At 44.0% G+C, this 72,089-nt stretch overlaps 1 protein-coding gene across 3 annotated transcripts; it reads left to right on the forward strand.

Moving 5' to 3' along the window:
• Positions 1 to 7,165: 7,165 nt before the first annotated feature.
• LRRC32 (leucine rich repeat containing 32) lies at positions 7,166 to 29,653 on the forward strand. Of its 3 annotated transcripts, XM_072850888.1 has the most exons (4): positions 11,734 to 12,148; positions 15,466 to 15,556; positions 20,248 to 20,949; positions 29,559 to 29,653. In XM_072850888.1, exons 1-4 carry the CDS (start codon positions 12,126 to 12,128, stop codon positions 29,583 to 29,585), a joined length of 843 nt encoding a protein of 280 aa, XP_072706989.1. In that variant the 5' UTR covers positions 11,734 to 12,125; the 3' UTR covers positions 29,586 to 29,653. The 3 variants fall into 3 exon arrangements, with proteins under 3 accessions (XP_072706988.1, XP_072706989.1, XP_072706987.1); XM_072850887.1 differs by lacking the exons at positions 11,734 to 12,148; positions 29,559 to 29,653 and adding an exon at positions 7,166 to 7,323 and having other exon boundaries at positions 20,248 to 23,987; XM_072850886.1 differs by lacking the exon at positions 29,559 to 29,653 and having other exon boundaries at positions 11,736 to 12,148; positions 20,248 to 23,987.
• Positions 29,654 to 72,089: the final 42,436 nt, after the last annotated feature.

Here is a 72,089-nt window from a genome sequence, read left to right on the forward strand (position 1 = left end):
GCCACTCTCATAGTCCTGAGTCCTAGGAAGAACTTATTTCATCCGTTAAGGTGTGAGGTGTGCTAGCAGGAACATGGACCTTCTGTATAGGTACAATGAGCAAAGAAGAGCTTCTCTTCTTTTCACTCATGCTATGGAGAGGGTAAAAATATAGGAGTCGACACCAGAAAGTAAATCCTAAGAACCACACTCCTCCAACCAGGAGATGCTTATGACATGGTACAGACAGACCTTCTAGATATGATGGGTAATGAGATCTGTAAGGACCATTGTCTAAAACCCGGTGCCTTTGACCCGAGGAGGAAAAGGTATGTACAATCCAACCCCAGAAGCTGCATCCCAATTTGCTAACAAAAATCTTTGCATTTGTGTACAAGGAGATGCTTTATAGGGGTACAGAGGCTCCTCAGGGCAGGAAGACAGTTCAAGGCTTTGCTCAATGGGGCAACAGACCCTCAAAGCAAGAACAAAATGGCAGAATCACTTATAATGTTTGTAACACATCCAGAAATGCCATCCCCAAGTGGCTTCTCCCAAGGAAATCTGGAAAGTATTTTAAGTGATTGATATGTCCCACCTGGGCTGGAAAGCTGGGATTTATACAAGCAGGAGATATACCCACAACCAGCAAAAAATCCAGTTCTCTGTTTCCTTACTGCGAGAGGGACTCATTTCCTTTAATTTTAAATCTATGTCTACGTTCGTTAGTCACTCACCACTCCTTTCGTGCTCACAGGAGAAAGTAGGAGCTCCTTGTGGGTGACTCATCTGCTGCAGAATGAGATGAATCATGAGCAAGAAGGGCTCCCATTTTCCGCCATGAGCTGTGAAGGATATCAAGATCAGTGGTTCATTTGATAGATGCCAACCTTGCAGATATCTACTTTGGATCAGAGATGTCTCATCTTTTTCACCTATGACATCATTCTGGGGTTACAAATTTGTATAAGAAAAAGGAGACCAGGAGTTTACTCAGCTTTTCAATGCTGCTGCCATAGCTTCTTCTACCTGTGCTTGACAGGGGGCTGATGATACATGTTTGAGCATAATTATCTATGCTTCTGTGCTCTCCATATTTCACCATTCTAGTGCACTAAACTTCCTAGTGGAAATGTAGCCTGTGCAATGGTTCCACAGTTTTTGCTGAGTGCATCCCACATTCAGCATCAAATTAAATTTCCAGTGTTTTGAACAATCAATGAGACTGATGAGCAGGACTAGAAAGGCATTGTTTCCTTCACATTGTTGCCCTATGTCTGTGTTCTCTCTCCACTGAAATACCTCTAATGGTCATTCCCTCACATCTCCCAAGGTACGCCCTGCTTCATTATTTGGTGTGGAGGGGTTGTTAGATGGTGCAGGTACCTTTCTCCTCCAGGAGGATGTTCCACCTGAAGTACTGTGAATAGGGATTGCCGTGATTTACTGTGTCAGCACAGCAAGGAGCATGCTCAGGGATGAAGCCAGAGTTTAAATATTTTTTCCTCCATGCAAAAAAACCAAAATACGTTGTTGGGGGTGGGAGTTAGATTATTCAAGAAAAGCCAACACACCGCGCAAGAAGCAAAGACATTTTGGAAATAACCCAGAATCCAGCTGTGGGCTATAAAAAAAATGCTTTCAATAAGTGATGACGTAATGATGGATCAAGGGGCTATGGGAAGGATCAAAGGGTTTAAGGAACATGACAAAAATAGAGCATTTCTAACTCATTTCTTCTCTCCCTAGGATTATGATTGCAACCTTCTTTTTTTTCAGTGTTTGCCAAAAAAATCAGCATAGAAGGAGCAAAAGACAGGGCAGATCACACTCTCAACCAACTGTGGTGAAACCCTTTTCCACAAGAGCTGAAAATTACCTGTTTCATGATCAGCTTCAAGGCCTTGCAGATATAAAGCCAGTAATCCCTTCACTATAGCTTCCATGCAGTAAGACACCACCTTCCCAAAGTAAACACGGTAAAGAGGTGGAAAGAGAAGGGATAACAAAAAGGGAAAATTGATTATTTCAATGGTGGTTGATAGCTTAAAGCCATTTTGGCAAGGTCAATAGCAGGGACTAAAAACGCCGGGGGAAAGACCAACTTTCCTCTTCATTCTCCCACCCAAAAGAAAACGAAAAGAAGGAAAAATGGATGATATTTCACACTTTGAATTGAGTAGGAGATCTAAAGAGAGAAACCTGATCTTTAACCCCATTAGCACAGAAGACAGAGCAAACTCTTCTGCAGCTTGTTTGGCACCTGCTATTGCAGTGCCAGGCAGAGATATGAGAAATATTTGCAAGGGAAACCACATCAGTCTCGTCTGGTTTGCCATTTCAAGATAAACCAGATTTGTCACTTGGAGCAGAGTTTCCTGAACCTGTTGATAAAGCTTGGGTTGTTTCGAGCACAGGCTAGAAGACGTCTCTGGAGATGGGGGGGGGGCAGAAAAAGCCCAGAGACACTTGAAAAATCTGGGTTGGATGCAGGCTGCCTCTGAGCTGGTAGGGCAAGTGCAAGTCAGAAGGTCTCTGCCCTTATTTCTGTCTTCTCGAGATGTTCACCTGGCAACTTTGCTTGCAAGCCATACCTCAAAGTTTTACTGGGCAATGGTGCAAGTCTGAGGCCCACAGCCATCAGAAAATAAAACCAGAGGACCCTGGAGACAGTTTTGGCCCCCCACAATCCAAGCACAAATTCCATTTGCCCCATTTCAACCCCCTGAAAATGATGGGACTCTCTGCAGCTCCTGTGATATGTTTTTTCTTGCCTGGGAGTTTTGCCCACATGTTTTCCCTCTCCTTTTTCTCTTACTGTCTCACTGCCCCACGTCCCAGCAACCCCCACATCTGGCCATCATTACCTCCCCAGCTGTATTTGTGTTATCTTCTGTAGTATCTCACCCTGCAGAAGACCCTTATCACCAAAGTCACCTCATCTATATCCTGAGTGGTACCTGCTCACACTGGGAGTTTCAACAATATCTGCCACTCCAAGTGATGTACAATGCCCTTCAAGCACTCCACAAATGTGTTGAGCACCGTTATGTGCATTTTGCTTTCTTGTTCGGTTTTCTAGCACTGCTTGCCTAGGCGTCAAGCAGTGCCTGGGGACAGGCAGCCACCCAAGAGTGACAAGACGAGCCATGACTATGCCCATCCTGCAAATCGCTGCATCGTAACGTGGACACAGCTGACCCCTTCGTAGCTAGTCACATCTCGCTGGGTGCGTGCGGAGTGCCCAGGAGAACTGGACATGCATTTTTTATCCAGCTTTTCGAATGAATTTCACAGCTACTGGGTTACTGGTAGCTGGTTTGGAGCTAGCTAAGGTACATCTCCTTTGCAGTTGTAAGTGGAGCTGTCTGCATCTTGCAATGGCAATGGCTTCATGGCCTGAGGCCAGGTGGACCTGAGGAAAGTTATGGTTGGTACCAGAGGGGACTAAGCCAGGCCTAGTTCGGGGAGATGCCAAGAGCAGCATCTTCCTTGAGTTCAACTAAAGACACAGTGCCTGAGACCTGCAGGCACCATATGATGAGGCTGAGATGGGACAGGAAGCACAGCTGACCTGGTGACCAGGACAACCCCCCTGTCCTGCTCACCACCAGTGTCAGCACCAAGGCAAGCCAAAATCCCAGCAGGTAAAGCATCATCATGCTCCCAGTGGTAAACTTCCCTGAACAGCAGCAGGAACAGAAAAAGAGTGGCCAGAGCAAAGCTCTTGGCCCCCTTCTTCCTCATGTATTTTTTTTAAAAAACAGGCTATAATTGGAGCTGGAGGAAATGGAGCATAAATATCAAACTTTGTTTAGTCTGGGGAAATATCATTTATAATTAGAGATGGGCATCCTGTTGACATGATACAACCTATTTTAAGCGTGAGGTGAGCCACGTGGTCAACCTCTAATCTTTTGCAAGTGATTAAGAACTGCCAGTTCATCTCTTCCTGGCTGGTTTCTTTTCTTTTCTTTTTTTTTTTTTTAGTGTAATTTCTAAAACGCAACTGGGCTAACGTCAGCTCGAGATAATGATGCTTATACTGGCAGTGATGTCTTGGAGCATCTCAGTAGCTGGGAGTTTTGCTTTCTGTTCGTGCACTTTTGCCTGTCTCCATGCCAGCCCCACCAACCGAGCCTGCTCACCTCTTCCACGGAAGAGTGGGAATCCCATGAGACTTGGAGGGGTTGAGCCTATGGCAGGACGCAGCCCAGGGTTGACTTTGTGTGACCAGCACTGACCCGTGGCCCTTTTTCTGAAGTGAGATTTGCCGGTTGCCACATCCTGCTGCCCTAGCGTGGAGGCGTGTAGGATTTGCGCATGGCAGGTACTAGCAGAAATCATTGCAGGATTGGTGCTTGTAAGCAGTTTTGGAGGCATGATGCTACAAGTCTTCAGGGTGTGGCATCCCTCCTAGTGTCCTCAGGTTGTTTCATGGGGTATGCATGGGTACATCGATGCTGTCAGATAACCTAGCTCCCCACAGTCAACCACATTGAGGGTTAGCTCTCTCATGGGCACCCTTCCCCACCAAACCAGCTTGTTCCCTCCAAGCTGGGTGTAGTTCTGGGGTTTCCTTCAGGGCCTGCATCAGGTTTGGCTGCTTCTGCTCTGTACAGTCCTCCTACACTATTCCAGAGGGCTTTGCACGCTGTCCCCACATTATTCAAGACACTCTGAAAGAAATGTAACAGTGACACAACGATCTCAGGGCTGTGGGGACACCATCCAGAGATAGATATCTGAGTGCTACGTACCTGGACATAGCCAACTTGCTCTAGAGACGGGCCAGGTCTGTGCGGAGCAGGCTAGGGATGACTCCCTGGGAGACACATCTTTAGTGGGAGAGATGCAACTGGAGAAGCATCAGCACTTAGGTGTCACTGGGAATCAGCCATAGGTTGACCCAAGTCTTCTGCAGCCCACACACCAGATATGGAGATCTAACAACAGCAGGATCTGTGGGAATAATTCCTTCTGTTTCCATATGAGTCTGAAATTTATTGTCAGGAGACTTCTTATCCTTTCTGCAATAGGCCATTTTCCTATTAGCTAGCCATGCACCAGTTGGAAAACACAACTGGACCCCTGTCTCTAAGCAGCAGGTCCACAGCTGCCCTCCAGGCTTGGCTGCTGTGGCATCGAGCTGGCCATCAGGTTGGCCTGGCGTGGTGACAGGAGGGGATACAATACGTCCTTGCACCTTTGTGAACTCTCTTTGTGGGTCAGTCCCGGCCAAATAAGCTAGCACAGACTAAGAGGTGAGTTTTGGCTTGGGTAGGATGTGTACATCTACGCATCAATGTTGAGCTCAGGCCAGACCAAACAGTGCAGCCATATTCACTAGGCATGGTGCCACAAGATGGAGCAATAGTGGACAGCTAGTTTAGGTCTTGCACGCGGTTGTCGGGGCCATACAGCTTTCAGAACGTAAGCTCACTCCTTGGTACTGCCCTGTATTCTTGGGACCACCTATGTCCCATGGAAGAGCTATTCTGAGGACATCAATAAGGTTTTGGGACTGCTGTACACGAGCAAGCTTCTCCATAGGATCTGCTTCTGTTGCCAAGACAAATCAATGAGAGATTTTTTACTTATTAATTGTTAAGCCATTTGGGCTTTAATAAATATACATACACAGCTATGCATGTACACAGGCAATAGCTATTGCAGTAATAAAATCATTGTTGTTTACTTCTTTATCATTATGTACGTTACTATTAAATTTAGTATCCTTGTTACATACTTATTGCAACAACATGTGCAAAATATATTTATTGATATTTCATGAACCACATCTTTCACATCTGTAGACGTTTTCATCTTGAGTTTCCCAGTATGCTGCAGATCTGAAGTTACTGACTCACAGGAGCTGGTGTGCTACAGAAAATTAACAGTAACCTGTTGGGAAGAAGCAAAGGCTGGGAGCTGGTATGTGTTTAGCAGAATCCACAAAGCTGCTTGGCACATGGTATAAAAAGACATGGCTTTTATCAGATTTTAATAAGCAGATCCAGGAAAGCGGGACAGAATTAATGCTGTCCAGGAGAAGGGAGTCAGCACCCCATTTTTTTGGTGAAAATCATTGGTCATCATTGCACATCTCGGTGCAAAGAGGGAAAACACAATGCTGAAGCCAAACCTCTCCTCCGAGGGGGAGGTCACTTGGCGGAGGTGCTCCTCATGCACGTAGGGGAGAAGGTGGGAGGTTTGCAGTGGTCCCCGGTTTCTGTGGGATCTCCCTGGTGGGGTGGCCCAGGGAGGTCGGGTCCTGGCTGGTGAACCCAAGACTTGGTTTGGTCCTAAGACACCCACTCAGGAGCTGGCAAAACCCTGTCAGAGGTTTGTAGTCCTGCAAACTAACACGTGGAGCCAGTGGACACCTGCCCAGGTATCAGGACACTTCTAAGCAGAAGAAGACAACATGGGCAATGTGCAGGTCTCCAACCAATTTACACAAGAGCATTGCTTCTGAAATAAAAGGGAGTTTCACACCAAAGGAAAAGAAATAAAAATGCATCCCATTGCCCTTTTTGGAAGGCATTTACTTTATTACTCATTCAAGCATTAAATTGAATTTATCCTTTCCCCCAAGGGTGCGTTCGGCCATCCCACTGCTGTGCCACAGAGACACACCTGAGCTGTTGGGACACCAAACACAATGTGTTTGCCCTCCTGCGATACCTCCCTCCGATATACCCTTTTCCTACACACCCCATTCTGCACAGGCTTGGAGTTTAGGGTTTGCAGCCAGCTCAGTCCCCGTGATTTACCCCAGCCCCGGCGAGCCCTGCACCCGAGAACCTGTAGGTCCATGTGGCTGAAAGCACACGCTGACATCTGTGGGACAGGCACGGCGAACTTCAGAGACAAGCACGTGTCCCCGAAGCCTGTGGAGGGGATTTTTTGTGGTATTCACAGACTGTTTCATGTGTCAATACGAGAGGAGCGTAATTACCAGCTGAGAAACTGCAGGAAATAAGCCAAGGTTGAATGAACGAAATGGAAAATAAAGAGAAGTGCAGAGGACACACACATTTTAAAACTATTACGGAGGTATGTATTCACGTGCTCATGGGAGCCTGGGAATATATAAGAGCTCATGACTGCGAAGGAATGAATTCAAGGACCAGTCTATGGGGAGTATTTTTTTTCCCTGTGACTTCAAACTTCTGTCGGAGCTCGCAGAGTTTTAGTCAGCTGGCATGCAACAGAGGTACAACTTCCCCAAGGAAACTCTTCCTCGGCTTGTGCTGGAAAGGCTGCTGGGAGAGTCCGGGAGACAGAAGGCTGCAAGCAGAGGCGAAACCTCCTCCTCCTCCTCCTCCAGCCACAGAGCAGGTACGTGGAGATGCGTGCGAAACCGGGAGCCTGCTGGAAAGTTGAGCTTTCGACTGCGGGAAAGACGGGGGCTCCGGTGACTTAGCGCTGCAGTCTTTAAAAATAACACAGATGAGGAAGGTATTGTATGAATAAAATATACTGTGTTTATGAATAGGCTGAGGAACTGACTAAACACACTGTGTGGATGGCTCTATCCACACAGCTGTATATTTAATCCATCAGGGACTTGCACTGCAGCGAGTTAGATCCTTTACGTTAAGGAGGCACTGGTTAGTTTATAACAATACAGTTGTCATATGCCTGCTTTGTTATTATTCTCTGTGTTTACAGTAATGGAAGATGGGGAGATGGTGGGTTTTTTTCTTCCTTCACAGGACTTTAGTCTATTTATGGTGTTACTGCATCACAGCGCTCTGAACCAGGAGTGCTGCAGAGATCAGCATTGTGCGCTGATTAAACGCTGCTCGCCCAGCTCTCTGACACTGAATCCTAATATAGCCTTGGGCAAATCACACAGTCCCCGGGTAAAATGGGCAAAATGCTGTTTAGCTCGTCTGCTCTTCTTACTGTCAGTGCTGCCATTGAACTCTCCCTGTTGGAGCACGAGGCGTGAGATGGCAGGGTTATTTTTCTACTCTTAAGATCCTGACAGCTTGAATGTCACCTTGGGTGAACAGTGACTTACTGATAGCGTTTTGCTGCATCTGGACTGTAATCACGAGGAACTAATGTTTAGACAATATTTGGAAATAGTAAAGTTTTAGAAAATCCTACTTTATATAAAAGTTAGAGAAAATTTTCTAAAGCCAAATCCTATTGTATTTTTGATATACAAATACATTTCCCTTAAATAGAAGCCAAAGTTTGGCTTTCCGCAAGAGTGGAAATTTGTTTTTTTACTAAGATGCAAGCATTTCAACTTTAAAATCATCTTATTATTCTAAAATGCTGAAATCCTTTAGTTTTCAATAACAAAAACTCACAATCAGTCATCTCTTTTTAAAGCAGATGGTTACAGCTCAGGGACTGTATCAGTGCTTGGCCTTTTACTAACACAATGATGGAGGGATTCAAGGGGGGGTATCAGTATCGTGCAAGTCCAATCTATCAATCAGAAATAATTTTCTTCGCTTCATTTTATGACTTGAGTACACCTTTTCTCAAACATTGACTCCACTGTCAGTAAAAGAAAAATTGCTGAATTAAAAGCCGGGTTTTCTCTCTTTTTGCTGCGCTTAGATTAAAGCTGGTGAGAAAAGGTTCTGATTTGGTTCCTGGATTTGAGTTTCTCCAGGAATTTTGTTCTCCAGGGAGAGTATTTCATGTTCAGATAGTTTAATCTGCAAATGCCAGTTTACGTCAGTTTTTATTGACGGAAGTGTTTTCATTTTCCCATCTGCCGCTGTCCCTTCGCCCAGCCCCTTGCTCACAAAGTCTCCGGGCTGGTGGGTTTCATGCAATTCGCATTCATTTACATTTTGTCTTCTGGAGAGAGGAGTAGGAAAAAAAGCTGCATAAAGTAGGGGAACTGGCTAAACCCTGTGTGTCCAATTAATTGGAAGGGTTAATTTTTGGTGGGGAAACGCTGTTGGCTGCACACCTGATAGAGGTGCACATGGAGAGAGGACACAGAGAGAGAGAAGGAAGGAAGGCAGCAGCTTCAAAAGACAGGAGAAAAGCCACGCTGGGATTACAGGAGATGTAGGAACCCTTATTTTGATGTGTGGACTGGACACCAGGGAGGCAGGAGGCTGCATCTGCCCATGAGAAACCCTTGGTCAGTGCAGATGGCACGAGCAAACCAAACCGGGAGAAGCAGCTCCTGGAGACGTTGTAGGGTCTCAGGAGCTGGAGCTTGTGCCTCCTTCTCAAAGGCTGTGGCTGAGGACGGCATGGGCTATTTATTTTTTTAATAGGGTTAATATTAATGTTGTTTCCAGCTCCGTGGTGGGATGAATCACCAGGGAGCTATTCCGGTCAAAAGAGAGAATACTTGTCCCACTCTTGCCCTTGCAGTTCAGACCCACTTTCTAAGGCAGGAGCTTGTTTTGTTTACTTCTCTGGAGAGTTTGATTCATGCGGCTCGACGCAGAACTCAACCCAAAAGCAGTGCCTTAGAAAGCAGCAGTGTTATGGATGGACATACTCCAAAAGGTCTGGAGGTTCAAGACACATAATCATCAAGACATATTCTTGTTTATCTGAAACCCTTGGGAACCTGCAGCAGATTACGGACGGGCTCGTGAGAGCCAGTGGCTGGGATTTGCTTTTCCTTCTTGCTCTGGGTCAGGCTGGAAAGAGGGTTTGGAGGAGAGGAGAGGTCTGATGAGGTGCCCACCAGCCCTAATCCCCACGCCACCCCCGGCTTTGGGTGACGTGGAGTGAAATCTAGCTGATGTTGGCAGAAACTGAGCAGGCAGCGATTGCTGAGCAGACCACAGGAAAATCAGGAAGGGCCTGATTTCACAGAGTCACAGGTGCAAACCCTTTGGCATCAGTGGGATGGGACAGCCCTTGCTATTTTGTGCAGGTGGGCAAAAGAGCTTGATTTTCCAATTTGCCCGATGGAGATGACCCAATCTGTCCAATTGAGGCAACCCTTGCTCTGCAGACATGGCTACCAAGCACATACCATGCTAATGTTTCAATACCACTTTAAGGTACAAACTGCTGGGTAGCCCAAAGCATGAAAATATTGAAAATGGGAAGTCAACCAAATGCTTAAGGGTCTTTGAAACTATTTGCTGTCAGATACCCTTTAGGAAAGGGCAAAGATGGTAAGGACACCGCTGATCTTTCCCAGCGTGGTTGGTGTGCCTCTAAGGCTGTAGTTTTAATGAAGCAAAGTCCTGAGCAGCAGAATCAGTGCATGCCCTTCCCTCCTGCTTTGGCATTTGTTCCTGTCCAGGCTCTTCTTCACAGTTCAGCTGGCACAGCTGCATGGCCACTGGGTAAAACAGCTTGAGGAACAGAGCTGGCTTTTTAAAAAGCACCACCAACAAAAACCCTGCTATTTTTACTCCTGCAAATCCAAAATTCCCAAAGTGCTCTGAACATCCAGGTGTAGGAAAATGTGAAGCTGCAGTCATCCAGGACACTCACTGCTCTTTATTACGAGCATGATATTTGTATTCTATCTCCAAAGCAAATCAAAATATCCTATTTAAAAAAAAAGTATTTTTCTTTTCTTGCAGACATCAAATATTTGAGGTTTTCCTTGCAAAAGTGTCTGTGCATTGCAAGTGCTATTGCATGCTGCTGAGGTGAACTTAAACCCAGAGCATCCAAAAGGCATTTAAACCTCTGGACGCCACAGCGATCCCCAGCTTCAACATGAGTTTCCTGCTTACCCCAAGGGGATTGCAGATGGAGGGCTTGACTCTAGGGAGCGTGCCAAAGGGATCAAGTGAAAAACAGCACTGCAGCCAGCTCCGACCAAGGGAAGCTCAAGACACTACGTGCTTGGGGGAAGGTGATCAAAACTAGTCTGATGAGAGCCCAGTCAAGGGGAACTTGTCCAGGGTTGTGATATTCTCCCTGGCAGATTGTTCTCCTGAGAGCCAAACGTGGAATTTTCTATCCATTGCACATAATCATGCCCTCTCCTGCCCATACGCATACTGCCACTTCTTCATAGCATTTATGCCTCTGATTTCAGGGTGCCTTCCAAAGCAAACGAGATGATCAGAGCTCAGCTCTTTGGCATATTATTTCAACCATGGGAAAAGTGTATTGCAACAGTTCAGGCTCATGAGGTTGGGAGATAGCAACGGGGAAATCTATGTAAAGGCAGGTTTTCCAGAAGCAGGTCTTAATTAGCAAAAGGAAGTGAGGAAACCAGCAATTAGACAGCTGCTCCAGCCCTAGAGGGCAGCACAAAATAATAAATAAAAAGCTGAACTCGCAGGCAATCTGAAATCTTCTTCTGCATGACAAGAGCACCCCTTTTGCAATGGGAATTTTTCCTAGCAGGTCCGGTAGATTCAGCACTATGTACTCACTGTCAAAAACTCAGCAGCTCATCCAGATGTTCAGACCCCTCTGCCTTTATCAAGGTCCCTAATTTCTTCCTCGTGCCATGAAAACCCTTCAAGTCAGGTGCATTGTAGCTGACGCTGGACCCCCGTCCTGCCAGCAGACTGCTATCACACTCTGATCAGCGGGACCACTGCAAAGAGAAAGAGTTATTTCTTCCAGGACAGATTTCCAGATTCCGGGCTTTTATATTTATCAGCTGTGAATTTGAAACCTTTAATCCTCAAGCGCTGTTTTCCTAACGATACAGAGAGTGATTTAGGTGCAGGGGTAGGAGGCTGCAACCCTCCAGGAATGTAACTCGCGGACACAAACCCCTAAAGTAAACACACCGCCTTGCACCACGCACGCAGCTAAACAATGGCATCGGCAACGATAAGTCACTTATTCCCCTGAGCCTACCCATGGCCAGATCCTGACAGTTTCTCTGGCAAAACCCCCCCTTGTTTCTCAACGCCTGCCCCGAGCAAGGGCTTCAGGATGTCGCACAGTAGCTGACTCCGTCCGGAGCACAGCGGTGGCTAGGACCCAGCAAGAGCCCAGAGAGGAGTCCGGAGGAAGACAAGCAACATAATTTAAAGCAGACACTGTCCCAAATAAGGTTATTTCCCTGAAAATGCCTTCGTTATGAAGTTACGAGTGAGCCTCTTGGCGTCCCGAATGGGTGAATGTGAAGCTGAAGAACAATCCCATCAGTACCAGGACTGAGCTGGTTTTGAAGAGCTGGATATGCTTTTTAGAGACATGATAAGCAGTGTTTGGGGATGCGAGAAACCCTTGAAACAAGGTAAATGTGGAATATTCCCTCTTTTTAACCCTGAAGGCTCTAACATGGCAGCAAAGAGTCTTGTGTGAAAAAGGATCAGACCCTGGGGAGTTTGGTTTGTGTTTTGTGTATTCTCTTGTATTTAACCTCTCTTTGGCACAGGCGAACGTCTCTATTAATTGTCTAAGCAGTAACAAAAATTACCTTTGAGGGAAATTTGGAAGGTGCTGCTGTTGTTAGCTACAAGCAACATCTATGAAGTTGTTTCAGGGCTAATATTGTAATAGAGATGGAGGCAAATATTGTTCTGGAGTGGGAACTGGGCAAACTGGGATTAAACCCTGTTTTTTCCACGGTTTCAAATGTGTCTTGGGGCAAATCACTGCTCTTCTCTGCCTTTGCCCTCCCATCTGTTAAGTGGACATGCTGATGTGGTTTGGGTACCATGCTTTTTCTAGACACTAAATTATTTGACCCACTTAAGAAGATTCTTTGGAGGTCTGAAATCCGTGGATACCCACTGAAATCACCCATATTTTTCAGCTGTGGATGGGGCGGGGTAGTTTTGAAGTACCCTGATGGAAAGCTGTGACACTGCATGCGGTTCAGAGCTCAATCCTGCTCTGAGGTATACTGGGATTTTTATCACAGCTGCCAGTGGGAGCAAACTGGCACTGAGCATGAAGCTGCTGCAACTCTGGGAAAGTCTCAGAGTACTAAAAGCTCCTTTAGGTTGAATTGCTGCTACTGCTGCTCCCGGGCTGTTTTTGTAAGCTGTGGTTAGAGACATCAGTGCCAGTGCCAGCAGGCAGGGTTTAGCGGTGATGCTCCCTGATACCAGGGCAATGGGGGTGCTGTGAGCCCCGAGCTCTGCACTGGGAGAGGGTGGTGGGCATTGGAGACCTACCCAGAGGACAGAGAGGAGGGGGACACAGTACTGTGTTACGCTATAGGTGGGTCTAAAGGTTGTCCAGAGAAAAGCTAAGCAGGGAAAAGCTCTTCAGCTGAACTGAATACCACCTTGGGAAGGGAATCTCCATGAGCAAGGAGGTTGTGCTGTACCACGAGGAGTGGCTTACCCTCCTCTGGACAGAGTCCATGTGGTCTCGTATTGGAAGAGACCACCACATCCTAATGCTTCAGTGTGTGACCTTAGAAACGCTTTGAGGGACAGCGTCCTTGCTTACTACAGATCTGTCTTACGTAGCAAGCCATTAAATCACGTTCTTGTGTTCAAATAAATCAATTTCCCAGTTGCTTTATTAACTTATAATTTAGGAAGTTTCAAAGCATGTTAAGACCCCGCATTGTGTCAGGTTTATCATTCAAGAAGCAAAGGGACCATTTTTTGAACCGGCAGTGTGACAAGAGAAGACATCGCAGAGCACATGGGACGCACGCTGTCCATCAGGGTGGTGTCCTGTTGTGGGTAATATCCATGGAGATTTTGTCAGCTTAATTAATGGGATTTAAACAGAAACAATTTCCATTTGAGGGCTCTGAGTAAAGCCTTGTAATCATCGGTATGTTTGTCTTTTCTCTGTTCTAGCAAACTAATACCCAAATGATAAAACTTATTTTCTCCTCCTTAGAGGAGGCACCCACTCCTCTAAGCCTGGGGAATGAGGAACAGAGGGGGAATGACAGAGACATTATAGATGGTGGTATCAGCAATTCCTCCTTCCACAGGATTATTTCAGTGTATTTTGCAAACAATAATTAAGAGGGTTGAGAATTGGTCTTGTTTTAGAGGGGGGGAACAGACTTCTGATCCTGCTGCTGAGCCCCAAAGACAAACTCCAAGCTCTTTCACCAGATCATCATCCCTCACTAGTTGTTTCCCCTGCACTGGAAGGAATGTGCAATCTGAAAATAGAGTAGCTGTGGTCTAACCCTCCCTGGTTTCTCTCTTCCTAGTACACAACTCTTCTCTGGTGGGGAAGTGGAGGGATGGACAGGTTCCCATAGTGAACCTGTTGGCATTGCTGTTCAGCAATTGCCATTGCTGCGCGGAAGCTTGGCCATCAGCTGCATCCCTCAAACAGTGACTAAGCGGAGGGATCTCCACCAGCTGGGAATGATCCCATCTCTTTTGTTTCCAGCCTCCTGATGCTCTGTGGGTGGAAGCCGCTGAGTAACAGTACATTGATGCCGGTTTTTGGCGGCACACATGCATGGGATTGGCGTGCGTTTGGAGCTTGCCAAATGCAGGCTTGCTCCTGGAAAGACTTAAGAGCAATGCTAGCTAAGCACTGCTGCATGGCTTCCATTTGGGAGCTGGTGTGTGTCTCACTGGCTCTGGATGCGGGCAGGGCCAGCTCAGATCTGCCTGCAAGAAGCCATACAAATACAGACAGATTCGGCATGTTTGCAACAGAGGCTGTCATAAAGACGTGACATCTGGAGCTCACATCAGTGGTGACCGCAGCCAGAGACCTCATTAGTGTCCATCTAGAAACAAGCCATTTGAAGGACAAATGTTTTCTCTTTGCTTCATTTGCATTTTTCTCCCATTGCCCAGTGACCGGCCTCCCAGTGTTGTTTGCTCCTTTTGCAGTTATTTCTGTGCTCTTTTTCTGGAGTGCTTTCCAAACAGTTAAACTCTGATGAATCCTTCGCTTCACCCAAATCCATTCCATTTTGTATCTGTCTCTTTGTAAGGCATCTGCTTTCAAAATTATTTAAAAGCCTGCCCATACCTGGGATGTATAAAATGAGAAACTAACATTTGGACAAAAATTTCTCAGTCTAGTCTTTAAGCTGTTTATATTAACTCAACAAATCTGGATGAGTGTGTAAAAGCTCTTTGATACTCTGGGATGAGAGGAGTGGAAAATGTTGTGGATGGAAATGGAAACTGTTCCCAATGCCTGTTGTTTCTGAGTGGCACCCGTTCGCTTTGCTCAGGGCTTGGCACCCCAAAACTCCAGCCCAGTTGAAAGTGCCTGAGCTGCCTCTATGGGGACAGTGAAGGTAACTCGGTCTTCAGTGGTTGCCTTTCTCCATGATACCAGACACACTGCTCAGCTTGAGCATCTGGACTTCATTGGGTGGCCTGGGTGTCATCTAGGTAGCAGCTGAAATCACACTGGGGCAATCCCATGAAATGCCTTGGACCTTCCTTTCAAGTCCTCATATAAATCTCCCTTTTTCCCATCAGGCTCCAAGGGATGCAAAGGTATAGAGGTAGGTCGTAAGTGCTGTAGGCTCAGAGACGGGTTAATTTATTGCACTGCATGTGTGCTTCTCCATGTTAGATGATGCTCTGGTGCCAGCTTTCGCATGCATCGACCACTGTGTCACATTTGAAATCTAACCGTAATTACTTTTACCTGCAGAACCATGAACCTGTACGTCATCTTCTTCCTGGCAGTGGTGAACAGAGGGACCTCTAACTATCAGCCCACAGAGGGGAAGTCTTGTGAAATGGTAAGGCTGGCTCTCTCCTCAGGCACCTTGAGATCCTGGATGACCCCCTTGTTACAGGCACTGCACGAATAGCTATGGTCTCTGAGAAGGGAAACCCCCAGGACCAGGCTCTCTGTGATGGCAGAGGTGGGCTCTGCTGGGTTAGTGGATGCTCAGCAGGCTGTTCTCAGGCTATGTCCTTGTTGTAGTGACAGCACATAAAAGGGGGGAGCAGGGAAGAAGGGTCATTATCTCTGTTTTTTTTCTAAGGGGGAACTGATTAAAGGAAATTTGACCTGATTTCTCCAAGACTGTACAGGGATTCTGTGGCTGAGACACAGAAAGACTTAGACCTAAAATCAACTCCTTTATATCAGGCCTAAGTTCTTTGTGCTTTAAATAAAGCACCTCCTGTGAAATACATCTATAGAGCCCTTTTGTAATAACAGGGAGACTGACCTCCTCTGCCCTGACACAGCATTGCTGCCAGGGCAGTTTACCTCTGCTGGAGGTAAAAGAAGGGACAAAGCCTCTTGCTCCAGTACAAAATTTGCTCCTTGAATTTTTGCAAGCAGCTTGTACAATATTAGAAATGTTATTCACAGCTGAACTTTCTCCCTTCCCTATCCAAGTGCTTCTGACTGTAACAGGCCGTTTAAAAATACTTATCTTGGGTTTTATTTTTTCTGAACGTTGAAGCTGTTCAGCACAAATCCTCAAGAATTTCCAAAATAGGGAAAAAAATAATTTGTTAGCTGTACACATCTCCCTTATGGGACTCATTCCATTCCTGCCCACCCTGCCGTATTGCTGCACTTCCTGAATTCCAGAGAAATTAAGACCTAGTATATATAAAAAGATCTTGGGAAGGTGACTGGGTAGCTCAATTCATTGGCCGGAGAGGGAAGACTGATGAAGCCACTGTAAACATGACAGCTTGGGTCCCATGTATCATAGTCACATGAAAGCTGGGCGAGAAACACAGTAATCCAAGCAGATTCACCCCGTTCCATTTCTTGATGGGTCACAGACCAGGCTGATTGCTGAGAAGCAAACACATGCTTGTTTCCACCACTCCACTGTAAACTTCTTTCATCAAGCCAACAACCCCAGGCTCTGTGGAACGAGGCTGGGATGAATTCAGCCGTGGCAGAAAACATGCTGGAGTCGGGGGCTGGGATGCTTCTCTGGTATAAATTAACATCTCAGCATCGCCAGTGTCGATGGAGATTTGCTCATCTTCCTTCGCTGGGCGTTTGGTCCAATGGAAGGAGGAGGGTGTAAATCCAAACACATTTCCACACAGCTTGAAGAAAGAGGGAGCTACTGGATTGGCTGATGGGTCCATCAGGAGTCCCGCTTACTTCACATGACGATTTTTCATCACAGCCTCACTGTTTTACATGTTACTTTCCCTATGGCAACACCTTTAGAATAGCAAAGGCTCAGAAATGGAAACTTTCATCCCAGATCTCATGCAAGAGACATGAGTCAGAAACCTGTGCCCCTCTCTGACTCACCACTGGTGCTCCTGCGGTTGAACCAAAGCCTTGTTAGAAGAGGTTTTAGGAAGTAAACTGTCCCTACCAGACCCCTGAGACAGCAGTGAGCTGCACTGGTTATACAAGTTACTGCACATCTACTCTTTGCGAGACAGGGAGGCATAGCTTAACTGTCAGGAGGTTCTTCCTAACTCATATTGCCATCCAAGGAGAGGGGCTTCCACTAGCTCATGTTTTGCCTCTCAAAGAAAGATGTTTCTGCTAATTCGTGTTAACTGGGAAAGGAGGAGCTTCCAAACAATTCATAGAAGGGAAGGGTTTTTAGCAAATTATACCTTACCTTGCAGCGAGATCATGAGATCATGCAAGAACACGTGCATAACCGGTTATCATAGGTCGGCTGATATGGGGTACCTGGGCAGATTGCTAAGGTTTAGGTGTGTAGCTGAGCCTCTGCCGGGGCAGCTCTTCTAGAGAATAGGCATGGACACTGTGCAAGCACAAGTCAGCGCCAAGTGGCTCCAGGCCAAATTCTTTGGTTCAAATGCTCATGAGTTGATAGAGGATAACACAAATGGTGGCCTGGATCCATAACACAAGTGGAGGCTTAGATCCAGCTGCTTTGTTTGTAGGGCTTTTACTAAGGTGGGTGACAACCTCTACCCAGCGCTGAGCAGTGACGAACTGGAGTCAGAATCCAAACAGTGCCCGACTTCTGAGCTGTTGGTTCATTTTTTCGCCAGCACCTGAATGGAACCAGCCACTGAAGAGACCAAGTGCTCCCCACCCTGCAGTATTTCTTGCCGATGGACTTCAAACAAACCGGTGGCAGCGCTGGCAGAGATGATAAAGTCAGAGCATGAGACTGGCAAAAACCTCTTTTCCAGCCTCAGGCTGACAACCCATTGGGCTATGGGGTGGGAGGAGGGGAGATACGTGCAAAACAGATGCTGTTTGCTCCATCCCACTGAGACGTGCTTCATTTTTTCTTCCTAGTGCTGATGAGAACGAAATTCATGCAGTTTGAGCCTCGGGGGAGAAAAGATGGTGCAGAACAGACTAGATAAGAAATTCAATGAGGATCAAAATAGTCAGTGAAAAGGAATGAAAGTTTAAAAAAAATGGGAGGGGGAATGTTATAGGAACAAATGGCAGACAGTGGGAGGTATAGATTTTATCAGTCCCCTTTATCACTGGGAGGGTTCAGTGGATGCAGATTAAAGGCCCAATCCTGCAAGATATGTGGTGAACTGGGACTGACCTCTCCCCCATTGACTTCAGTGAAAACCAGCTGACTGATGCCATGGGAGTTGGATCAGAACTTTGCTAAGGTGCTGGGTGCCCAGAGGGAGATGAGGGTGCTCAACACTTGTTGAGATCTGGCTCAAAGTGTGGGAAGAAACCTGGCATTTGCCTCAGGCTGCAAAGCGTCTGCTGCTTTTTCACTCTGGATTTTTGCATCCTCCTGGCTTCTCCCTCTTCCACAAAATGAAGAAGAGACTTCCTGCTCCATTCCTGAGCCTCAGAGCTAAGCCCAGCTCTGTGCACATTTTAGCTTGAAATAAGCAATTCCACGGTGGCTTTGCAGGAAAGAAATAATGTCAGGAAGAAGCCAGGAAATTCCCTTCTCTTTTTTTCTAATTTGTTTAGCTGGGGGACATTTGAGTAATTGGGAGGGAAAAAAAAGAGAGGATCCAGGTTTTAATAGGCCATTTACTTGGGATCTTTGGGAAAGATGTATCATGGGAAGGACTGTGGAGCAGCCTGTGTGTATCTAGAGCTTGGATGAGCACTTTTACTTCTCTGGCACATTTTTGTGCTGTCTCCAAAATTCACATGATGCAAAAGAGATTCACAAAATGCTGACTATTGCTCCACTTCTAAACAGACCTGTCACTTCATTCACCTAAAAGTTCACATGAAACAGATGGTTTTAAATATTTTTTACTTTTAATGTTTCTTTAATATCTGAAAAGCTTTGCGTCATGGAATCTGGATTCTGCTTCTCCACAGAAGTTAAGATTCAACAGATTTTTTTCTTTCTTTTCTTTCTGATCTTTCTACAAACAGTACATGACCCAGTCACCAAAATACATTCATAACAAGAGTTTTCCTCCAGTAAATTAAATGCTGCCTAAGCCTTTCACACTCCACTTCCTCACGCTGCTGTATGTTCTCCTTAATAACAAAATACAGCTTGACATTTATGCAAGGATGATCACGTTCACGTTTCCAATGTTCCTTATGAACACACACTCCAAATTTTGCTCTGGACACAGGTTCAGTCCTAGCTGCAATTAAACAGACATGCATCTAGAAGATGAATTTGACTTTGACACTTGGGTTTTTTCTCTACCCTGTTGCTGAGTATTGGACTGAAAAGGCATGACCCTCACTGCACATCACAGGTTTTTTCCTCTCAAAAGCTGGCTTTACATAATTTGTCTTTTCCATGTTGTATTATGGGTGTCTTGTGTGGGTGGTTTCATAAGGTGTTCTCCTCATCCAAGAAGGGGGGAACTGTTGCCTTAAGAAAAGGATAAACATGGATGGTAAAAGCAGGAAGAGTTTGGAGATTTGCATCAGAAATGTTTCAGTTGTTGAATGACCCATTTGGTTAAAGATGCATTGCTTAACTAAGCCATGGATAAAGGAAGACGTGATCAAATATTTGAGGGTGTGACTAAGAAGGAGTGAGATGGTTTTTGTGCTATAGGGTCCTTATACGTTTCTCCACCTCCTTGCTTTGGGACCTATGCTGCCAACAGAATGAAGCTCTTCTAAGTACTACTTACTATTGCAAGTAGAGTTTGCAAAATCTAACACAGTGATGAAGCTGAGAAAATTAAACATCAGAACAAAAGTGAGGAAATGGTGCTTGATTGCAGTGGAAAGAGGGCAAAACTCCTTCACTTGGGACTATTAAAATGAGCCAGGGAGAAAGGTACAAAAAGGAGAACATTTAGTAGGCATCACATGCAGATAACACTCTCTACTATTGTAAGTCAGAAATGTCTTTAAAATGAAATGAGTGCTGCAAAGAAGCATTAGGATTGTTGTCCTTGCTGTCTGAATGCTCAGAGAAAGTAGTGTGATCAGTGTTTCAGAAGAAGGATCTGCCTGGATGCTGAATGTTATTTTCTTTATATTTCATGCAAAGATGTTTTTCATTTGTCATGTGACAACCCTTTTTCTCTCTTTTTCTGGCAGGCAAACTCACAGGCATTTTGCCACAACAAAGACCTCCACCAAATCCCTCATGAGCTCCATCCGAGTGTAAACAAAATAGATCTGTCTGGAAATCTGATTGAAAGCATCCCTGAAATGCCTTTATCATTTTACGCTTCCCTCCAGTGCCTGGATTTAAGCTCTAACCAGATAAGCTTCATCACGCCTGGAGTCTTTGCGCACATGACGAATTTGCTGGAAATAAATTTAGCCAACAATCACTTATATGAGCTTGCTCAGAATGGGACAGAGGGGATTGGACTTTTACCCAAGGTGGAAATACTGGACCTGTCCCACAACAGTCTGTACAATGGGATGGCTGAGTATTTCATTAAACAAGCTCCAGCACTGCGGTATCTTTCCTTGGCAGACAACAGTATTATAATGATATCACACAAGATGTTTCAGGGATCTCCCAGTCTTGTGGAGATAGATCTTCAGAGTAATATCATCATGGAAATAGAAGAAGGTGCTTTTGAGACTCTAGTGAATCTTTCCAAACTAAATCTCTCCATGAATTCAATTACTTGCATCTCTGATTTCAATCTCAGGCAGCTGGAGATACTTGACCTTAGCAAGAATAGCATTGAGACCTTCCACACCGCAAAGTCAGATGATGAATATAGCTTAAGATGTTTGGATCTGAGTGAAAACAAACTGCTTCACTTCCCAGTCTTCCCCCAGGTAAATAAGCTGGTAACTCTGAATTTATCAAAGAATTTAATCCAGCTCACTGCTGAATCCCTTCACAATAAAATGGACTATATGGAAAACGAATGGCTAGATGCTTCTTTTCATCTTCTTGATCAGAAGCAAAGTAGAAACAAAAGTTCCCTTTATTTATCCCAGCTTGTATATTTAGACTTAAGTTATAATGAAATCAAATCCATTCCGGATGAGTTCTTTGAATCAATGTTGTCCCTTCACACCCTTAATCTCAGTAAAAACTGTCTTCAGGCATTTGCAGTACCTTATGACAGTGCATTGATCTCCCTAACTGTCCTCGACTTGAGCTACAATGCTTTGCAGAACCTTCTCCTAGATGCTGGCACGTTGTCAAATTTGAAGGAGCTCTATATTCAAAACAACCATCTTCAGACCCTGCAATTTGATATCTTCTCAAGTCTTCCTAGCCTCAGACTGCTTAATCTACAGAGCAATAATATCAGCCTTTGCAGCATGTACTCAGGATTAGCTAAGCAAAGACTTGCTGGAGAGGAAAGTGGTTGTGTATCATTTGTTGATTCTCCTACTCTTCAGTACTTGTACCTAGCTGACAACATGCTGAACATCCTACCAGCATATACTTTCTACAAGACTTCTCTGATTGTCTTGGATCTCTCCATGAACCCCGGACTGAAAATAGAAGTTAAAGCATTATCAGGACTGGAAAAGTCTCTGGAATATTTGTACTTACATGGCAATAGCCTGATAGATTTAAATATTGACTTGCCTTGTTTTAATCACCTTAAACATTTAAACCTCTCTGAAAATCAGCTGAACTGGTTGCCTAAGTGGGGTAGTGACTCTCCACTGGAAGTTCTGGACCTACGGAACAATAGGTTTAGTACATTACAGAACAGCAATATTTTAGCATTAGAAAATTCCCTTAAAAACTTGTATCTCACTGGGAACCCACTCAACTGCTGTGGAAATATCTGGCTCTCATCAATGATTCAGAACAAAAATGTCCAGATCCCCAACGTGGAGCACTTAACATGTCAGTACACTCAGAACTTTGGGTACCAGGAAGAAATGCACATTGGGAACATTAGACCAGAAGACTGTGAAAAAGAGGATCTAAAGAAAATCAACTTCCTTATTATATTAACATTTGTGTTGGTTTTATCCGCAATCATCATTGGAGTGGGTTCATTTTTTTGCTTCCGCAGGCAAAACTTTAGCCATCAGTTTAAAGCATAGGAACACAAAATGCCTTGAAAACTGAAGAAATCAGGTGCTACACTGCCGGTGTGTAGAAATGAAGGGTAAAATTCTCATCTTTGATTTTTAACTGTGGATTTTAAGACAGTTTCAAAGCACCCCTGAACTGCACCACTATAGTGCTCTGGGTTGCAGGGACTGAAAGGAGAATTTGCCATGTTTTGCACTTGCTTCATTTACAAGCAGATCTGCTTAAAAAATTTATACAGTGGTAGAAGACGCCACTGTAAAGCCCTGCTGTTGTTTTGAGGGATGTGTAATTTAAACCAGACCAAAAGAAAAAGTCCTCTAAGGTCTTGAGACTTTTCACTAAGCTCAGAGATACTTTGTGATGTCACCTTCACAGAAAGACTTTATGCAAATTGAGCACTGTAACTGAATCACCTTTTTATGACAGTCATTGATGACATCAACTGAGTAGGAAAGCCCTTCTCAAAGTTATGTGCCTCCATGAGATATTTTGCTTTGAGCTATGAGCTTTGCTTTTTCCTAACTAGTTAGAAATAACAGCTCCTAACCCTTCTTAAGTTTAAATCATACAAGCCAACACCAGGGTGGGCCAATAAACAATCTTTCAGCCCTTGAAGGTGGTTGCAAATCTCCCATGAGTTCCAAAACAAAAAGAATTTAGCTAAAAAAGGAAATCACAGTTCATGTCTGCTATGCTCATGGCTGCCATTTAGAAAATCTACAGCTGTCCATGGGAACCAAAGACCTTGGTGGTAGAAACCTCTTTGGGTACCTCCCTTTGCTTGTAGTATGTTGCTTCAGCCACTGGAGCAAGACATGAGAGGTAGATGAGGTTAATTAGTCTTGGCGCTTAATACCCACGAGGGATGTAAGAGAAATCTCAGGCGTAAAACAGCTGCACTATATGTTACCCAGATCTGCTCAGAAGGTCACAGGTCCACAGTTCAACTCAAAGAGGAGAAATTTGCCCCTCGCGTGCAATACATACTTAACTGGGTTTAATGTGAAGAGATTCATCTCTGGGGTGAACGCTTTTTAAAAGAAAAATCTTGGAGAATGAATTTCAACCAGCTACCATTGGAATGAAGTGTTTATATTTCTAAGGAAAACTGTTGGGAACTCACTGCATACAGTTGCATTTCAATGCAAAAAAATAATATGTCTGTTTTTAAAGGTCACACGAGGTTAGACAGCAAAAAGGTGTTTTAAAGATACAAGTGTGAAACAATACATAGGGAACCTAGTCCTGGGCTATTATTCAGATCAGAGGTCCACTGTCTCCCCCTGAAAGAGGTTATGGTCTAGAGGACTGGCTGCAAGAAAAGTTATGTAGATCCTCATTCTGTGATGGGTTTAACGTGGCCAACCTTCTGCATTGCTAAAAGCTGACACTGACGTATGTTATGCCCCGTGCTCTGACAGCAGTTTCACCCTTTTGAAGTGAAAAGAAGCTCACCAAAAGTGGGAGCCTGACCTACTAACAGGGTTCAATGGCTTCGAAAGGAGCTATATCAGGTTTTCTGTTAATGCCAGGAACTGTACATTAAGGCACATAAGAGAAACAGAGGTCAAACCAAAACCTGTCCAGGTAAATAACTCAGAGTCAAATTGCTGCTCCATTTCTGTTTCTTCCAGCTAGTGAATGTCAAAATTAACACACTACAAAAAGGTGTATAATTCTATTTTTAAAGCAGTTATGTAAGAAACTGGCTGGTAGTTTTCGTTGTGAAATTTTGTACAATAAAAACACCTTTGAATTTTGTAAAAAGCACAAGGTTGTGAATATATTAAAGCACCAGCTTGGAATGCTCCACAGATAAAAAGCTATGTCTTCCTATTTTTCTGTGGTCTTCAGACTCCACCTTAGACCTTTGCCTTCTGGTCCTGAACAGCTGCTCCATATCTTAGGGTACAACCAATGGAGAACAAGGAGATCTACTGAAGACGTAGGCAAGCATTTGCACAAAAGGTCAGCAGCAATAGGGCCTGATCTAACATTTACAAAAGTCAATGCTACCCATTGGCTCAAGCTCTTATTCTTGGAGGAGCAAGTTTGCAGAAGCAGCAATCCCAGGGATTAGTTGGAAGCCTGATGCTGAACTCGGTGAGCTTTTCCTTTGGTGTGAAAGCAAGCTGAGCTGTGTGCCCAGATGCGGGCTAATTTAGCCACACATTGAGTTCATGCCTTTTGTCTCAAGCACAGCAAGATTATATCTCCTTCTGAGAGCCAGTATTAGCTTGGCTGCCATGACTGGAATTAGTTAATAACCTGATGACAGAGCCAAACCCATTTAATTAACAGTTTTAACACCGCTTTTGTTTGGCTCTACCAAAAGGAAGTGCTTGTTATTACTAAACATCTGGGACTAATTAGACTTCCATTGACTTCCCTGGGAGCAGAAACAGCTTTCTCGAGGAATAAGCCTCAGGAGTAAAGTGCAGCATGGCTCATTTGGATTTCTCTGTTAGCAACATAAGCAACCGAGAAGTGACATGAGCCCATTCCAGCCAATTCTGTTATTCTGGATGGGATAAGGAGCATGAGGGAAAGAAAATATGAATAAAAGAGCAAAGAGAGGGAAAACAGGGAGAAATGGGAGCTCTCCATGATATTATTCCTCAAAACAGCCCCAGCTCTTGCCTCCCCTGTCTGCTTCTGTGCCTGCAAGAAGCCCAAACGCCAAAGTACCTGATCCTGCATCAAATGGAGCCATTACTCACGCTTTACAAATCTTTCCACCAGTTAGCCCCATTGTCCTAAGAGGCTGGCATGATACAGGCTGTTTTGACTGTGATTTTGCAACCAAAATTTACACCCTCATTCAGTGCTTTTTCATAAAGTCGTTGCAACAACCTCTGTTGATGCAAAGAGAGCTCATGCTGTTTATCCAGGGAATATCCTTCTGGGGTTCTAGCATATGTAGTAGAGTATGTGGGATTTATGCAGCCAATACAAACTTTTTTTTTTAATTGTTGCATGCAACAAGTGGCTTCCTCTCTGCAGAAGTTTGCATGAGGCAGGACAATAGATCTCCTTCAAATAATTCCTACCACAATTTGCTGTGGTTTGTTCCCAAAAATGATCAGTAGGGTCAGGTAGATATAAGTACTGGAAGCCCTAGAAACACTCCCAGAGAGATCCCCTAAAAGTTCAGCAAGTCATGACTCATGTTGGTCATCCACGGAAAGTCAAGTCTCAGTTTCCAAAGGCGTTGGCTTTTCCTGCAAAGCCAAGACAAAACAGTACCCTAGCAGAGTAACAGAGACTCAGACCTCTCTGCAGGGACCCTGCTCAGCCCTGAACTAGCAATGGTGGATTAGTATCAAATCCAGTAAGTGCCTTCTAGTATTTCAGGAGCCCAGAGCATTTGCTTTCCTGTTCCTATCTATTCCCTATGCCATTCAGTACCCTTTTACTTGTCTGGGAAGAAAGAAACCAAAACCACAACCTGAATCCTGTCTATCTCCACATGAGAGAAAAACATGTCTTACCTTGCATGGCAAGGTATCCTCTGGCCATATCTGTTATTTTCCATAAACAACTGCCTATTCTGTTTGTGCACACATGTGCAAAGGCACAGACACACGCAGGCTAGTATAAGAAATACATCACTTTGAGATCAGCTTTGTTTAACCTAAATTAGAACAGCCTGTACTAAATGATCTTCTATAATAACAACCAGCCTGTGGTGCTGGTGCCTGTGGATTCCTATTTCATGGCTGTCCGTGTGAAGCAATTTGATCAAGATTTTCAAAAGCGATCAATGACTTATTTCAGATGCCTAAATTTGCAGCCTGCATCTTGCCAATCCTGAAACAAGTCTGATTTTTGAGAAAACTGGGTCCACCTCCTCTCAAAACCAAGGCTCTGTAGTATGTTATATACAAGCTCCAGAAAAAAACCAGAGATTATCCAGATGTATATATAATTCTTTCACTTACTGCTTTCTAATGATAGTTGCCTGCTCTGTCAGAGCTGTGTTCAGCATCTGAAGAGCTGAAATACAGCAAAGCTACCCACCAACACTTCCTCTGCCCTGTCGTCTGCTCTTAGAAGGACCAAGTTAAATATCTCCTCATTCAGAGCAATCATTCACCTGCTGTTGTGGCTTAATTTGAGTGAAAGAGGAAAATTATCCATAAGGAAAGAACAAAAATTAAGTCTAGGGTCTGCAGATTCCTGACAACACTGCAACTATCCAGCTAGAGCAGATTTTGGTCTCATGGGTCATGGATTGGTGAGGGTCCAAATAGATTTTGCAAGAAACAAGAGAAAAGGGGGATGAGAGGATTTGAGAGCCATCAGAGAGCTCAGGGTGAGTGATGGGAAAAGAAGAAAACAAAGTGTTGGTGTAATTCCCTCCAAGCAATGGAGAGCTGAAAATACTCCAGAGGAATAGGTACCTACCCACCTCTCCCCAGCCCAAGAGGTTAGAGGAGATCTGTGAAGCTTCAGCCCATCTCTTGTAGTGGAAAAGTGAGAAGACAGCCTAGGAGACAGATAATAGAGGAGCAGAAATGAGGGATGATAGCAGAAGTGAAAGATGGAAGGGAAATGGAGTAGAGAAGAGGGTTATAGTGCAATTCAGCTCTTCATGATGGGTAACCAAGAAGTGTAACTGGAAACTGAAGAGCATCCAAGAGAGAGGTGTGGGAAACGCTTTGCAAAGATGCAGTCAGAGCTGAGCTGTGCAGAGCAGGGAGAGACACGGATACCTTGGCTAGGCAACATGTTAACTGCCTGCAAATGTGATGCATGGAAACAGAGGAGGACATCAGCTCACGAGGGGTGACAAACAGAAGTATATAGTAACCGGGGAAACAGGGTGAAAACAAAACAGAAAGGAAAAAAGACTGAATAAGCACAGAAGAACTTTCTGAGGAGGGCCCGTCGGGCTGTGCAACATTCTTTCGCAAGCAAAGACATTTGGAGGCTGATGCAACATGATACTAAACAAAATTTTGGAAAATTAAGGGAACAGTGCTGCAGCACTGGGAGAGTCACTTTTCTCCCAGGCTATTGATCATGGCTGTTCTGTCACATTGCAGAGCCAAGTTAGTTCCACAGATTTCCTCCTCCTGTCCATTTCTAGCAGTCATTGCATCAAAGACACACATTTTCCAGTTCATAAGCAGTATTCTGTATGAAGAAACATTCTGGAAGGTGACAACAGAAGAGATTCCTCTCTACTGTTTCTGACTTTCCCAGAAAATGGAGTGGAAAGGGGAGTCCAGGGTCCTGGAGATAAGACAAGAGAAGGAGAGAAACCCATTTTCAGTCAGGAAAGCCACCAAGGAGAAGAAGGTTTGGGACAGGCAACTGGACAGGAGGGGTGGGGTGGGGAGAATAGAAGGGGAATAAGCACAGCTAAACCAGGAATTTGGAAGACAAATGGGGAAGGAATGGTTAGGATGAAATCAGAAGCAGAAGCAGAGAGTGCAGCATTTCAGGGCAGAAATAAAGGAAAGGAAGACTGCACACTGCTTTAAGCTACATTACATTTAAGCTGATGGGACAGACTCTTTACCGTGTTTGTGGATGACACCAAATGGAGCAGTAGTTGATATGTTGGGGGCAGAGCTGCTATTCAGAGGGACCTTCCACATCAGAGCTATGGTCCGACAGAGACTTCAGGATGTTCAGCAAAGACCTGCACTTGGGACAGAACAAGTTCTTGCAGCACTCCAGCCTAGGGACAAGATGACTGGAAAGCAGCTTTGCAGAAGAGGACGTGAGGGTCTGCGTGGACAACAATTTGTCCATGAACCAACATCATGCCGTAGTGACAACGAAATCCAGCTGCATACTGAGCTGTGTTTGCAAAAGCTTAGTTAGAAGGTCAAGAGATGCTGTTACTCCCCTCTACTTGGCACATCTAACACCACATCTGGATACTGTGTCCAGCTGTGAGCCTCCCAGTGCAAGAGAGAGACTGACAAACTGAAGTGAGTCCAGCAGAGGCCACCAAGATGGTCAGGGGGCTGGAGCATATGATATCTGAGAAAGACATAGAGGTAACTAGGCTTGTTCAGCCTGGAGAAGAGAGTCTTGGGGGGAAATCTTTTATCAATACTGGAAGGGCAGTTACAAAGAAGACAGCATTGGCTCCTCCCAGGAGTATTCAGTTAACAGACAAGATGCAACCACTGAGAATTGCAACTGGGGAAGTTCAGATTGAACATAAGGAAAAAATTCTTCATAATGAGAGAGGTCAAACTCTAGAAAATCCTTGGAGATTTTAAAAACTCATCAGGGCAAGCCCCTGAGGAATCACTTCTGACACTGAAGTTGGCCCTGCTTTGATCAGGGAGCTGGGCTGGAGCTCTCCAAATGCCCCTTCCAACCTGAATTATTCTCTGAGTCTTTGCAAAACAAGAAAAATGTGTCATGCACTTAGGTGAGGAGTAGAGTAGCAGAGAAACTTCTGAGCAACAGTCTGTTAGTGATATCTACTCCCTGCACTGAAGCTGTGGAAGGGATTTGGCAGTAGAAGTGTCTGGAGAGATGGCAAAAACAGCTGATGGTGTCAGATGTGGGAAGAGTTAGTCAGATTGTCAAAGTCTGAGTTCACATAATGTTTCCTTTTTATTATTATTTTTATAGCTCAAATTTAAAATTAATGTTTTCAAAATTTTCCCTGAAAATTCTGAAAAACGTGAAGTTGGGAAATGTTTGCTTTGTAAGGCCAGAGCTTCAGTTTGAATTCAGTTATTCCTACTGCAGCAAGCACATTCTCAAACAATTAAAAAAAAATAATCATTGCAGCATTCAGTTTGCTTTTAGTATCTTTGCTCTAGAGAAGATGAGAAAATGTTTCAATCGACTAATGCTAAATAACATTCCCCCCCAATTATCACTAAAACAAAACAAAACAAAACAAAATTAAATGAAATAAAAATAAAATGTGAGGCTGTTGAAACTAGTGAAAGTGAAACTAGTGAAACTAGTGAAATTCATGAAAACATGAATCTTTTCATGTTTTAACACATCAAGTAGCGCTGGGACACAGGTAGAATATAAAATAAAATAAAGGCAGTAGCCTTTTGAAATTCCAGAAGAGACCCATGAGGTAAGATTTGAATTAAAAAATGTTTTTTATTGTAAAACTTCCTTCCATCATGAGTACTTATAGCATAATTGGTGTTTTTTAATAATATTTACAAGTTCTATGACTCCACTGCCTTTTCCTTTAAAATGTTGTAACAAAAAATTCTGGCAAGAGTCATAGATTGAAGAGTTTCAAAACCCCAGCTTCATTAATTATTGCTTACTCTTTGAAAAAGCTCTTTGTAACAGACCTTAGCATATGTTTCTTGCCTTACATATGTGATTCAAGACCGTATGTTTCCTCTAATCTGTCCCTCGTGTTTCGCTACAGACATCGGGCAAGTTACTGCACTGCTGAACTGGACCCATCACCCCTAAATCGAGCTCCTTTCCTGATTGGGAAGAATGATGCCCAGTGAAGTGAAGGGCCAGAAAAGGATTTGGGTGCTTTAATTGCCACTCTAGGTATTTAAGTCCAAAATCTAAATCTTCGCAGTCCTTTTTCAGCTGCTGCTTCTTCCATCTGGTGCCTAAAGTCTGTAGAAGACTACGTTTGATGTTGAAATTCCCTGTGCATTTACCAGTCTGCTCCTTGGCATATTAAGAAATGCCACAGACAGCACAAAACCATTCAAATCTGTGTAAGCCTCAACAGGGCTCTCATGTTGAGCATCCCTCTGCCAAGTCTCCTAAGGGGGTAGATATTGCTGAAGCATCACTGCTAGGTAAAGCCCTGTACAAAGTGTAGCTGGAAATAGAGCTGCCATGATAAGTCCATGCCTAGACTTCTAGTTCAATTCTCTTCCCTACCCAGATGGGTATTTTCTACTCCTCAAGCAGTGCCCTCCTTGCTAGTCCAAGGGGAGTGCTAGGTGGACCCCGTCAATTTATCCTCAATTTTGTCTCAATTTGTAGAAAGTTGTGCCCCTTAAGGAGCACTTAAGTAATCCCTGGAGGAGGGAACTGTGCCTTCAACACAATGAATTGGCCACTGGGACTTCAGAAGGCAGAGGGGAAGAGCCTGAACAAGACACTTGAGAAGTACCATGCTCCCATATTGCTTGATGTACTGATTAAAGCAACCCCCTTCCTGTAGAGGAGAAAATTGAGCCACGGTGTGCCATAGTCTACATAGTGCTCTAAACATTATGCTATAGGAGAAAAGAGAAAGAAAAGCCACCACATCCTCCAGTCACTGTGTTTCATGAGGAAGGTCTAGGGATGTGAACCACCAGCAGTCAGCGCTATCTCCCTCTATAGCCCAGATTAAGGCATTTAAATCACAGAGAGAGGCTAAAATGCAGGTGCTATCATGAAGGATTATGACATCTGAGTCCCTTGACAGACATCTAAATTCCCCTAGGGCATCTACACCTACATGGGCTGGAGGCTGTGACTCAGGTCTTCTGGGAGACGCACAGTCCTGCTACATAGTGAGCTGAACCTCTTCAGTCTCCATCAACTGTATTGACTAGATCTCCACTAGTTGCAAAAGGACCATCAGCCACCAGCTCACATGGTGATGTCTACATTTAAATATCTTAAAATCATAGAATCATTTAGTTTGGAAAACACCCTTAAGATAATAAAGTCCAACTGTAAACCTAGCACTCCCAAGTTCACCACCAAACCATGTCCCTAAGCACCATACCTACACGTTTTTTCAATACTTCCAGGGATGGTGACTCAACCACTTCCCCAGTCCCGTTCCAGTGCTTGATAACCCTTTTGGTGAAGAAATTTTTCCTAATATCCAATTTAAACCTCCCCTGGCGCAACTTGAGGCCATTTCCTCTCGTCCTATCACTTGTTACCTGGGAGAAGAGACCGACCCCACCTCTCTACAACCTCCTTTCAGGTAGCTGTAGAGAGCAATAAGGTCTCCCCTCAGCCTCCTTTCCTCCAGGCTAAACAACCCCAGTTCCCTCAGCCGCTCCCCATCAGCCTTGTTCTCCAGACCCTTCCCCAGCTTCGTTGCCCTTCTCTGGACACGCTCCAGCCCCTCAATGTCTCTCTTGTAGTGAGGGGCCCAAAACTGAACACAGCATTCGAGGTGCGGCCTCACCAGTGCCGAGTACAGGGGCACGATCACTGCCCTAGTCCTGCTGGCCACACTATTCCTGATACAAGCCAGAGTTTAATCTTAATCCAGAGCTAAAGACTTGAGTCAATTGCCTAAACATATGCAGCTAGTTTGGTCTATGGCAAGAAACTGGTGCCATTTGGGATGTTCCTGGGGATTGGGCTACATCAATACAGAGTTTTCAGGTATGATACAGGATAGAAAGGAAACCTAGCTATTCTTGAGTATCAGCTGGAGGCCAGGCAGCATACCCCAGGGTATCTCGAAGGCAACTGAACACCAGTTTGTGGGCATCCAGTCAAACCCACTGTTGATAAGAAGTCAGAATTAGTTTGAAAAACAGGCACTTGCTTTAACTGGTTGATATGTTATATCTGCTCTCTGAAGTCTACTGTCAGTTTGCCCTCTTAAACACTAATCAAAACCAGAAATCAAGATGACCTGCTTTCAGCCAGGAAGGTTTTGCACAACTCTCTGTCTGTGCACATCCAATGTCACGTTATCTGTTTTTCTTCTTTTCCCGCAGTGTAATTGCTTTTCCAACCTCCTGCTTCCTTAGGCTGCTCATGAGAAGGCTTTTGACTAAATGCAATAAAAGTGCAATGACATCACGTGTTTGTGCACTACAGAATGTGTCATTTCATTCGTTTTGCATCATGCACTTCCTATTGCTCCTCAGTAGACCTCTGGACTCACCCACACAAAATATTCTCAGATGTCTCCTAGCAGAGTACCTGAGTGCTGCATGGTTAAACAAACCACTTACTGAGGTCTGTGGAGCAATGCTTTCAGCATCTCATGGCCCAAATGTTTTTTTTTCTTACCACTTCTTATTTCACAACTCGCCTGTTGGGATTTTGGTGTTGTGCAAGAGTTGTTATGGGAATAAAGTCTTATCTCAAAGAAAGATTTTGCTTTATTTGGATCAAATAAGATAAGTACACCTCCCTAACTTTCCTCCTCCAATAATAATAAAAAAGCTTTATTCACTTAATAAAGGCCTAAAAAACATAGCTAAGTTTTGCAAACAAACATCCAAAACTCCCTTGCTTTTCCACTGCACTGTTTCAGATACCCCCACAAATTAGAATTAAAGACACAACATACTATCCACATTGGGAAGCTATGGCAATCATTTTTCTGGTTCAGGCAGTGCAGTTTTTGAAGATATCTCAGCCATAAGTGACTGAGATCAAGTTACGATCTGTTCACCAGCCAAGCCCTCACAACTCTCTATACCTCTCGCTGTTTGTGAAGTAGTTTAAACCATCTTCATGTTTTACTTGACAAATGGGACAGGCTAAGTCTACATCCAGTATCATTTACATCCTGACTAGGGATAATTTATTAGGTCACGAGGCTCAGCTCCATGGCAGCTGCTCCTATCCCCTTTCTGCTGTCTTGCTTTGCAGAGCTCCCAAATGCGCTCCTCGAGATCCCTCGTACTTTCTCTCAAGAATGAGGTTACAAAACCTGGCAAAGTTTTCCAGCCAGACACTGTGAGAGAGTTCAGAGGGGATGCAGCAGCAACTGGGAAAGGTGTGAAAAATGGGACCTTTGCAGAAAGGTTATGAGAATTGGTTCACAGTGGAAGGGGGAGAATTAAAGCATATAAACAGAAAGGGATGTTTTAAATATTCTGAATCAGCAGGGAAGAAGGAAGAAACACACAGAAAATGTAAGTCAAATGTTGGGTGGATTTTTACAGTCTCAGTGGTGGCGTAGATGTAAATGTATGTTGGGATCAACCCTGAACCCGGGGGACCCAGCAGAGACTGCTTCCTGGAAGAGGCTTTATGCATGGGGAAAGGAGCAGACGCTTTCCCATCAGTTTGGACTTACAGATGGTGGAATGTGAATTATTCAGGACTTCTGAGACAACTCTAATTATCCTGGAGGGTTTTCAGATCAGCCTGAGTGCCTGAATCCTTCTTGTTCTGCGAATGAAAAATCTGCTTGTTTCTCCAAGGACAATTCAACCGGGATATCCAAGCTCCTGCTTGGGAGCAACCCTTAGGTGGGACAGTTTCATTCACACCATTTCAGTGACAATACTGCTGCTGTTGGCACTCGCTTTTTGCTCTACAAATGGTACCAACAACACATATGGGACTGGCAATGACATCAGGTGATGCTCAGCAGGTTTGATGCATCCAGCAACTTTTTGGACTGTGCTCAGAGGACAACCTGGGTGAAAGTCAGTGACACCTTCAAAAGTGAGGCTTTGTACAGAGTATTCATTCTTTTAATGCATTTCTTGCTTTTTCATCCCCAGCTGTTCTGTTTACTCCATCCTGACCACTGCCGCCTTCTCCCTCTGTTCTTCACTGGATTCTTCTCATCTGTTCCAAGCTGTCTGTCCCAAACAGGACATAAACCCAACGAAGTTTGATCCTAAGCTGAACTTTTGAACTGTATTATGTTTGAGTGGAGTGGAGATTAGGTCAAGGGAATTTATGCCCCCATATTTCATTGAGAGATGAGGCTTCTCTTCCTTGTTTATTATTCCTAAAACATTTAAATTTTTAGACGTAATATTATTGATTAGAAAAAAATCTGCTCTAATTGGAACAGCCATTTCAATCTACCAAAATATAATATCAGCCAAGTCTGTGCTCTAAAGGATGCAGGCAAGCATGAATTATGGGCTGGCACTGTGTCAAAAATGCAGCTATTGTTCTCAAAAACAGGATGCAGACCAAGGGGAAATGGTGTCTGGTCTTGACTGTTCATAGTATAGGCATTAAAAAAAACCCCATAGTCCAACTGAAAAGGTAGAAGGTCAAATTTTCATGGGAGAATTTTTTTTTTTATTTTCCTGTATCTGTTGATTTCCACCATGTAAGGGTCTGGATCACCAAGCACAGATAAAAGTATTTGTTTCATCCATCAGCTTGTGGAGTGTGTTATCCACAGCACACACAAAAGACTTCAAAGCAGCACCTGATACCTTATATGGAAAGTTCCTTTTAAGCCAGATTTTTTTTATCTGAACCTAAATAAAATTCACTTAAAAATCAATGCACCCTTTGGACCTAAGTGGAGAAAGAAGAACAGTTTTTCTGCATTCCTCAGGTGAGCACTTGTCCACATTACAGTCACACTAAGAGTTCTGCAGGGATCAGGACTGCCCTGTGCTAGGTGTGTGTCAAAAAATATCTGAAGAGCTTCCAGTCCAACCTAACCAAAAATGGGTGGAGAGAAGCACAGCCTGGCTCCTTCCATAGATGGGGAGGACCTGCATAAGTCCCTCCAAGCACACAGGGAAACTATGCAAGGTGACTCCATTTGGAGTATCCTTTATCCAGTAAATATCTGCTTGCATATAGCTCTCATGCTGCAGTGTGTGTCGGTAATCACACTCCATTTTTGTAACAAAATGTATTTTGCATTGGCCAAGGGTGAAAACATGCACAAGGCAGGGGTTCTGCACTAACCCCAAGGCATACACAACTTTGCTGAATTTCCTTGCAATGGCCATTCCCTCTCTCTCCACATCCCCTGGGGTAGGAGCTAAACTTGAGGCTTCCAGTTTAGCAACCAGACCAACCAGCTCCCTGGCCAAAGCTGGGCTGAATGGAGCTTCCCTGTATTGTTCTGCTGGCCGGACAGCTGCCCTCCTCCCTCTGTTCAGTTGAGAAAACCCATGTGTGGCTCCCAAAAGGGAGCTGGGCCCCTAGGTTGTTATGAGAGAGAGCACCTTTCTCTGGTTTAGCAACACTTGGATAACATTTAAGAGCAGCTCCTCATTGCAATGGAGGGAAGGAGAGAGGGATGGAGCAGTGAAAACAACCCCAAGGGGCTTGGCAGCAGCCTCTCCAGGATGCTCTTGGATTCGGCAGTAGGGAATAAATCATGTTTTCCCCAAACCCAGGCTACTCGGTGCTACCGTTTTCCTTTCATGCAGTAACGTGTCACAAATCATGTCTATAACTCAACCCTCTATCAGGCTATGAGTACATTCCTCCAGTAAGGAAACAGCCCCCTGAGGAGGGTTGCTCCAGACAAGTCCTGTGCCAGGGAAAATGCTTCTGGGAAAAAGCATTGGACAACCCTCCCCAGCAGCTCTGTCTTTCTCTTTGACCTCCCCAAATATATGTCTCCACAGACGGGTACAGACAGATGTATATTTGCTCCACCCGAGCACTGAGCTGGTCGGCCACAAGCCAGCTCTGGCTGGGATCTGCATGGCTTCATGTGCCTGAGCTCACAGCTTCCACCAAGGAGTTTTCATGGGCACACAGCCCCCAGACAGCGTTGTCTCATGCCCTACCAGTGTCTCTCTATGTTGACAAGCCCGAAGTGAAGTCAAAGTCTGAAGAGCCAGGAGGTGACGTAGCTGTCCTACAGCGCTCCCCACTATTAAATTAGGAAAACGCCTAATAAAACTGGAACCAGCCAGTCCCTCAGTCCACTTGGGCTGGCAGCGATGACTCAGTAGCCAGATAGATCACTCTGATGTGTAGTGCTGCTTTTACCCAACACAAAGAAAGCCCAGAAAGGGCAGCACAGCGTGCTAGCATGGCTCACCATGTCTGATTTGGGGAACGGTCCAAAGATTGTAGCTAACTTCACAAACCCAGGATAGCTAAGCCCAGGCTACCTGCCCTGCACTGTGCGTGGGGAGGGATAGGCACCCATTCAGCCACAATGGGTTGAATCATGTTTTGGCCATGCCTTGTGCTCACAGGGAAGCTGCAGCAAGCTGAAGAGGGGTGTATCTTGGTCTCTGTGTCTGCATTAATCTTTGGTTTTGGCTCGTGTTATCTTCACAAGCTAGTCCGATGGGCAGCTGGGATGTGAGGGATGAGTCTTTGCTATATAGCATGCATGATTAGTCAACACAAGCAGCCCCATTTCCCTTTAGGGTCCTGGAGAATGCTGTGGCTTTTGCAGGATAGCAATGCTCTGGTGAAGAATTAGGTTTGGTGCCTGTGGATGAAGGAACAAGTAATGATGGAGCCAGTTTTGCAGTCAATTCACATAAATCAGTGGGTGTCCCGCCTAAGGACTGCATTGGGTGCGGTCCATTCCTTCCCAGTGAGGAACAGTGACCCAGACCTCGCCGGGCTTTTCATTGCCTCTGCAATATTATGGTTACACTCCAGCAAAGCAAAGAGGTAGATGGGACAGGGATGAGGCTCAAGTGTTCCCTGGAAGCAGACCACAGCCCTTTGCTCACTGTGTCCTGGAGAGGGGAGATAGGCTGGGAGGGGTGCAGAGAGGCTGTTCAGCAGCCCAGGGGAGGGTTTTTTGGCTGATTCAGCAACGTTACTCATGCAGACTCTTTGGCTGCCCGCTCCTGACTGGGGCTGTTTAACAGATAAGCAGTTCCCTGATTATCAGCTGCAGAAGTGATAGTCGATTTAACAAGCCAAATATTACATTTTTCTCACACTGGGAGGATTTTCCTTATTGGTTAGGCTTGGAAAACAGCCAAAGGGGCATGAAAAATCAGCCGGGGTGCGGGCAGAAGGTATGCAAGGTAGCAGACACTCTTTGCCTGGGGTACCTTCAGGTATTCAGCCTCAACTTGCAAAGTGCCAGGTAGTGCAAGGACAATCTGACCCGTCTGGGGTGCATGCGGATGTAAGCTGCAGGACAGTGGTTTTCATCGTTTTTTCTGTTGTCACTGTTTTTTCTCTACCCAATTACTGACGGTGATTGCAAGGCAAAACAAACAGCCTTCCTTCTGGCATAGCTTACCTTTGGCTGTGTCCTTGCTCCCCACTCAGGTGGCTCTGGCTTGCTGCAGAGCTAGTGGGATGTCTGTTGTTCAATTTTCCCATAAATTCTGTCTTGAATCACAGTTCACATGAATTGTATCGCTGGGAGGGCAGAGGTCTGGAGGAGAACAAGTAGCTGTCATCACTAGATAATAATGGAAATCACAGCCAATTAATAATTATTATTCATTGATTTACAGCATTTAAATTAATTATCAGTGTTCGAATAGCTAAGCCCCTTTCATCTAAGGTTGCCCAAAACACTGCACTCCTATGTAATTACTGGGCTCTTGTAAAATATTGAAACTGAGCCTTGGAGGAGTTAATTGAGTGTAGAAGTGTAGGTGGAAATTAATGTAGAAGCTGTGACTCACAGTCACTTGCTCGTATCCCTGTATTGTTTGCATTGCTTGTACTGTTTGTAGAGCTCCGATTTCTGAAAACTGGCCACTTTAGCCAGCCTGTAGAAATAAACAACAACCTAGAATTAAAATCAGAGAAATAAATACCCTAAATACTAACCAATACGTATAAATAACAGTTACCCGACATCCCAAGTATGAAAGGTTGTGCATGTTGGAGAGGTTGCTCTTCACAATAAGGTTAATTGATGGCATAACCAAAAAAGGGCCACTTGGGGTTTTGGTTGCGTATCCAAACAGAGGGCGGCAAGACTCCAGCCAGGGCACCACTGCCAAGTCAGACGGGAAATTTGAGAACCCGTTAAGGAAGCTAAAGGAGCACGAGGGGAACTACAAATTAAAACGAGACAATAGGACACTGTTCTTGCAGAAGGAAGAAAACAGTGCTTGTACATACACAGTATTTACTTAAGATCTCTTAAGCTACTTATGCTGCTATGGCATGAAATATATGACAAGCTGTTACAGGGTCCATGGCATACAGATAGGTATTTTTAGCCCATTCCATGTGAGATAGATAGAAAAATCCAGTTTTGAAAGATTTTCAGCCTGAACCCCAACTGCAGAAGACAGCTTTCAGTGGGACAACTGTGGTTATTGTATAGAAAGTTTTTGAACAAGACGTCATATACAATTGAGTTGCATATGGTCTTCGTTGAGCATTTTGCATATGGGTAAAGTATCATCAGTTTGTGAGAAGGTACCATGGAAATGAGGAGAAATAACAGCCTCAGTCATCAGGCCTGCTGACTTAACTCAACCCAACGTGCCAACATGATCCCAGAACCACATAGGTGCCTCCATCTTATCTCATTCAGCAAAATCAAGGGAAGGGTCACTGTGCATGATCCTACTCAGCTGGGACAAGAGGAAGCGGGGTGGAGCTTTGATCACATACACTCATGGACTCGAGAGGCCTCATCACACAGACACATGGCTCTAACAAGGCTGAGGAGGTCTTATTTCTTTTTTCTAAAAAAACACATCAGGCTGACCTGAAATCATGGCTGAAGCTAGGCTGTATGTCCTGCCAAATTTCAACATGAAAATTTGCATGAATAACCACAGAAAGCCAGCATGAAGCTGCTGACATCACTGATGACTGACAATGACACAGGTGACAGCTCCTCTGATGCCACTGACAGAGGTGTTGTCATGGGGCAGCCTGGTCCAGGGGTGCAGATCTCATGCCAAGGCAGGGCCCAGAAAGGCAGACACAGCATCTCAGTGCCCATCTCCCACCTCCAAGCATGAATCCAGATGGCTGTGCTACCAGGCACTCTGGAAAGGAGAAGAAGGAGAAGGAGAAGGAGAAGGAGAAGGAGAAGGAGAAGGAGAAGGAGAAGGAGAAGGAGAAGGAGAAGGAGAAGGAGAAGGAGAAGGAGAAGGAGAAGGAGAAGGAGAAGGAGAAGGAGAAGGAGAAGGAGAAGGAGAAGGAGAAGAAGGAGGAGAAGAAGGAGGAGAAGAAGGAGGAGAAGAAGGAGGAGAAGGAGAAGAAGGATGCTCCTGAAGGAGAGCTCTCTGAAGGAGGCTTTCTGAAGGAGAAACAGGCTTCCCTGTCCCAAATAATACTTTAAAAAATAAAAGCAAAACTTGGAGCTGTGCTCTCATTCCAGAGCCATCTAACTTATGAACTTCTTAACCATGGTTATCTGATGGGGAAGAGGCTGTGATGCTGCCTGGGTCCTCCATCCAGCTCAGCACAGTGAATGGCACTTACCACTGAGGACACCCCCAAAACTTTGGAGTGGGGCTCCCCTCATTAGAAGAGACTTGAAGGGATTTGAATCCTTGATCTCCATTCCAGGGACATTCTTTTTCCCTGCAATTGATATTGAGCTGTTCCTAATCTTCCATTTCATGAATGGCACATAAACCTAGCCTTGGTTTCTGCTGATTTTTGGTCCAAATACATCAAATTGTATAGCTCAACCCAACTGTTTTATTTAACCACCCCAACAGAAAATAGCTTGAAAATTTCATTTCAAGTTGATCCAACCTATCTGTTTAGTTTCTTGTTTGGTAACTGAACCAGCAATATGTATGATGGGTTTAATCTTCACCAACCATAGCTCCACCAGCTCTATTCTAGACAGAGGCAATCACCCTTCAGAGTAGCACATGCAGCCTTAGCCAGGCACACGAACTGTTCGTTTGCTAGTAAGCTGCCACTTATGTCTTTCATTTTCTGAAAAAAGTCACTGTAAATTTATAGCTGAAAACAATTTTTGCAGTAGTCCCGATGAAATTCAAAGCAGATGTCTTCAAGAAGCAGAAACAGAGCAGAGCTGACTGACGCCTCCGTGGCGCAGACAACTTTGATCCGTATTTCAAAGACTGAATTGAGAGTGGATCGGCGCTTCCAAACTTGGTTTGTGCTTCTTTCTTAAAGGATTTATCCAAAACATTGTATTTGGCATCTGTTTTCTTATAGACAATGTAAAAAAACCTACTCATTGTTCCTTATAATCTCTTCCCTGTATTTGGCCTATTGTCTGTGTTTAGAAATGTTTGTTCCCAGTTTTGACTCCTAGCAGATATGTCTTCAATATTTTGCTGAATGACTTCAGATTTATTACATTCTAGTTTTGGCATTCCAGTCTCAAGATGTGCCATTTTACTCTTGAAATATTTAATTTACTTCTGTAGCATTACTTGAGATTGGAAGGAGATCTGGGACTCACATAAGTCCAGATAAAGCTTAAGTACAACTGGTTGAGCACATCAAAAGCACTAAGAGTCAGTCTTAAAAGGTTCCACTATAAATCACTGCATCATTGCTATTGGAAAATGTGCAGTTTAGGTCTCAGAGTTTCCAGAACATGTAGACGGTGTTCTGACACCAAGAGAGATTACAAACATGTGTTCGGGCTTCGACAGAAAATGGGAAAGTATCAGAAAAAAGTTATTGGGAAAATTAGTTTGATTCTCAAAATTATACTTCCCATTACAGCAAAGTGTTGCCTGTTTCATGATGTGTTGAGCTAGGAAAAACATCAAAAAGGAAAAAACTTCATTGATCATTAATGAGTGCAGTAACAGCAAAAGTAACGATGCAGACACTGGTAATTAGAAACATCGCCAAGCATAATAAAATGGATTATCATCAAAGGAATCTTATATTAGAAAAATATGCAGATTACAAAGGTTGACCATTAATGATATATAGACATTGCATAATAATGTAACAATTAACAAATAGCCATCTGAAATCCTGTCTTAGACACTTAAGTAATTCCCTTATTTACATAATGATTGTCCTCTTACTCCTTTCCACAATATTTACTTTCCTACTTTCTTATGCACTTTGCAAAGTTAGTGACATAACTTTGAGATTTTGGACTGTATGTGCACCTCTATTATTGAAAAATCCTGTAAAAAATAGGCGTGGTTTGATCTGGGAGCTCTGAAAGAATCAGAATGGGCCATTTATGGCACTGGGACTGAGAAAAGAAATACAAAAATTTCTAGGAAGTGCCTCTCACTATTTCACCTATGTAGAAAATTGGGGTTTGGGTTTGGTTTTTCTTCATTTTTTTCATTTTTTTTAACAGAACTCAAAAAGCTTTTTGAATGTAGAGAACTCAGCCTACCCAAGTAGTCCCTTTAAATGTCCGTTAAAGGTTGTGATGTGACAGTAGCAGCACTTACAATCTTGAGCATCTAGAAAATATCCTGGTGTCAACTGCAAATGCCAGAAACACTCTTCTTATTGCCATCAGAGTGGACTGCTGAATTTTTAAGATGTACTTTATCCATCAGGCCCTGATGGAAGGATAATAACAGCAGGTGGGGGAGAAGACTGATGGTCTTCTGGTCATTTAGCTCTTCCCATTTGGTTTCAGCTTTGCAATAATTTTCGTGTCACCTTTGAATCAAATTAAGCATTTAAGGAGGTCAGATTGTCACTGACAGATATTTTTGTTATATATAGCTAATCTCTTCCACCTAAGATGTATGGGCTCACATTTTTCAGAAACGTGTTTTAAAGGCCTATTAAGTCTTTATTTTGGTAGAGGCTACTTTATCTTTTTTTCTTTTTTTTTTTTTTTCTTTTTTTCACCCTGGCACCAGTTTGGTCTGGAATCTGAACCCCTTCAAGGTCATCTCACGAAAATCTTTTTTCAGATCTGGGCTCTGAGTCCTGGCCTGATGATGGTCAGATTCATCCCATCTCAATCCTTCACACTTAAAGCTGGGCAGATAATTTGAGGTGTTGGTCTATAGCCAACAGAGAGACAGGAACCTCCAGAGGAGTCACATCACCAAAAAGTTATTTTATATATTTTGGGGCAGGAAGGATGTTCTTTAAGGATTCTTCTCTCTCTCCATAGCTAACAGTAGAAGAGTAACTTAAAGCAGGTACATAACTTTTCAGAAGCTGAAATAAAAAGTGTCAGATCCAGCCATTAATGCTTCATCAGTTAGCGTAGGATTAAGCCATCTGTGCGTGTCTTTTCTACTGAAGTCAACACAGTACCGGGTCTTTCCCTTTCCTTAGAAACAGCTCAAACGCTTGCTAAGGAAGGTCCAGAAGTGCTTGATCCACCCTAGGAGACTAAGTGGGGACACAGGTGACCTCTTCAGGACCTTCCCAACCTGTATCTCTATAAGATTGTATGGAATCAAGATCAGCTGCTGGATCAGACTCTTCTACAATCAGTCTCTAACAATGCCTGTTTCTCTTAACTGGCAAAAAAGGGGAGCTCAGACACAAGCATCTACATTACATATATCTATATTTAATCTGGCAAATCCCACCAATATGGTTCAAATAGAAAGCACATCTTGTGCAATTTAGTCTCAAATATTTGCAGTTTTGATAGTGCAGCTGGGTATCTCCTACTTACTAGCAAAGGAGAAAGATCTCCAAAGCCATTGCAATGCATATGATGTTTATTAGAAGTAAAGCGTCTCTGATATCTGCTATTGAGTGATAATGTGTGAGGTTGAAGAGCAACCTCACAGTTTATAATTCAGTACACTTTCTGGTTGTCTAAAGACCAGATGTTTCAGCAAGAAGATGATGAGCACTGAGTAGGCGGAAGGTTTGAGGACAGGATGATAATGTAGAACCAAAAATTGCACATTCTCCAGAATCTTATGTGACTGTAAATCACGGTGAGCTTCTTCAAACTGCATCAGGAGCCAAATTGCACGTACGTCTTCTATCAAAATGAAAATTTATAACAGTGAGAAAATAACAGTCTGGCTATGAACAAGCAGGAGTTAATCAACTAGTGGGATGAAAGCAAATGTATTTGCATTTCAAGGTAGCATGAATTTAAAAAAATAACTGAAGATCACATACCATATTGTTACAATGAAGTTGAATGGATAAATGAGTGCAGCACATAATAGTCAAAGCAATTCATAGAATTAGTCTTTGGAGAAGGCAAAGACTTCTTCCTGTGTGTATGGAAAAGGAGTTAAAACCCTGACTACCCATTCATCAAAATGCCAAATCAGGATTAATATAGCTATCCTCTTCTCTCTCTGTCCTTCACGGTGTTATGCTAAATGGGCCTTTCCAACAGGAGCAGGGATGGGATAGATCAGACTCTTCAGAAAATGGGTGACCATGCTGGTGGACAAATGGGTGACAGTTCCAGGTGGATGGTACCTCTTGGGTTACAAATCTCAGCCATTTCTGGGGACAGCACCCTACACATCAGCATAGTTCAACAGAAATATAGCCCCTATTCAACCTCATTTCTAAGTCTGATGCCATGTTAACTTTAGTCTATACTAGAAGTTGGCAACTGACATATATTTTTTCTAACAAGCACAAAGCCAAATGCCAGTGGTAAAACTCTGGCAAATCAGTAAGGGCAAGGGTTTTGATTTGAATGTGGCAAAAGTTTCCTCCAATGTCTGAACTCTGGACACTTCTCCCTCACTCCGGACATTTTTGGTCCAGATGTAAAGGTTGTAGCTGGAACTGTACTTCGGACTGGCTGGCTCAAGCCCTCAGACAGTGTCCTCCAGCAGTGCTTGTGTCCCACAGCAGCAGTAATATTGTTGGCCAATAGCAAAATGATGTGACAAGATGAGTTTTTCATAGAGGCTGGATTTACAGACCATAGATTATTTTCCTTTAGAGATATGAAAGATATAAACAGGATCAAAGCTTCCTTCTTGCAAACATTTACATATGTGCTATGCTTCATTTATCAGAGTGGGCTAATTGACATCAGACACTTGTGTACATTAAGTTAAATATGTGTATAAATACTATCAGCACGGGGGGTCGCAAACTAAAAGAAAGCCCTTAGGCAAACAGATATATATAATCAAGTGGGTGGTTAAGAAGTTATGGCTTGTCAGCTCAGCTCTGGTACTTGGCTTGTGCACACGTTCTTCACATGCAAGAGCACAACTCTGCTTTGACACGAGCGGTGGAGGAGAAATTTAAGGACGAACATTTTGCTGTGCAGCCGAGGTAGACTGAGAGCAGGAACACACACGGTGACGGCAGCTCAGCAGAGAGCAGCATTTTGGTAAAGGTCAGCAGAGATGTGCTGCCAAACCTGTGAGCCACCCTTTTTCAACCCCATTTTTCTAAGGTCATTCCTGCAAGTGATAGGAGGGGTCATGCAGGGGATGAGGAGTGTGTTTCCATTTTAGCTCAGGGAGCTGCACAAATCTTGCTGTAAGTTTGGGGAAAGGTCCTTTCACCCCCTTGAAGAATAAATCTTTATCTCAACACTGTGTCTTTCGAGAAGGAGCAACGCTCAAAAGATTTGCGCAGCCAAAGTGATTACTGCCATTTCTCAAAAGCATTTACTCCAAACACAGTGATCCTTTACAAGCAGCAAAATCTAAGAGAAACATTTTAAGAACTTCTTTATAAATCACTTTTTTGTTGCCTCTCTGCAGTCCCAAAATTGAGAAATGGCATGCAAACTATCAAATCCAACTGCAGGATGTGTTACAAAAATGTGTCAGCTCGTCTGGGTCTACTTCATCTGTGCGGGTAAAGACAGTTAGCTTGAGAAATGAGAGTAAGCCATGTGGATTTTTATAAGACAGGCTATCACGCAGAGGAAGGAGGACTGTGTTACTCAGCAGTTTGTTGATACGAGAGGCGTACATGCTGAAATAGCGGCTTTCTGTGATTTCCTATAAAAGGCCTGGAAGGACATAAAACCAATAAACAAGTCTGACAGCACACCAGGTCTGACAGCATGCTGAATAAACCTGAGTCACGTGAATTACAATAGCTCGTTTGTCAGAAACACAGGAGCGCGCTGGGAGAAAGGAAACGAAATACACTTAACAGTTCTTGGCACCATCAGGGAGCGCACACCAATCCCTGTCAGGATCAATCTCATAACATTTCTGTAAAAGAGCATTGCAAAGGCTAGAGGATTTAAAAAGAAATATTGCTCCAAAGCATTTATTATGGGTCTTGGTAAGGACTTACCCTGGTCTGAACTGCACAAGAGGATGTTATGCTCTAAGCATCACGTCTAACTGAACAAGAGGATGTGATGCTCTGAGCTTGGATCTGGTCTCTTGGTTTAGATTTACACTCAAGCTTGCCAGGACCAGTTCTCTGATTTAATATCCTTCCTCAAAGCTGCAGAATCGTGAATGGCTGAGCACCCTCAAAACCCCACAAAACAGAGCTCAGCACCCCAACTGCAGTTGGCTGCAGCAGGATTGGGACATACCGGAGATCCCACGGGGTTCAGCCCCAAACCAACAGCTGAACAAATTGCCAAATGTAAGTGGGAACCCACACTTTGTCATTGATCATTCTTAGAAAAACCCTTGCTTCAAGAGCTGAAGGGGTCTGGTGAGGAGGGTAAAAGTACCTGTCAGGAATGAGTTCATCAAAGCATGTAACCTTCACAAAGAGGTTGGTATTTTGCCGTTGAATTGAAGGGAACAGGATTTCCTCTTCCTTGAGCAGTTTCACAATGGTAAAGCTCAAAAGATCTTGGTTCTAATCCTGATTTCTGCTCCTTTTACGGAACAATTCATTTCACCCTGTCTATGTTCTCAGCCTCTGTATTCCTTACTAACACAGGGTGCGAGATTTTCAGAGAAAGTCTTATTGTATGTATGAATAGTGCCTGGAGGGTAATGATGATTTTGTTATAGAGATAGCGAACCAGTGTTCAACCTGGTGGGTAACTTCTGCCTGTTCATCAAAGCTTTGAGGGTTAGATTGTTCAACAAGAGGTTGCAGATTAAATTCTATGCCTTGAATTGCAAATGCTGCCAATGATGCTCACTGCCTATCTATTTTTACTGTTGGCCACCGAAATAAGAAGCTCAAATCTAAAATAAGAATCCAAAATTACATCAAATTTAGCCTTGTTAGCTCTTGTGCTCTGGTTTGGATAAATTACAAAGCCTCCATAACAGAAAGCTGAGGTCTTATTAACCAAAATAGTCCAGCAGTTGTTGTTTACAGGCTGGGATGAACGAGCAGGGATTATATTCCTTTGTCTGTGACTTTGGACCAGTTACTTGTGGTCAGACCTAAAAAGGCCTGAAGAAACCCAAGTCCCTATTGCTTCAGAGGAGTGAGGCACCTGACTCCTTTTGTGCAGGTGGTCCATAGTCCCTCTTCTCTTTACATCTAAAATAACAACTCTCTCCTTAGTTCAGTGTTCTGTTGTGCTGTCATATGGAGTGACAATAATGTTTTGCTCAATAGTACAGTAAAGACTGGCTGTATATTTACAAAATCCCCCCCACCCCCTTTTTCAGTGTTTCCTGAATTGAGTATAGTATATAATATATATAGTATATATATAGTATAGTTTCTTCTTGCAGAAGAAACTAACAGCAAGGCTGATATTGCATGCTTCATTAAACACTGTAAAGCAATGACCTTTTTAATCAGAATAAAAGCTGTTGTCCTGGATAAATATTTTTTCCCTTAAAAATAATTCTGGTTAGTCACAGCTTGGATATATGAGAGTGAGATAGTTATCTTTGGCTGATTACAAGTGATATTATGAGTGATCTTAATATTTGAAAAGTGACTCAGAAGCCCTGATGCTCATCTTTGAACCTTTGACACAGTTCAGAGGGCCAACACTATCCCCTCCGCAAGCATCGCTGGGCTGTACATTGCTCATTTTCTACGAAAGAAAGGCTGCAGATGAGCAGAGGAGCAACACAGGTCTTCTGAATCAGCAACGGGTTATCTTTCCATGGGACCCAAAGCACCACAGCAAGTTGCATCAGACATGGAAGCATGCAATGCCCCTCTTGTGCACGGTAGTTTCCTACAGCTCAGTGTCATAACCCTGCTCCTTAAGGGTTCAGTGGCATTGGCAAAAGATCATCCGCAGCTCCAAGACTGGGAACATCTCAATCCTCTGGCACTGCAACACTTTCTAATAGAAGAGGTATGAACTACAGCGCGTTCTCAGGGGCCAGGATGGGACAAGATCCCCACAAAGAATCCCCACAAACATTGTAACTCCCTATTCCAACTACAACACACATTTCTGACCTTCCTCCTCTAAAATAAGTATAGTACACTAAGAACTCCCAATAATCCTTCCAAAACAAAACAGCCCACTGCATCTTCTTCTCCCCCAGAGAGAATGAGAAAACAAACACATGATACATTAGTCATAGGCTGTAAGATCAGAGAAGACCATGGTGATCGTCTTGTCTGACTTCTTGCGTAAGAGGCCATTAGGCTTCTGGCAGTTAATTCATGCTTGAAATGGAGAAAAATGTACTGTGGTGATTTGGAGAATTGCTAGCAATGGAAATTCAACCACATTCCCTGTTCCAAGCTGTTCCAATTACTTGTTACACGCCTTTTTTTTAAACCTCAGTTTGTCTAGGTCCAACCTCCAGCCTTTAGGTCTCATTCTACTTTTGGCTCTAAGACTGAAAATTCTCCTAAATCATCTTCCGAAGTAAGTACTGTAAGAATCTGATCAAGACACTTTTTTCCTCTAGCTTTGACAGCTACACAGTCTGAGCACCTTGTGACTTTTGCTATGAGGCAAATTTTTCAACACCTTAATTATGCTTGGTTCTCTTGCCTGACTGTTTCCAAGCTTGGTTATTTGGTTTGGTTTTTTTTTTAATAGACACTGAAAATGAGTACCTCATTCTGGAGACAGTCATTGTTGAATGGAAACAGAACAAAGCTCACAGTTCCCCCACTCGTGCACTCTGAGATGCCATCAGATGATTATGTTCATCTGAGCAGCAACCTCCCAAGTCTCTTCCAGCCTTGCTGCTTTCCATAATCTTCTTCATCTTGTAAGTGTGCCTTTCCATTTTGATCCTGTATATATGATTTTACGTTTTCTTATGTTATAAATTTTCCCCTTTATCCTTTGCCTTTTTCCCAGTGTTTGTGTCATCTGTAAATAACTGATTATGATTTTTAGTGACACCAAGGCTTTGACAGAATTATCAAACTGCATGCAAGAACATCTCTCCCCAAGACCTGGTGTTCACTAAAGAAATGGGTACGGAATGAGAACAGAAGTAGCAGAATATGGAAAGGCTTGCTTCTATTAAGCTTACTTATTTATTAATATTATCTCTGGAAACTGATGCTATTCTTCAAATGCAGACAGAGGTTCTTTGTTTAACTTTGTGTTACATGGAACATAAGTGCTGTCTGGTGTCATTACCTTTTCACATCAAGTTTGCATCAAGAGTACCTTATTTCAGTCTTGGATAGATCACCACTTGAAACATGACATGCTTCCTTCTCTGGGCAAAAGCCCAATGGTTTGTTCATAGTCCCGTCTTTGCACAAGGATTGTCCCTAGTCCTGTGGTTTTTCTTACCCACAGAGAAGGCACTCAGTTTGGGTCTTCTGCTGGCTGTGCAGAGGTGTTGGAGACAATACGATGTTGCCCCTTCATTCCCTGCTGATTCTGGATCTCTCCTCAGCTGCACAGGAGTTTATGAGCTGATGTGAAGCTGGGCATGAGCCTGAGGTTGCCCAAACCAGACTTGTCATCTGGAAAGTGAAAGAGGATATTCACCAAGGGTGTGTATTCCCAGGGGCACAGGCATCATGGGATACTACTGCAGGCTCCCAAGCAAAGTCCTCAGGCCACAGACCCCACAGCCCCACTAATAACCTTGGTCCACACTGCCCCAGGTGTGGACACAACTTTAGCACCCCATCAGCAGTGGGAGGAGGCAGCCTTTTTGATGCATACCCCCCTCCTCCGAGGTCTTGGCCACTTGGTAGCAGAAGCCAGGCCTTCTCCAGGTCCCTGAAGCATTGATTACTAAAGTCCCAGATCCACCTCACTCCCCTTTCAGCCATCAACCACGCCAGCAGCTGTTAGCTCCACCCAAAGCAAAACAGGGACCTCTCCTTCTCTGATGGGACCTGACTCAGCTATTCCAGACACATGGCAGCCTTCTTTAACAAGTTTATCAAGTTCAGCTGGCACAAAGCAAGCCATTAACACTTACAGCATTGATTAGAAGCAAGCAAAAAAAAATGAGTATGTCAAATACAGGAGCCTCATATTCCTCACAAGCTCCTTTCCAGCAAATGTTGTCCACAGATCTTTCTCCAAGTTATTACAAACAACCCCATTTTCTTTGATCCCAAACCACTAGAGATTTTGATATGAGTTGGCTTACCACAAAGCCCTCTTGCACACACATAGCTTTGACATAAAAACCAACCCCGTAGTTTGGTCATTGAAGAGACAACTAACATCAACCCCTTCAAGTAGACAATCACGTGGGAATGTCCCAAAACAAAGACTTTCATATTCTGAGTCTGGGGTCTAACCCAGCAATGAAGCAGAACAGAACCCATATGACCAGCCTCCCTGAAATACACTACCAAAAAAAAAAAAAGCTCAATTTGAGAACAACATCACAGCTTTCAAAAAATGACAAACTTTGTTTAAAAAAAAATCAGCTCCAAGTGCAAATAGTGGCATGCTGCTCTTTGCATTCCTCAGTGGCTATAAATTAGTTAACCGAGGATCTGGTACACATGTGTATGCATATAAATAATGCAGGCAGATAGCTGAGTTCTGATAAAAACTTAAAGGCAGTTCCCAGCTGAAAAAAAAATTGCAGGGAGCTTGAATGTAGCCCTGCAGGTCTAGTATGTGAATTGCTTCTGTGAGCCAAAGTGGAGGCAGTGTTTTTGCATTTGGAAACCAGACAGTTGTATAACTTGATTCAGAGTATTTAATTATTCTTGGCTTTAATTCCTGATTTTCCTCATTACAAGGAGAGAAACCTAAGAATCATGCAGGTCAAATTTTACTCTCATTTATACCAGTTCAACCCCAAGAGGTCAGCAGGACCCTCCAGAAGGTCCTCCATGGGCTTGCCAGGGATGGGGGTGTTGAGCAGAACTGACCCCTACAGCTCAGACCCATCTGACTCATCTGCCTCTTCAGTTCCTTGAAATTCCAGACGTTGTGCCTAATGCCAAGAGGAAGCCCATTGTGTAGTGCTCTTCCTCAGATCTACTTGTCTTTGCTATCACAGCTTGTTCTTCTGTTCCTTATAGGACAGTGGGTTCCTGTGGAAGTTATACTTGGAAAACACCCACTGTTATACCATGGACTTCCCTGGCAATGCCAAGAATTGAGGTTTCTACAGGATTTCACCTTTGAATCATTCCCCTATTTTTTGTGAATGTTTTATTAGCTATGTTAAGCAATAGTTGAAAGCAACTGTGCCACCTCTACTTTGCTTGGAAGACTGTGTCTCTGCCTACTCGTCCAAGACGACTAGTCTAATGGGCTGCAGAAAAGGACAGATATGTGCTTATGGTCTGGTGATGCTTGCTGTCCAGATATGACTTCTTTCTCAGTCACACTAGTAAAATCAAGTTTGATTCACAGGTCATAAGACCAGAATGGATCAGGTTTTGATTTTTCAGCCTTATCGCCTGTATAATGTAGGGAATGGGCTCCTTTGGGCAAGTTCTATTTGCACAAAAGAGTATTTGTAAGAAAAACATTCAATTTTGACTTAAACATGGCCCCGATTAAACATGTTACAATAGGAATGTTTTTTCCTGTTTTTTCCTGCGTGCTGCTAATAATGTGTACTTTAATTAGTGCTATCACTGATTTAAAAAATGGGTTAATAAGGAATGTTCAGATCTAAGATTACAACTTATAGTTTGTTCCTTCTGGGGAAAAACATGCTGCTAGCTCATGATCTGGGCCAAAATGTTTATCCTGTTTGCAACCCTAGAGAATTCAAGAATTTCAGAAGCAAGGACACACTGGTCCACCTCATCGTTGAGTTTGTGGTGACCTTCCTCCAGGACTGGCAGTGAGGATCAGAATGAGTTCACAATTCCCCTTTGATGATTTATGAACGTGATTCCTAGCATAAGATGCTTGGCTTGCATCTTAGCAGCTATTCACAGAAATATTGCATATCCCATACATTTTTCTGTCCTAGCAGTCATTCCTAGGTCAATGTGAGCCAACCAGTGTATTTTGAAGTCAGCAGGATAGAGGAATTGGGAGGGTTTTGTGCTGTTTTCGTTAGCTTCAAACATTTCCTTAGTGCTTTATATCATGTATTTAATCTGGAGGCGAATATGCTATAATTCTAACTGCCATGAAAGGGTAAAAAAATTAATAAATCTGCCACAATGAAGTTTACAGAGCCGGGGGAGGATATTCCCTTGAAAGGCTGGAGCACCCAGGGACAGCACTGGCAAAAAAAGCTGCTGTGTTGCTGTGTCAGAAGACTCTGAGGGGGTCTGATGCCCTTGGTCAAAGCAAAGATTGAGACTTCATTTTCAGATCCAGACTAAACCACTGGACAGTTCTGGGCAGGGCTGTTGTGGTACTGCCTCCTCATCAGTCCCTTCATCCCCTGCCCCAAAGCTTCCCACTGAAACTATCAGTCAAATTCTGCAAAAATTATTGATAATATTAGTTTCCCCACTTCAGTACTTGCAGTGCACAATAAGCACTCCACCCATGGCTTTCCACCAGGACCCAAGCTCAGGACTCAGAGTCTGGTTTCCAGTATTCGGTCTAAGGGATAGCTCTCTTACAGGCCACCAAGAACCACATTTAGCCTTGAACGGCCTTTCAGCAGATGATATAACATACACTATTATATTTAGTGGTCAGCTTGTCTCCTCTCACTCCATAATATACTTATTTATTTGTCTCATCGGTCTGTTATATCATTTGTAATCTTGTTGAGAGAAAGACTGTCATGCTTACAACTTTCTACGGCATCTAAGTGTAGCAGGATCTAATTTCAGTACATCTCTATACAATGTGGTGGCCAATGCTGTTGCAGCTCTGCCAGCAGGTTACACGCACATGCATGCACACATCAAAGGAAACATGACCTTCTGTCCTCTGCCATTTAAGGACTGCAAAAAATCAGGAACAACATGTGCGGGGGAGAAATTCAGAGCATGGAGACTGCACGCAAAGAGTTTACATTAAAGCCTACAAATCTTGTTTAAAAGAAAAATTATAGTTGGGGGAGATTTTATCTCTGCTTTGAACTGCAGAGCCAACGGTATTTCCCCTTCACGTTCCATATTCTCTGGGGATTATTGGGATTTTCTGCCAGACTCGAGACTATCTCAGTTTCATTTCCCAAAGAGCAAATATTTTATGTGAATTGCGGTTACCCAACAATGCTACTCTGAAAACTCCTTTGGAAGAAAAAAGAAAGGAGTCATCACTTCGCCAGATGAGTTCCTGCTCTTATCTGTTGGAGATCACTAGCTTGGAAGCACTTCACCTGCTCGGTCTCTGCCAGGGACCCTCCCAGCGGGCATTTTGAAGGTAAAGTTCCCAGCAGAAGACTATTGCTGTGAGAGGAAAAAAAAAGCACTGTTGTATTTATTGCTACTATCACATCCTGCTCTTGTTTCAGTTTTGATTTGTTTCTAGAATTTCTCTGTTCACTGGGAATTTTCTTTTAACACGCTGGAAGGTTGTTACCCTGTTAGGTCTCAAGAAATTGGAAAAGGAAGTTTTCAAAGTTTAAATGCTAAATTCAACCAAAAGACTAAGTATCTATTTGTTACTTCTGGCAGCAGTGTAATGCCAAAAACCTTCAATTAGCTGCTCGCTAACCCTAAAGATCCCTAAAATCCCATTTGTCTGTGTTCCCGGTAGCAGCACTCCATAGTGGCCTAAGATATTCTTTTGGTCGTATGAAAAGGACTGCCTAAGTCTTGGCATCAACCTTTCGATATCCAGCTTACTCCTAAAATCCAATGGAGATCATAAATCACATGTTTCTCTGTCTCCTCTTCAGGGTCTGGTCTGGTAAAGACACTCTGCCCCACAAAACAACAGTGGGGAAATGTGGTGCTAGGGTGTTCTTTAGCATGCTGAAGGGCACTCTTATTTTGGGGAAGGAGCTTTGTCTTCAAGGCACCTGAGGGAGAGGAAAGACTTGGATCCAGCATGTCATGTCCATGAACGCTTTAAGACCATCTTGAGTTAAAAGAGAGAAGCTTTATTCCTTTGACATGTTGCGTGAGAAAGGATTTAGGTAGCACAAGAAGAAAGCTGATGAATCCTGAGAATTGCCTTCCACCAGGTCAGCACTGGGTGGACTGGTCCTCTTCAGAGCCAGAAGATAAAGCCCTGTCCTCCCATTACATTTTCTGTTTGCTATCTTAGGTAGCTCTCTGCCCAGCAGCATAAACCTTGTCCTTGGTGCACAACATCTTATGGTAAATCCAAATCCAGCATGAGCTGCCCAGGAGAGGCTAGGCACCTAAAACACCACTACACTGAGCAATCCTCCCTGTAAATCTGACCCTGGTGAAGACTACTTACTGATGTTATTAAAATAGTACTCAGAAAATAGTTCCCTTGGGGTAGGCATTGTAATATAAACTGAAAACAAGTCCCAAAGTCTTTTCCCAAAGCGATTACAGCTTAATGAGACAACAAGTGAAGGCAAGAAGCAGGTTTCCCAAGGTTGGCAAACAGATGAAAAAGCCAGGGAGAGGGACCCTGGCTCCCAGCTGCCAGGTTGGGGCTCTCTTCCATGTTTTATTATGATTATCTCGCATGATTCAGCATCTTATCTGATAACGCACTGCTCATTTAATCCTCACTCTGGGCATCCTAAAAATGCATCCAGTTTCCTGAAAGCCAGGCTGACGTTTTCTTTTGGGCCTCATCCCATTTGTGTTATTTCCTCTCAGCAAAGCTCAGTAAATAATCCCTCGCTTCCTTTTACGTTCACAGCTTTCACATCTCATCTGACTCCTACCCTGCAATCATCCTCAGTCATCTCCATGCCAAGCTTTACGTATCAACTTCTTTAATCCTTTCTCATATGTCTCTAGCTATCCAGGAACATGGTTCCCAGAAATGAATGACATGTTCACGTGGAGACCTACAACAGCTGTGGAGCACACCCATATCTGCAACTTGGGAAAGGGGTGCGAGTGAAGCTCTGCTTAAACCATCTTCATCCAGTCCCCCCTGGGCCACATGAAGCATGAAGGACACCTGGAAAGCCTCCTTCCAGCCATCTTTCAGAGGTTGGAACAGACCGAGGTCTTTTGGACACGCTTTCCTTGAAGTTTCAGGCAGCTTTTAGAGCTATTTCATAACAGTAGTGGCATGAAGGTTGTACCTCTGCTTCAGGTAGGGTAGATGTAATTCAAGATAGGATTTGTAATTGCTTAAAACAGAATAGGTCCTTTAGCTAGAGTGGACAACGAATGGGAGGAAAAATGGGGGACCACTACGTGGTCCTCAAAGAGAGAAGAGGATGTCACTTATGCCTGAATTAATGCACTTGAACTTTGCATTGAGTGTTAATTGAATTTTTCATAAAGGCAGAAAGGGTGAGATTCAGCTGACCCAATGCAGATATCTGAGTTATCAACTGAGCTGATGATATCCATCTAAAGAGAAATATGTACCTCTTGGTATTCCTCTTTGAAAACCACTTCTTCCTCAAGAAGATACGTAAAATAAGACAGATGAGTCTCCAAAGTGCCTATTTCTCTCCATTGACTATAAAATGAATCTGAGTAACCAGAACTCCTGGGGATGCCTCCAGTACCTACACATCAAAATTACGGGAGATGAATCTCCCATAGTGTCTCTCCTAAAATGCTGCAGCAACATCAAAAGGCTAACTAGACAGTGGTCTTTTTCTGAAGAGCAGTGTGATAGCAATTGCTAACCAGAGAGCAGAATTCTAACTTTAAACTAGAGCTGTAAAAATGCTCTTAAGTTAAAACCCAGCTTTTGGTTCACTTTGACTGGCAAGGTCTTGTTATTGGTTATTGGAGGATTATGAGAGCGAGTTTGGGAATCCTGAAATGAACTGTAACATTTATTCCCTTAAAAAATATCACTGTATTTTGGAGCTGTCATCCTCCTATTTAAGTTGTGTGCAACCAGGGAGATTAAATGATAGCATATGAGCTATATGTAAAAAAAAAAAAAACCAAAAACAAAAACAGAAGCAGAGGCCAGTACAGACCTGAATTAACAGTACAAAAACAACCAAGCATCCAGCAGCAGCTCCCAGCTGAGAGGTCAATGAAGTTATGAACAGCATTATGAGACTGGTGGAAATTAAATTATTTTTTAACTGAGGACATCAGGCTGATTAAAATGGAGTTAAATTTCAGAACTGGAGCCACAAGAGGAGAAATTGGGAACTCTTGCCACAGAATGAAAAATTTTCAGTGAAACTCTTTTCTTACAAGTAATAATGGAGTCTCAGAAATTTCAACTGATTAAGGAACAATATTTCAACAAACCAAGGATTAATTTGTTACAACTATACTCGATATAAGTGCATAGTTCCTATTAGAAATAGCTAACTTCTCTTTTGGCAACACTTTGACAGAAGTCTCCATATTTTCTACAACTCTGGATGAGTTAAATTAGAGTTTTCCTAAGAGTCAGACAGTGAACATCTGGTTTGCATCACTGAGATCTGAAGTGTGTGTTTGCATGTGTGCAAAATAACTTCATTACTAACCTCCCCCTTTGCCGCTTGTCTTCTCTCTCTGCTTTGAGAGCAGAAATAAAAAAAAAGGGAAAAAAAAAAATCACATGCTCTGTGATCTCAACACTTCACTGAGAACGGGACCTCAGTTTCTCACAGGTTTCCTCTGAAAAAACATCATAATAGAATGAGCAAGAAGGAAAAATGAGATAGTCATGAAATTAGTCATAGCTGTGCATTTTCCATCCCCAGAAGACGTCAAGTTTGGATTGTATTTTCCAGATGAAGATTTGTTTCAGTGGGTTAAAAAATCTTATCTGAACTAAGACTGTCCCTTTCTCCCAGACTCTCCAGCTGTATCCATCTAAGTTGGTCTCAGAGGTCCCCAGGCTGGCTGGGCTGTTTTCTAGTAGACGCCCCTTTGCTTCAGATGTTTATCTGCTTTATCAGGATGAGAGTCTGTGAACTTAGTACTTGGAAGAAAAAGCTTTCAAGTCTCAGAAACTTTGAAAAAAAAGTCAGGCATGGCTGACAATAAAAATGAGGAGGGGGAATCAAATCAGCAGACAGAATTGGAAACAAACACTGGCAAGGAGATGTTGCTGGTCACACATGTGGCACTTACAGTTATATAGGCATGTATATCACATGTACTTTACATCCCTGATTCTGAATTCACTCCATATATATAAAGTCAGTTGGACAAATCACAACTGTCCTGCAGGCAAGGTCTTCAGGTCAACCACCACCACCATTGCAATCACCTTCTTCGGGGTTTATCTCTGTAGGTGTTAGGTTTGTGTTGCGTGAGTGCTGGTGATGGCTTAACCTTTCTGATAGCCTGCCCTGGAAGCAGACCCTTTCAGGCAGCTGAATTGAAAACACCGTCTTCATAACAGAGTATTTAACTCAGCCAAGAGAGAAAACTTCACATAAAAAGAGGAATGGGACTCAAAATCCAAATGTCCTGACACCACTTATGATCCCATTTATTATGCTCTGAGGAACTAACTGAAGAAAATGGGACCATTTATGCAAAATCACCTGCGTGTTGTTTTTCTCTCTGCTTTGGCTGCTCCACTCTGGGTCAGGTCATAGCACAAGGTTGGGACACTGAGACCTGCCCTCCAAGTGTGAGCTGATGACCATGGATGCATGTAAAATGTCACAATTTCTCACGCAGAACCTATGATCTTTCCTTTAATCCCAGACCTGCCTCTCCACCTCTCTGGGCCAAGGATTTCAAATGGGCAATCAAGCTGCCTCTGATGGGGAGTGCCCAGTCTCAAGCATGATAAATCCTTGCTTTGAAGGTGACAGCTAGGCTTAAAGCTTGTGGCATCTGAAAATAGCATTTCCTACCAGGACTTTCACACACTCTTGGGACCATCATCCAGCTGCATGAATAAGGTGATCTCAATATCTGTCTGCTCAGAGCTCGGTGCCATTCGGATAATTGCAGTGGAGAAGAAAGGGCATTTGTAAGGACAACCCTGAAGTAGTACTTCATTTTTTCAATAGTGTGTATTCATCATTGATTTCTTTGCCAGTAGTAGTACATATAATCCAGCAGATAAACAGCTCTGCTTTGGCTTTCATTTCTCTGGAGATACATATGTTTCCAATTCATCTGCCCCAAATATTAGAATATTTTTCTGAATATGTGTCCTGGTATGCATAGTTATCAGTCTTGCTTCTCCTACCACACCCATGGGGTGATCAGCTAACCCCATGAGAAAATAAAGCGGAAGAGCGAAGGGAAAAAAACCTGTAGTTTCTGAGCAAGGGGATATCTTTCTCCTAATGGAATCCCACTGAAGCCTGGAAAAGTAAGACCCTTTACTGGCCTGGAGACCATGATAGTGAAAAAATAGTGTCTCAAAAATAACACCCTACTCTGCCTTCTCTTCTGACCTGGACAATGGCAACAACAAGGATTTTTCGAGACGAGAAGCTATCAGATAATTAGCTATCTGCCAATTGCTGGAACTGAGTACCACTGCTGTCCCGCTCAGCGACCCAGCCTCTCTCTCTCTCTGCTTGCTCAGCTCCTGGTGCAATGAGATAAGCAAAGCAGAACTGGGACTTGAACAACCAACAAAAGTAATGGTATTAACCGGGCAATAGACAGATGACTTGTACCAGATCTACCCAGGTGAGCAACACAAGCCTTTGACATGACCAACAGTCAGGTAGAGAAACAAATGTGGTACCATAGCATCCTCCCAGTTCAAGACCCAAGAGGCGTTTTCCCCCCTGCCAAAATATTCCTTCAAAGGAAAGGTTGGAGGAAACCTCTGTCATTGTGGATGACAGATTGAGGATCTCGCAGAGCTTTCCTTAGCATGGGTGAGGCCCCGTTCCTGGCAGTTTTGTTGTTGTCATGACTGTTTGGTTTTGCTTCATGAAATAAAGCTGATCTTTCCTCCACAGCATCGGAGTCTGATGGCATTTATCTGCAGTTGCTTATGTTAAACCGACAGCTCACTCTACACGCCTCTTCAAGACAAAAATGTGGAGGGATTAAGCGATCTTCACTGATTTAAAGCTATTTTCTGTTGACCAGCCTAACCCTTCTGGCTCCATTAATTGAGTACTATTCATTTCTCCTTTAACTCAGCTTGAATCCTAGGAATTTCTACAGGCTTCACTGATTGAGACATTTTAGCTAAGAATTACTCCATTTTTTCTGTGCCCCTATGTGAGGTCAAACTTGCTCAAAGAAATAGAGGCAGAGGCTGCAGTTATTTTGAAGTTGTCTCATTCAGCCCTGTGGGCTTTTGGATAAGATATCCTTCGCAATAAAATTTATCAAACTTCCAGGGTTCACAATTTTCCAGGAAACAAGGAGCTACGTTCGGGTTCACAGCTACCCTTTCTGCTCAAATAACAGTGATGTGATTTTGACAGTCGTAGTCACAACAAATATCTGGGAGAGCTTTTTGAATTTTTACCATGTGGGTTTTTTCAGGGCACGGCTCCTTGCAGTTTGGTGAGGAGGGGAATCTTTACTCTGCGTTAATCCTCCAGGTGCCTAAAAATATTGTGAGACATTTAGGATCTGGTTTAACACGCATTCCCTTTGACAACCACTGTGAGGGGAAAAAGTCACATATTTTTCCAGTATTTAGCCTATCGAATAAGGCTTGCTGGTGTTGCTATTTTGACGATGTGTGTCCCACCTATTCCACTCGCTGCACGCCCTTGCATGGCAACTTGTGATGCTGAAATAGGTCTGTTGGTCTAGGTTTGGACTACCTTCAAATTTCTTACCATTATTGTTGTTTTGCTTTAGAGGGCAATTTTCTTTTCCAAAAAACAAATCGATGTAATAACTACCATCAAGATTTGTGTTGGTACAAAAGTGCTGTATGCCACATCAGATCATCTCCTTTCACTTGCGGTAAATATGCTGTCCTAAAATAAACCTGAGTGCTCTTCTAGCTCAAAGAGGAGGCTCTGCTGTTTCATTACCTCCACGGCAGCACCATTGATGTGTATGGTGAAGTCTCAGGTAGAAAAATATCACACTAAATAACAAGTAACTCCAAATTTCTAAACAAAGATGATGTAAAGGAGATGTCTCATACCCCTCTGGAGGTTTGCAGGATCAAACTCCTGGCATGCCAGCATACAGAGGGGTTCACGTAGAGCACTTTGGCCCACAGGCAAAATTCTTGTTAATCCAAATGTTCCCCCAAAGGACTGAGTAGGTCTCTAGGAAACAAACACCAAGAAACCAGAGAGGCCACATCACCTTTTACTCATTTCTCCCAAGAACTCACCCTGGTGTGTACATGCTGCAAGAGCCCTTTCACTTTTCAGCTGCGGCTGACAGAGCTACCAACAGTTTCTCCATTTTTATCACAGACATGACATTGTTCATTCCCATTGATGAACGTCACGGTGCAATCAATCACGAATGTATCCTCCAAGGAGTGCAGATCGTGAATCAGCAGGCTGCTTAACAAGAAGCCCAGCCCATCAAAACTGCCAGGTCTAGAGCATGATCCACCAGTACGTTATCTTCTTTGATTCTTTTCTCCAATTAATCTTAATTTCTATCATCCAGTTTTTGTCCCTATGGACATGACATTAAAACATGGCCTGTTATTTTCTGCCAGGGATAAAGAATTATTTCCTTCCTTACACTTGGCGAGTCCAACAGGGCAGGCTAACCACAACAGGATGAGTTTATTGAAGCCTAATGCAAGAAATCATGTAAGAATTTGAAGTATCTATGAACACAACTTATTAACAAATGTGTGAGAAAGAAGGCTCTGGTAGCTTGAGCACAGGTTCAGCTCCCATGAGGCTCCCATGTGAGAGCTCCTCTTCTCCTGGGGCACAGCAACCAGCCTTCCTTTGCCACACTGTCCTAATAGGATGTAAGACCTTCTCTATGCCACACTTGTGCTGGGAGGGTGACCATGTGAGTCATCAGGAGGGGATGAGATGAGGTGATGACACTATGTTGATATGTAGGAAAAAAACCACTAAATCATGTGTATATTTTGTGCCATCATAGCTATGAATGTGAACAGACATCCTCGGACATCAGGTCTTAGATCATCTATCTGGGGGTGTATCAATGCACTCCTAAATAAATGCTTACTGCATACTATACTGAACAAAAGTATGTCAGAGACAGGCTTGAGTCCTCAATTCTGGCTTGTCTACCCTTGTTCATTGTTCCTTGGCTCCCTGGCTGTGTTCAGGCCTGAGCTCAACCCAGAAGAATACCAAGTCATGCAGTCCTCCAACACTGTTTCAGCAAGCTTTGCACCTTCAGATGCCCCTCAATGCTCTGATCCACCACCCAGAGCATTGAACACCTTTGTGGTTTCATTTCATCGCCACACCATGCTGGTGGGATCAGCACTGCCTATGTTATTTCAGATACTTTGAATGGAAGCACACATAGAATCATAGAATGGTTTGGGTTGGAAGGGACCTTTAAAGATCATCGAGTCCAACCCCCCTGCCATGGGCAGGGACACCTTCCACTAGATCAGGTTGCTCAAAGCCTCATCCAATCTGGCCTTGAACACTTCCAGGGAGGGGACACTCACAACTTCTCTGGGCAACCTGTTGAGTGTCTCACCACCCTCACAATAAAGAATTTCCTTCTAATATCTAATCTAAATCTACCCTCTTTCAGTTGAAAACCATTTGCCCTCATCCTACCACTTTAATCCCTGATAAAGAGTGCCTCCCCATCTTTCCTGTAGGCCCCCTTTAAGTACTGGAAGGCTGCAATAAGGTCTCCCCAGAGCCTTCTCTTCTCCAGGCTGAACAACCCCAACTCTCTCAGCCTGTCCTCATATGGGAGGTGCTCCAGCCCCCTGATCATCTTTGTGGCCCTCCTCTGGACCCACTCGAGCAGGTCTATGTCTTTCTTATGCTGGGGTCCCCAGAGCTGGACACAGTGCTCCAGGTGGGGCCTCAGGAGAGCAGAGTAGAGGGGCAGAATCACCTCCCTCGACCTGCTGGCCACGCTGCTTTTGATGCAGCCCAGGATGCAATTGGTTTTTTGGGCTCATTAGGTCTTGGAGCCACAAAGTCCAGAGCAGAGTCAAGGCTGTGTAAACTCAGTGCAAAATGTTGACTCTAGAGAATGATAACCGTAAGCAATGAATATCAGCCTTAGACCAGGTCTCAGGCACTGCCCCTCTGGCTTAGTGGCGTAGAAAGTATACACTTTCTATTAATTATAGAGGGAGCCTACAGTGACGTGCTTGTAACGTGGAAAGCACAGCTCATCGCCTATATTTAGGTAGGATGAATCCAGGCCCTTCTAAAATGTTTACAGTGCCTTTTATTTGTGGCTTGAACCGGAAGATAGCAATTATACATATCCCAGATGGAGAAAGATGTTTAAAGGGAGGCTTGGTTATACCAGGAACCCTGTTGCTTGCTTTTTCTGTTTGGCTGTTTGTTCATTTATCCTACAGAAGGAGCAGGAAATCTTTAGGGACTGGCTTTCCCTCCTCCGCTATTTCCAAGAAACTGTACCTCTTTGATCTTTTTTAGTCTTGCAAAACCTGGGCCTGCCCTTGTTCCAACCAGAGCAAGTGGCAAACTCACAGGATCAGATCCTTATCTGGGTGTAAATTGTCACACTTCAGAGAAATTCCCCTGATTTACACTTCTTGCAGACCACAATCCTCAAGGTCTTCATGGGAGGCAGGACCCCATGCCGCTGACCTTGGTCAGTAAATTACTTAATTAAAAACAGTCATTAAATAACCTTTAGTCTAATGTTTATTTCTCCAGGCTGATCTGTTTACACTGCTTGTTGCTGCTCTGCATCGTGAAAGAGCGACAGGAGGCTACAGCAAGGCTGTTCCTGCAACATGGTGGATTTCAGTGCCCATGCTGCAGCCGGGAGTCTTGGCTGTCTTCGCTTTCAAGAAGAAGTGCAGTCTAATGATTAGATGGGGAGAGGGAAGCCAAAAACCCCACTGCAAAACAAAAAGGTTGAAATCTCTGGTGAGCAGACTCTTCTCTTCTGCTCTCCTCCCTCCTTCCCAATGAGCAAGTTTTACCTTGAATCTAGGATTCAAAACAAAAGAAGCCCATGGTCTCCTCCACAGGGAGGTTATGCAGGTGATTCCTGCTGTCAAAGAAAGTCTGGGCTCACGCTACAGCTTTTCCCTCAGCTGGAGCCCTTACTGGGACTTTCTCTGAGCAGTCCGTTTTCGTGACACTGTCCTGAAGCCCCCTGGATGAGATTCACTATTGGGTTTATAAAGAAGGGTCTGGCAAACAGACCCTTCCTACTGCAGATAGGTGCCAATTCGCAGGGCCACACTGTCCTAGGAAACAGCCCAAAAAGCTTCTAGCATGAATTTTGGGGTCTCAGATTCTCAGGCAACTCCATTTCTGAGCTCTCCAGGAGCAATGACTTGCAGAGGACTCTTTCCTATTACCACTGACCTTAATTGCCCAGGATCGGGGCCAGGTCCTCCAGAGCATCTCATCCAAAGCTCAGCTCTCTGCTTGCAATTCACTGTCCCAGCAGCAGCCTCACAGCTCTCTGTGCCCTTCTTTACCTCTGAAGAGGGGAATGGCAGGAGGATGGTCTCCTTAGCACGTGCCATTTCAACTGTCATCTTTTTTCCCCCAAAACTATGTTTATGATGTTAAATCCCAACTCATCCCATTAAGGTATCCCTCCAACCTCCTTATTACACATTGGAGGAGAAAAGCTTAGTTCATTCTCCCCTGGATGGACAACTTCTTGTCAATTCATAAGAAAGAATGGGATTATTGATATGTGCTTTTAGATATATTTTAGAAGAGCCACTTAAGAATGCAGTTTGTGATGTAGTTCTGCCAGGGATGGATTCTCAAATGTTGAAGCTATTCTTTCAGGAAGGTCATGCTGTCATAACAAACATTTCACCAAAATAGAAACAATACCCTGGGAATCTGAACGTCAGAGTGGAAAGTCAGCTTCCTGGCAGATATTTCTAAGTGCTTTGAAGATGTGAACAACGACACTGCTGCTAAGAACTATTTATTCCCCTTTTTTGTACTATGATGTTGATGAGCTTAATTTTTTTTCAGTGTGTAATATGACAGAGGTGACATCTTCTCCACACTTTGGGATTAAAAAAAAAAAAAAAAAACAACAAGAAAAACTCTGATATCTCTGCTATCAGCAGAAATATAAACAGTGCTGATTTATGTATAGATTTTTCCATGGCTCTCACCACTGTGGTATCTGAACAACTTTTCAAACTTTTAACAGCTACAATAATTTTGCGAAACAGTGAAGTATCATTGTTTATATTTTGCCCAAAAGGAACTGAAGCACAGAATTAATTAAGCAACGCAAACTGAAACAGGAGATTAGATACTGAATGCTGATCTCTCGAATCCCAGTTTACTGTTTCTTCTATAAGATGATGCCTGTTCGCTAAAAAAAAAAAGATAAGGGCTTTATGCAGAAGCCATTTAGTGGAGTTCTTTGGCCTGAGTTGTACAACCCAGATAAGATTGTCTCAGAGGTCCTGGCTAGCCCCAAAGCCTTGGAAATTAATAACTTTCTCTAATTCCTTTGTATTTGGGTGTAAGCCATTTTGTCTATGTATAATACCCCCAAAGAAGGCTTTTGTGGGTCATGAGTGGCTGTTTGTGTCTATCCCATGTCTCAGCTGTGTTGTGTTCCCATCAGCTGGGCAGGAGAGAGACCCTACAAATGCTAATCTGAGAACCCACATGGGGGGAGAGAACAAGAGAGAGAGACTTTATAAATGATGCCACAGCAAGAAAAATATGAGTTAGAGCTCACAGGCTTTTCAGGCACCAAAGGCAAACAACCAAGAGCCACAGCTCAGTAGGAAACTGGGCTTTGTCATTTACGGTGTTCGCAGGACTCCTGGGGTTTTGAAAAGTTTGAGATGCACCTTTTACAGTGCAAACCATTTGTCCCCTGCAGAGGTGATTAGCACACTATTCATTTTTAGCATCAGTGGAGCGTGATAGCAGAGTCTGGCTGTAGATGAGACACCATCTGATGTTCAGTCAAGACTCAGCCCAATTAGTCATTCAGAAGGCAGATTTAGGGCTGATTTATGTTCTTCACCTCTGATATTGCTTCCAGCTACTCTGAGACAGCCCTCCTGCAGCCAGAGCTTTGCCTCCCTTGGGGCGTACATCGCACATAATCCAGCCATCTGTTGGACTTTATATCAGGATGGGGGCAGTCATGCACTGGTATCTGCTGGGGTTCATGAGAAGGCCCATGACTTTGAGGGGATGGGTGGGTCAGTTTTCCCCATGTCCTAACACAGCCCACCCCACTGCCTGGGGGTGATTGGTACCCCACAAAGTTCAAAGAGCAGCCCTGGTGCAGGAGAATATTATCAGACCCTTGAGACGACTTGAATTGTGTGTTTTAAGGCAATTCAAGTCAAGCTTCATGTTGATGAAGCAGTTCCTGTGACTATGGTGAATAAAGCTTATTGCTCCAAAACTCAACTGGAAGTAAGATATCCATATCACACACACTGGAGAGAGGATGGGAATAATAAATTGCCCTGGATATATGCTTCAGCCTAAACCCCCCAGATTTTTTTTTTGCTTTGGGCCCTTTTGCTAGAAAAAGAATAGTAATAAATTAACGTGTCAAGATACCTAGAATGAGCTTTACCAGCTCCATTTAGGTAATGAGGGTTTCTTTGAAGAACAGAAGGGGGAGCAGCTTTCTTACCCAGTGTTCCCCTTGTTCGCTGTTTACATGGTGGGTACCATCGGAAGTGCTCTTGTTTTCGGCTGTTATTCACTCTCTGTGAATGAGGATGGCCTGACCATAAATTGGTGTCTCTTAACAAGCTGCTCCCAGCTGTTCCACATAGGAGAAGGGACAAGAAGAGACAGAGGAATAGTTTTGGATGGCTGGGGTTTTTTTTTTTTGCTTGTTTGTTTTTCGGAGACTTTTAAGAAGCTTTCAGGTTTAGGAGGGCTAAAACAAGATTCTTTTTTTGTTTTAATCCTACCTAGCAGGAAGACAATTTTCTTGGTCTGTAAGTCAGGACATGGTAGGAGGTTCTTAACCGCTGGAGCAACCCACGCAAAGTGTTTATTTCCACACTTAGGAAATGGTTATAATTGAACTCTTCCCAGAGTTGTAATTAAGAAATGATCAGGCTCCCTGCCTGTCGGTAAAAGCTTTCTTTGTGATTTGCCTGGAGGGCCGTGGTTCACAGTAGTCACAAAGGGGATGAGATTTCTTCTAATGCATGCGAAGAAAAGGTGGATTAAGTCCTAGGCAGGACAGAAAAGCATGATTAAAAAGTGCTATGCCTCTGCTTTGGTCTGTTATAATTGTGGAATTGCCCTAGTCCCAGTACCTGCTCATTGGCTCGGCAAGCCAGAAGTAGCAGAGAAGAGTGCTGGAGAAGAAATCCCTTACACTCTCCTTCTCTAAGCAATCACTGCTGACCACTGCCAGAGGCAGGAAAATGCAATGGAGGGAGTGTCAGGCATCACATAAACTGGGATTCTGCTAACTAAAGGAAACTGCCACAAACCTGGATTGGATCTATCCAGTTATCCACCAAATTCGCCTTCTTTTCTTTCTTGAAACTACAGACCCAGAAACACTTGATGACTACAGAGATATTGTGCCCTTTCTACAGTGCTTTTGAATCCCAGCTCACAGAAGCCAAAGAAAATCCCTGTAACACTCAGGTTTTTTTCCGGGCTGGATGACTGAATCTAATCTTGGGTTAATTTCATATTTGAAGACTACAGATTTATTAATGAAAAGTATAGGGCTTCCAACATCTTGCCTGAAGTCCTTGGCTCTGATATAATATCCTTCAACATGCCCCTTAATTTTCCTGTATTCATCTGCTGCTACTTCAAAATCTAGTGTGTCTTGTAGAAAAATTTTATGAGTCATCTTATGGTATGAATAATTCCAATGCATGTTTCATTTTGCATTGCACAGACATGACTAGAAATAAAAACTCTGGAGGGATACTTTACAGACTGACATGTAAAGGGGACAGTAAGTTCAGTGAGAAAAATACAGCACAATGTGCATTCCTCAGTCAATGTTGTGTGCATTCCTGTACAAAGACAGGGCTTGAAATTATGTTCTCATTGTCCATGAGGAATAAAGCTGATTTTAAACTCGGGAATTAATTTTCCTCTAACACAGAAGAGAAAGCTTTAAGTCAGTAGAAGACTTCAAAGGCAGATGACTGGTCCTTGGTGAAAAATACCCTAAAAGAAGCAAATGAAGTGAATAGTAAAGACCTAGGAGACTACTGACTACAACAGGAGCAGATATATAGTTTGTCATGAACCTCCACTTTTGTGTACTTTAGGAGGGATAATGTACAAGTCAAGAAATTCAGGCACTCTTAGTTCTTTCATCTGGGTGCCAATACACTGTGGCAGTGGAGGAAGATGAAACAGTCTTAGCCTGGTACCAGTGAAGTGAAGTCACCTCTGTTCTTGCTGGCGAAAATGTAGAATCATAGAATCATAGAATTGTTTAGGTTGGAAAAGACCTTTAAGATCATCAAGTCCAACCATTAACCTAACACTGGCAAGTCCACCACCAAACGATGTCCCTAAGCACCTCATCCAAACGTCTTTTAAATACTTCCGGGGATGGTGACTCCATCACCTCTCTGGGCAGCCTCTTCCAATGCTTGACAACCCTTTCACTAAAGAAATTTTTCCTAATACCCAATCTAAACCTCCCAATCTAAACCTTGAGGCTGTTTCCTCTTGTCCTATCACTTGTTACCTGGGAGAAGAGACCGACCCCACCTCTCTACACCCTCCTTTCAGGTAGCTGTAGAGAGCGATAAGGTCTCCCCTCAGCCTCCTTTTCTCCAGGCTAAACAACCCCAGTTCCCTCAGCCGCTCCCCATCAGCCTTGTGCTCCAGACCCTTCCCCAGCTCCGTTGCCCTTCTCTGGACATGCTCCAGCCCCTCAATGTCTCTCTTGTAGTGAGGGGCCCAAAACTGAACACAGGATTCGAGGTGTGGCCTCACCAGTGCCGAGTACAAGGGGACAATCACTTCCCTACTCCTGCTGGCCACAGTATGTCAGGCACAAGCCAGGATGCCATTGGCCTTCTTGGCCACCTGGGCACACTGCTGGCTCATGTTCAGCTGGCTATCAACCAAAACCCCCAGGTCGTTTTCCACTGGGCAGCTTTCCAGCCACTCTTCCCCAAGCCTGTAGCATTGCATGGGGATGTTGTGACCCAAGTGCAGGACCCTGCACGTGGCCTTGTTGAACCTCATGCAATTGGCCCCAGCCCATCGATCCAGCCTGTCCAGATCCCCTGCAGAGCCTTCCTCCCCTCAAGCAGATCAACACTCCTGCACAACTTGGTGTCATCTGCAAACTTACTGAGGGCATACTCGATCCCCTCATCCAGATCATTGATAAAGATATTAAACAGAACTGGCCCCAGTACTGAGCCCTGGGGAACACCGCTTGTGACCGGCCACCAACTGGAGTAAACTCCATTCACCACAACTCTTTGGGCCCAGCCATCCAGCCATTTTTTTACCCAGCGAAGAGTACACCCGTTCAAGCCATGAGCAGCCAGTTTCTCCAGGAGAATGCTGTGGGAAATGGTGTCAAAAGCTTTACTGAAGCCTATATAGACAACATCCACAGCCTCATCCACTAGGCAGGTCACCTTGTCATAGAAGGAGATTGGGTTAGTCAAGCAGGACCTGCCTTTCATAAACCCCTGCAGACTGGGCCTGATCACCTGGTTGTCCTGTACATGCCACATGGTGGCACTCAAGTTGATCTGCTCCATAACCTTCCCGAGCACTGAGGTCAGACTGACAGGCCTGTAGTTCCCCGGATCCTCCTTCCGATCCTTCTTATAGATAGGCATCACATTTGCTAACCTCCTGTCAACTGGGAACTCCCCAGTTAGCCAGGACTGCTGGTAAAGGATTGGAAGTGGCTTGGTGAGCACCTCTGCCAGCTCCCTCAGTACCCTTGGGTGGATCCCATCTGGCCCCATAGACTTATGTGTGTCTAAGTGGTGCAGCAGGTCACTAACCATTTCCCCTTGGATTATGGGGGCTTCATTCTGCTCCCCTGTCTTTCAGCTCAGGGGGCTGGGTACCCAGGGAACAACTGGTCTTACTCTTAAAGACTGAGGCAAAGAAGGCATTAAGTACCTCAGCCTCTTCCTCATCCTTTGTCACTATGTTACCCCCGCATCCAGTAAAGGATGGACATTCTCCTTAGCCCTCCTTTTGTTCCTAATGTAGTTATAGAAACATTTTTTATTGTCTTTTACGGCAGTAGCCAGATTAAGTTCTAGTTGGGCTTTGGCCCTTCTAATTTTCTCCCTGCATAATCTCACAACATCTTTGTAGTCCTCCTGAGTTGCCTGCCCCTTCTTCCAAAGGTCATAAACTCTCCTTTTTTTCCTGAGTTCCAGCCAAAGCTCTCTGTTCATCCAGGCCAGTCTTCCTCCCCACTGGCTCGTCTTTTGGCGCATGGGGACAGCCTGCTCCTGTGCCTTTAAGATTTCCTTCTTGAAGAATGTCCATCCTTCCTGGACTCTTCCTTTCAGGACGGCCTCCCAAGGGACTCTGTCAACCATCCTCCTAAACAGGCCAAAGTCTGCCCTCCAGAAGTCCTAGGTAGCAGTTCTGCTGACCCCCCTCCTTACTTCTCCAAGAGTTGAAAACTATCATTTTGTGATCGCTCTGCCCAAGATAGCCTCCAGACGTCATATCACCGACAAGTCCTTCTCTGTTCACAAACAAGAGGTCCAGTGGGCGCCTCCCCTAGTTGGCTCCCTCACCAGCTGTGTCAGGAAGTTATCTGCCACACGTTCCAGGAACCTCCTAGACTGTTTCCTCTCTGCTGAATTGTATTTCCAGCACACATCTGGTATGCTGAAGTACCCCAGGCGAACAAGGGCTAGCGATTGTGAGACTTCTCCCAGCTGCTTACAGAATATTTCATCTGCCTCTTCATCCTGGTTGAGTGGTCTAAAACAGACTCTCACCATGATATCTGCCTTGTTGGCCTTCCCCCTGATTCTTACCCCTAAACACTCAACCCTATCTTCACCATCATTAAGCTCTAGACAATCAAAACGCTCCCTAACATATGGGGCTACCCCACTGCCTCTCCTTCCTTGCCTAGCCCTTCTGAAGAGTTTATAGCCATCCATTGCAGCACTCCAGTTGTGCGAGTCATCCCATCACGTTTCTGTGACGGCAACTATATCATTGTTTTCCTGCTGCACAATGGCTTCCAGCTCCTCCTGTTTGTTGCCCATGCTGCGTGCATTGGTGTAGATGCACTTCAGTTGGGCTACTGACCCTGCCACCTTTTGCGGGGAAGAAGCCCTAATTCCTACATGACCATTCTCAGGCGCTTCCATGGTTTCTAAAACGTTCATAACCCTTGCATCTTTTGTTGCCATGTGGATCTCCATCCCCTACCCGCACTGAGACAGAAGACCAAAGGACCTCGCTAGCACACTGTGCCTCAAACACTGGCATGCCACCCTCAGGCTTATCTCTAGCGAGCCTGGTTTTATCCCTTTCCCCCTTCAAATCTAGTTTAAAGCTCTTTCAATGATCCCTGGTAACTCCTGTGCAAAGATCCTTTTCCCCCTTTGAGACAGGTGTACCCGTCTGTCACCAGCGGGCCTGGTGTCGTGTAGACCTCAACCCATGATCAAAAACCCCAAAATTCTGCTGGTGACTCCAGGCTCAGAGCCAGGTATTGATACCCTGGCTCTTCCTGTTTCTTCCCTCATCATTCCCTGTAACAGGTAGGATAGAGGAGAACATTGCTTGTGCTCCTGATCCCTTAACCAGTCATCCCAAGGCCCTGAAGTCTCTATTGATTGCCCTCGGACTTCTAGTTGCAACTTCATCACTGCCTACTTGAAAAATCAATAATGGATAGTAATCTGAGGGCCATACCAGGGTAGGAAGTTTTCTCTTCATATCTTTTACCTGGGCCCCAAGGAGGCAGCAGACTTCCCTACGAAGTGCGTTCGTTCTGCATATTGGGCCTGCTGTTCCCTTTGGAAGGGAGTCTCCTATGACAATGACCCATCTTTTTTTCTTTATGGAAGCAGTTTTGATGCAGGGTGTAGGCCAACCTAACCTCAGCGACACCTCCAAGCTAGATGAACCATCGTCCTCATTATTGTTCGGTTCCACTTGCATTCCACATAGAATGATTTTGATGACGTTTCAGTGGAAACACTGAAGGTTGTGGTGCTGCAGGTGTGAATGGAGTTTGGCCCCCAATGAGCAATCTGGATCATGGAAGGAAGACTCTTTATAGCCCATGAGAAAGAGGGTACAAGGCAGGAGCTAGGACTAAACCAGAGATCTGCCCCTCTCAATAGAGCAGGGAAGAGATGGGAAACTGTTTGATTTTCCCTTCCAGGAGAAGCATCTCCAGGTGTCGGTTAGCTCTGCTCAGCTCTGAGGCTGCTGGGCAAAGGGAGCAGCATTGCCAGAGCTGAGGCAGTGCCAGATAGGGGCAGCGAGAAGGACCACGGTCCCACCTCCGGACCCTCTTTCTCCCTTCTGCTAGACAAGTAGTAGCTCCCCAGTTTTGGATGAGGTAGCAAGACAGAGGCATAGGAAAGCCTGGGAGAACAGAGCAAGTCTTGGCCAGCATGCTGACGATTGCTTAGAAAGGGTCACATGACTGGTATGGTTTGCTCATACAGCCATACCAAGCCAAAAAAAGTTTGGTGTTGTCTGGTACTGCGTACTTGTAGAATTTCATGACTAGCCTGGTACCAAGGCATTTCTTCCCATCAACAGGCACTTGTACACAGAAACGGCCAAATACAGCTTTATCAACAGAAGACCTGAAAAGATCCCTCAGGGGACCTACAAAGACTTGAAGGTCGTGTTCAACTGAATGTTTGCCCAAGTGTATCTAAATTATACATAACCCCAGTGATGGCTACACTGGGTCTAATGGGATTTCCTGCTGGATAAGAAAGACCACATGAATGATATTTTTCTGGGGTCTTTTCTTGAGAAAGTGGGAAGAGGGGAAAGAATAGAAGATTTTAATTCATACAAGCTTTTAATTTGACACTGGTTTTGCATGAAAAAGTCCACAAAACAAGAGAAGTCTCAGGAATTGATATTGCTTGAGGAGTAGAAATAAATTACTTGTTTTCACAGTGGAGGTATATCATCAGAGGACATCCACAGGATCTACGATACAGACTGTACCATGCGGTACATCCATAAATCATCTTTAAAAGGGAGTGAAAAGTGAGGGGACATTGCATGTGAAGGGCACTCAGTTATTAGGAATCCTGAAGAGGAAAGAATATGTGAAAAGTTGCAGAAAGAGTGGTTGAGGAATAAGTCAAAGTCAGTAAATGCTTCATTGTGCGGATTGACATAACCAACCCTTTTTTCCTACATGGTGAAGGTCTCTGAACCACCCTTTAGCACTCTTTAAGGAGATGTTGGTGTCATAAGAGCGAGTTCTACAAAATGTCAACTGAACACTCAGTTGTGACTAAGAAACATTTAGGAAAAGCTATTATGGGGAAGCCATTACTCTGGAAGGGATACAAACCCACAGGATGATGTCACTTAAGAAACCAGAGTACCCAAATCTTGAAAGCTCTTTTGCCCTCTGAACTTTACTCCTCAATAAGGATATAGTAGAATTAGAGAAGTTTTTAAAGTATCAGAGGTGTAAAATGGTTTTTGCACAAGAAGTGTATGAAAAGAATATGACTGTTCAGCCTCATAAGAGATTATACAAGAGAGACATAATAAATATCTCTACAAACAGGTACACCATGAGAATAATTATTCATTGTTTCCAATAATGGCAGAATTAGGGTTATCAGATGATGTTATTGGGCAGTAGGCAGATTAGGAGATAGAGGTTCTGCCTTTAGAATCATAGAACCATTTAGGTTGGAAAAGACCTTTAAGATCATCAAGTCCAACCATTAACCTAATACTCGCAAGTCCACCACCAAACCATATCCCTAAGCACCATATCTACACATCTTTTAAATACTTCCAGGGATGCTGACTCCACCACTTCCCTGGGCAGCCTCTTCCAATGCTTGACAACCCTTGCAGTGAAGAAATTTTTCCTAACAGCCAATCTAAACCTCCTCTGGTGCACCCTGAGACCATTTCCTTTTGTCCTATTGCTTGTTACTTGGGAGAAGAGACCA

This window comes from Ciconia boyciana, chromosome 1 (assembly GCF_034638445.1).
Source record: "Ciconia boyciana chromosome 1, ASM3463844v1, whole genome shotgun sequence".
Lineage (NCBI taxonomy): Eukaryota > Metazoa > Chordata > Aves > Ciconiiformes > Ciconiidae > Ciconia > Ciconia boyciana.

Bases quoted from the DNA above. Each gene is read 5' to 3' on its own strand.
- LRRC32 (XM_072850886.1), top strand. From the start codon at position 12,126: ATGCGAGAAACCCTTGAAACAAG. The intron at 12,149-15,465 runs GTAAATGTGGAA...TTTTACCTGCAG, and splicing joins CGAGAAACCCTTGAAACAAG to AACCATGAACCTGTACGTCA. The intron at 15,557-20,247 runs GTAAGGCTGGCT...TTTTTCTGGCAG, and splicing joins AGGGGAAGTCTTGTGAAATG to GCAAACTCACAGGCATTTTG.